The 71422-nt window shown below is 43.7% G+C and overlaps 4 protein-coding genes, 1 long non-coding RNA gene and 1 pseudogene across 7 annotated transcripts; 1 reads left to right on the top strand and 5 right to left on the bottom strand.

Moving 5' to 3' along the window:
• Nucleotides 1-3241: 3241 nt before the first annotated feature.
• On the bottom strand, nucleotides 3242-4128 carry LOC127786014 (uncharacterized). Its single transcript, XM_052313336.1, has 2 exons — nucleotides 3768-4128; nucleotides 3242-3685 (listed from the first exon to the last, which is right to left on the bottom strand). Exons 1-2 carry the CDS (start codon nucleotides 3930-3932, stop codon nucleotides 3554-3556), a joined length of 297 nt encoding a protein of 98 aa, XP_052169296.1. The 5' UTR covers nucleotides 3933-4128; the 3' UTR covers nucleotides 3242-3553.
• Nucleotides 4129-10775: 6647 nt separating this feature from the next.
• Nucleotides 10776-11638, bottom strand: LOC127752863 (uncharacterized). Its single transcript, XM_052278301.1, has 2 exons — nucleotides 11151-11638; nucleotides 10776-11066 (listed from the first exon to the last, which is right to left on the bottom strand). The coding sequence occupies exons 1-2, from the start codon at nucleotides 11262-11264 to the stop codon at nucleotides 10956-10958; spliced, it is 225 nt and encodes a 74-aa protein (XP_052134261.1). The 5' UTR covers nucleotides 11265-11638; the 3' UTR covers nucleotides 10776-10955.
• Nucleotides 11639-14568: 2930 nt separating this feature from the next.
• LOC127752701 (uncharacterized) lies at nucleotides 14569-24960 on the bottom strand (annotated as a pseudogene).
• Nucleotides 24961-28114: 3154 nt separating this feature from the next.
• LOC127786230 (uncharacterized) lies at nucleotides 28115-29519 on the bottom strand. The gene is made up of 4 exons (XR_008019934.1): nucleotides 28971-29519; nucleotides 28814-28891; nucleotides 28623-28743; nucleotides 28115-28543 (listed from the first exon to the last, which is right to left on the bottom strand). It is a non-coding gene; the product is annotated as an uncharacterized LOC127786230 (long non-coding RNA).
• Nucleotides 29520-41813: 12294 nt separating this feature from the next.
• Nucleotides 41814-50055, top strand: LOC127786417 (filament-like plant protein 4). 3 transcript variants are annotated; one of them, XM_052313826.1, is made up of 6 exons: nucleotides 41814-42406; nucleotides 44046-44149; nucleotides 45150-45345; nucleotides 45630-47973; nucleotides 48116-48176; nucleotides 49028-50055. In XM_052313826.1, exons 2-6 carry the CDS (start codon nucleotides 44060-44062, stop codon nucleotides 49472-49474), a joined length of 3138 nt encoding a protein of 1045 aa, XP_052169786.1. In that variant the 5' UTR covers nucleotides 41814-42406; nucleotides 44046-44059; the 3' UTR covers nucleotides 49475-50055. The 3 variants fall into 3 exon arrangements, with proteins under 3 accessions (XP_052169786.1, XP_052169785.1, XP_052169784.1); XM_052313825.1 differs by having other exon boundaries at nucleotides 44019-44149; XM_052313824.1 differs by having other exon boundaries at nucleotides 44010-44149; nucleotides 49028-50054.
• Nucleotides 50056-58129: 8074 nt separating this feature from the next.
• On the bottom strand, nucleotides 58130-60368 carry LOC127753172 (LOB domain-containing protein 30-like). Its single transcript, XM_052278639.1, has 2 exons — nucleotides 59835-60368; nucleotides 58130-59014 (listed from the first exon to the last, which is right to left on the bottom strand). The coding sequence occupies exons 1-2, from the start codon at nucleotides 60189-60191 to the stop codon at nucleotides 58562-58564; spliced, it is 810 nt and encodes a 269-aa protein (XP_052134599.1). The 5' UTR covers nucleotides 60192-60368; the 3' UTR covers nucleotides 58130-58561.
• Nucleotides 60369-71422: the final 11054 nt, after the last annotated feature.

The following is a 71422-nucleotide window of genomic DNA, read 5'->3' as shown; positions in this document are numbered from 1 at the left end:
AAAACAGTAAAACAGTTAATTAATTAAGGCAAGATTAAATCTTCACTAAACAACGCTACACCACGTTGAACAAGCCCAACCAAACCACCTAAGTTAAACCAGTTCCTTAAAACCGGGGTAAGCAGCCCCCTCTTGTGACGTGGTCTTACCGGGGTAAGCACTACGAAAATTAATTTTTGCATTAGGGTCTTGTTTCTCTTTGGGACCAGTATTATTGTAGGGGGACAATGTCATGGTCCGCCTGGAGGCTGAAGGGGACTCATATGTGAAAACTCTTTTTTAGTAGCATGTTAGGCTGAAATCATCCCTTGGGCTTGGCAAGCGTGCGGAAGATGAATCAAACCCCACCCCAATGCATTAAGAAAACAAAATGTACTGTTTTTATATTATAAGTCGTTTTGACTTTTTTCTAAGTCAAACTTTTTTAAGATTTCATCAAGTTTATAGAAAAATATATTCAACACAAAAACAAAAAAAAGGTTCAACCTTAGATGTAGTGAAACTAATTAGTGCTCTAAGTGTTGCTATATTTTCTATAAACTTGGTCAAACTTTCAAGAAGTTTGTCTTGATAAGTCAAAACGACTTATGATATAAAACGGAGGAAGTATCTGCTATTTTTTTTAAGAAAACGAACTATTACGTATGCAACTGGTGAATCAGTGAAACAAAAATAATTAATAGCTAAAGGTGGTTGAGTGAAGAAAATAATATGAAATGAAGGGAGTAAAGTATATTCTATGAACATAACTGCTGGCAGTCATAAAATTTCTATACACTTGGAAGGCAGATCTTTCTCAGCTCAAAATGCAACTGACTGCCATGGGTCTCGTTTTTATGACAGGGGAGGCGCAGGTCGCGACTAGGGATGAAAACGGTCAGAAATGGTCAGAAACGGTACATTATTATTATATTTTTTTTGAAAAACGAATGGAAACGCTCGGGAAATTTCCATATTTACGAATTCATCTATTTAGTGTCAACTTCAATGCCACGTTGACAGAAATTAAAAAAACTAAAATTTAAAAATGGTAACATCGGTAAAAATATTATTATTATATTAGTTTTGTGGAAACGGTACCTCGAGGCCACAGGCAGCGGGTCGTGGTGTTGTCGTGCTCAGATTGGAAACGGAGTTTTTATAAGTGATTGTTTTCTTTTCACGTGGGCTGAAGAGTCGGGCGCTTGCAGAGACATGAAACGAACCAATAATTCACATGTCGGACGAAAAATCGTGAGGCACGTTTTTCTATTACTAGAAAAAATGCCCGTGCATTGCAACGGGAATAAAACACGAGAAAATTAAAAATTAAGAAAAAGTCGAGAAAGATTTACATTATGTAATTAATTAAAATACAAATTTCACCATCCTTCATATAAAGAAAATATATTTATATTCCTATTTTTATTTCATTCCCGCTACATATGAAATCGCAATTATACATGTATACGATGTTGAAGAAAATAAAGGATCATGAAAATCAAGGTAAATGTGAGTAATAAAATTTCCCAAATATTGGAACTAATTTTTATTAAACTCTCCATGATTATACATTATCTGATTTTATTTTTCTGAATTTTCTGAGCTCCATTACTAATTTTAACAATACAAACAATATTTCAGTATTTATTTAAATGAAAATCTAAATGAAAACCATACTTTCTCTCTGGGCCATTTTTATCCCATTTATTTCCTCAGACTGCATCCGAGCCGGCCGTTTTTCCTTTCTTTCGCCTTGGCCTGCAAGCGCATCCGACCCATCTAGCAACCAAAAGTCTAATTGGTGTCCCCCTGCTCTTCCTCTCACTGTCGTGTGGGTCCAAGTGCACAGTATCGTCTCCTACCCCCGTCCTAGCCTGCAACCGCCCGACACCATCAGAAGCCGCCGCCTCCGTAAAATCCGTTCGTATCTTTGGAGATAATTCAAAATTAACTGAGAGGTTTTGATCCTTATCTTCTTCTCTTTCCGTTTTTCCAAGAATCAAAGCAAACCACGTCGGAAGAGAAACCCTACTTTTGTAGTCCGAATTCGTTTCTCTCCAAAAACCATCCACGCACGCGCTGAGAGGGGAGGGAATCGGGGCCATACAGACGAAAAAAAGTATGACTAAAGGAAAAATACGAATCTTTTAATTAGGTATAGATATATATATAGATAGACGGTAAGAACACTATTAATATTTTAAGTGGTAAAGATAAAGATTTGCTTGTCTTTTCCCGCAGTTATGAATAGTAGATTTTGGAAATCCCTGAAATAGGCTCTCTTTGCTGTTCCTTTTTTTTAAAAAAAAAACAATCATACAGCACGAGAGGTCCGTGTTACAGAATCGATTCCGTCATACTGGTTTGTAATTTACAATAGAAAAAATACAATCAATTCTCAAGCCAAAAATAAATTAAATCATGTGCACATTCAGAGCAACTTCATCCTTGAATATTCCTTTTCAGGCCAGCCAATTTGTTTGTACAGTGTAAAGAACTATCCAGTTTTTGGTGCTTCCACATGTACCAGGCTGTTATAATTAATAACTATGAAAAAAAAAGTTTGGCCACTACAAAGTTTGTCCAATTTTCTTGCCTTCCACCACATGTGTCATGCTGGTACAATAAACAACGAAAGAAAGGGCTTGGAAAAAGGAGGTTGGGAGGAACAATGCTCCAGAGTCCCTTCCGTGATCCTGTCCCATTCATTTGCACATAAAACACAGCCCTAATCATCTCCAGTACTGTACTTTCTTTCCAGCAATGCTTCTTGCATCCATTCTGCCCATCAATGTCACCAGCTTGCTGATAAACGGTTCAATTCGGACATACTGCTCAGGTTGATCCCATCCATTCGAAATCTTGATCACATACAAATCCAATCAAGAAAAGCAGGAGTAGAGATGGAAAGCATGGAGAGCAAGCAGCCACATCACATGGCCCCTTGCCACAATAACATCACAATCACAGGTGCCAATAGCATCACAACTCTTGATGAGTGATGACAAAGCACCAATTTGTTGCCACACACACATGCAGCAATTCAATCCACCAACATGGAGGGAAAGAGATCACATCAAGAAAATAATAAAAAAAAAGAAACCATATCAAAGAAGAAAAAGAAGGGAAAAGAAACAAGCTGAGAATAAGGACAGACATGGGTGAGCAAGGAACAGCAGAGACACCCACATCCCTTGGGATGCTAAGATTGAGGAGGAGGATATCAACATCATATCATGAACAGTCCTAAGAAATTGGATGAAGAATCAATCATGGCTCGCAATTTACATAAATCATCACAATTATCGCCTCAGCTTAACAAGGATCACCATAATTGTCAACAGCAATAGCAGTAACAATAGAAAGGGGGGAAAATAAGAAGAAATTAGAAAGAAAAGCAAACAGAAAGAAGAGGAAAGATTTCAAAGCCTCAATTTCTCAATTGTCCTAACAAAACTTCTCGGCGCTGCATCTAAATCGCCGAAGGATCACGCGCGCATCTGGCGTCTCCTCCTCCTCCTCTTCCTCCGCCGAATCACGGGAGGAAGGAAGGAAGGAATCTCAGCCCGGTTCAGCGGTGCGCCGTGACGAGCGTCTCGATGAATCGGAGGCCGTCGAACCGCGGCGCGAACTTCTTCCCCTCCACACGCTGCTCCCCCGCCGCCGCCGCCGCGCGTTCCGCGTCCCTTGACAACGACGAACCCTGACGAGCCAAAAGGAGAAAAGGGGATCAGAGGAGATCGAGGAAGAAGAGAGGGGAAAGAAGAAGGGGATCGGGGGCAAACCTGGTTGTGGCGGACGAGGAAGGCGTCGCACCTTCCGACGGCGGCGGCGGCGGCCTCCTGCTGCTGCGGCGGCTGATCGGCGCAGTCGCAGGCGAGCAGCTCGGCCCCGGATGCGGCGGCCACGGCGGCGGCGGACGCGACGGCGGCAGCGATCCCCCACTTCATGGCGGCGACGACTCCTCTTCCTCCGGCGACGCGACGCGCCGACCGAAGTGCGGCGGGGAGGGGGGCCCACCGGCGTCCGGTAGGCGCGGAAGATTCGGGTGCGTGGTGTGAACGCGAGGAGAGGAGATGCGGGAGGTGGTGGAAATGGCGGAGTGCGCCGTCGGCTAGTCGCGTTTTAATTATAGCGGAGGGAGGAGGAGGAGGGGCGGATGTGGCGTGGTGGGGGAATTAATCGGATTGGAGTTTTTTCCGCGTCGCGTCCGGTGGGGCCCACCCGCTCGGCGCCCGGAGCTCGTCTGTGCGGGTGGTTGAGAGAGCGGCGATCCGCAGACGATCGAGCGGAGCGGAACCTCGGTGAATGTGATGGCTGCCTGCCACGCCACGGCCGGTCTGCATTTGCTGCTCCTCCACGTACTGTACTGTACTGTACATTTCGTTGGGTCAACTGCTCGTCCACTCCCCCCTCGCGTTGACGAGCTCGGCCTCGGGGGAAAAATCTTTCCACCTGTACTGTTACCCTTTGTACTGTGGCTATAAGGTTGTCCATGCGAACGTTTCTTTTAGGACCGGATCCATCTCTCATAAGAGGGGCGCGACTTCTCTGCGAGACACACACCTCACTGTGCTACTCGGCCCCTTTTCATCAAGCCACGGAGCTAGGCTCCATGTTGGACGATGTCGTGGCTAAATCTTTTATAGTCTCTGCTCCGCATATGTATTTTCCGCTTCAACCCTTGGCCGGAGGTGGCGAGGTAGTGGACGAGCTGGAGACGGTGCAACAGCGACAACCTAGGGACGACGCAGCAGCCCACTAGATCCAGCCTCCCGACCAACCGTGGAGGGAGAGAGAGAGAGGCGGCGACTGGCGGAGGAAGAGGGGAACCAGCAACCAGCACTGTCGGCCACCCCGCGCCGCCAGCCACCTCGTGCACCGCTCGCCCCTCTCGTTGTGAGGAGGGAGAGAGACAGCGGTGAGTGGCGAGAGAGAGGGGCAAGCGGTGGCGAAAGAGATGGAGAGAGAGGCGACAGGTGCAAAGAAAAAGAGGCGACGGGTGACGGAGAAAAAGAGGCCGGGCTAAAATAAAAAGTAGGGGTAGGATAGTAAAATGCACATGGGCTCCATGGGCTGGAGAACACACGTTGTGGGACATTGTGGGCTAGTGTGTTTTCACACACTTACCTCAGATTTTTTGTAGGGGCATTTGGAGTGTCTTCCATTGGGAGATATGTTTCTCATGTGTGATCTCAGCTTTTATGACCCATATGAGGCCACTGATAGGTGTGGCTTCTATTGGGATACCATAACAGCCCCATCGTTTGACATATTGGAGGAAAATGGCGAGACGGTATATTTGTAAATAAAAAATAATTTGTGAATAAAACTTTTATATACGTGTTTTTAGCGATCTTAAAGCAAAGACTGAAAATAAACTACGATTGAAAAATCCCAAAATTAACTTTAAATTTAAGAGTGAAAATTTAAATTTTGGCTGATTAGTATAAGCAAAAGCGAAAAGATGACGTTAAAAGTTTTTTCTGACTAGGATATAACCTCGGTTTGTGTTATATACTTTTCAAATAAATGATGTGGTGTTTTATAAAAGAAAACTGTATAAAACTTGTCTTAAAATATTAAATAAATCTATTTTTATATTTATATTAGTTAAAATCCAATTAATCATGCCTTAATAATTTTTTAGTTTATCTTTCCCTTAATCTTTCTCAAACACCGTCGTTTGTTTGCACAATACATTGAAACATTGAAAATTTGTGGGCTTTAAACATGTGTTTGGTCTAGGGATGGCAATGGATCCTCGCTACCCGGTTCTCCGTGGGGAATTCTCCCATTAGGGGGCGGGGATAGTATGAAATAAATCTCTATGGGGAATTAAATGGAGAAAAAGTAGGCTCCATCGGGTCTGACTGAGGCGGATATGATTCACTGTCCACCGTCCCCGCTACCCATAGTGACCCGATTAAATAGTATGTGAGCTTTATTTTTTATACATATGGTCCAACTGGCCCATAAGAAAGGGACCCATTCACACAAGTATATAAGGCAAGTGAACCCTAGCCACCCACCGATCCAATCATCCAATCCCTCAGCCCCTCCCATCCCCACTCCCCACAGCAGCGGCGGCGGTGGCTAAGCCGCGCACAGGCACACGACTGCACGCGCTCAGCGCCGCATGAAGCTACCATCGCCGAGGGAAGCCGATACGGCCACACAGCGACGCGGCGTCGGCCGTTGGCCTCTTCCCTCCGTCCATTCCGAATTGTCATCGGCTCGTCACTGTGTTTGTTTGTTTTACTGTGGTTGGACGGTGGCTGCAAGGAAGGGGAAACGACGAGTTGATGGCCGGCTGCCCGACTGCTCCATGGCTTCGCCCTCATTGCCGCTATCGTGTTGTTGTTCCTTGATCTGGGAATCTTGTATTGCTGTGTTGTATTGCTTGATCCGGGAATTGTGTGGATTGTGTGTTCTTAGGCAATTTTATTTACACTGCTTGTTGTTGCTGAACTCCTGATCTTTTATGCTGAGAAATGAGAACCTTGAGAGCGGGGATGGATGCTCCACGGGGATATATTCCCCGCACGGAGGCGGTGATGGGAAAATATGTTGCCTCGTTGCATTTCACTGGGGCGGGGACGGGGGAATTTCTCCTTCACGGAGGCGGGTATGGGGAAGTATCCTCTGACGGGGAATTTCTCCTAGTTTTCCTTTGAATCCTACAAACCGAATGCATGGATAGTGCTTATTCTATAGGAATTGAGATTTTCTTTAGGAATCCTTTAAAATGAATAAGGCCTAATCATCTGCCTTGCCTTGCTTCCTTGGCTCGGTGCCACTTTCCGCCGGCCAACCACCGTACGTGCGCCCGTGCCGGTGCCGGCTTGCCGCCGCCGCCGTTGTCCGCTACATATGCACGTCGCGTGGCCACCCCTTGCTGCGGCCTTGCCGTCGCCACTCGATCGTCGGCCCCGATCACCGCACGTGGACGCTGGTCACCGAGAAGGATCAGGCATGCCAACCAGGCCACCATGAGCCCTAACAGTAACAAGTAGGCCGATACGCGAGGCGAGCAGATGATACGCGGAAAAGCTAATTAGCGCGCACGCACCGCTAACGCGTATTTTGATGAGTTAAGTAGCTAGTTAGTTAGTTAAGAATAATGACAAAATTAAGAGGATACTATTTTTTTTGAGAAATTTTTACTAACAAATTGAAAACTTTCAAGTTAGATTTGAAAATTTTGGACTTAAGATTTAAACTTTAAAGTCAAATTTTAAAAACTTTCAACTCAAACTTTAAAATTTTTTAACTCGATATTTAAATTTAAAACACAAATTTTGAAAACTTTCAACTCGGATTTAAAAATTTTCAGCTCGAAATTTGAAAACTTTCGACACCAGATCTGAAAACTTTCAACCCAAAGATCTAAAAAATACATGTGCTGAAGATTAAAAAAATAAAAAAAACACCAAAAAAGTGAAAATCACAAAAGGGAAAAAAAAAAGAAACAGAGCCACTGGAGGTACCAGCTAGGGCGCGCGAGACCTCCGTTGCTGGCGCGCGCGCGCGCCAGTTAGCAACCCCCATGATACGGCAACATATTTTATGGGATTTTTTTCTGCCGTACCTACCTACATGGGCCTTGGGTCGGTAATTTTTTAGGTGGTCCGGGGATCACCAGACCATCCATCAAATCCGTCGGTAATTACATTTCCTAGTAATACGAATCTAGACAGATAATGTCCTATTCATCTAAAATTCCTTATATTTCGGGAAGGGGAGCGTAATTAATATGTCTATAGCACAGCACCATACATGAGCCGCCTAACCTCAAAGACCAAGGAAGGATGTCGGCAATTGGCAATTTAGCATGTTTCATGGGCCACAGTTCAGTGAGACCCGCTAGCTGAACATCATCTTCAGAGAAAAAAGAAGACGGGGAGAGCGAGGGGAAGTAACGTCGTCGTCGCTGTGGAATGTACGCATGGCTGGGAGCATCGCGTGGGGAGAAAGCAGTCCCCAGCCGGGGAAGGCGCCCAACCGATAGTAGATATGCTCCATATTTGCATCATACGCATACTTCCCCGTTATGTTAATGTTAGTGCCGTTCCATTCGATTGATCCATTCACCCGGCGCCTCACGCAAGCGCTTGCGTCGCCACGGATTGTGACAACCGGCCTCATCCAAATGGCCAGTTCCATGGGAGTTATTTTTATATACAGTATCAGTTTTAGCTTCTTTCGCTTTTGTTATATATTTTTTTTCAAGCTTGATGAGTGGACCACACATGCATCATGGCTAGATAAATGAACGACCTAATAATCATAAAGAAATGAAATTAAGGCCCTATTTAGTTTACAAACAAAATCTTTTCACCAAACAAAACTAATTACACAGATTATGTGTAAATTGCGAGACGAATCTTTTAAGGCTAAGCGTTCCATGATTTGATAATGTGGTGCTACAGTAAACATTTGCTAATGACGGATTAATTAGGCTTAATAAATTCGTCTTGTAATTTACACGCAATATGTGTAATTAATTTTTTCTATGTTTAATACTTTAAATGTGTGTCTGTATATCTGATGTGACACGCCAAAACTTTTCGTCTCGCGAAATAAACAGAGCCTAAAAGTTGTTGAATATAAATATGTAAGGATCATGCATCGATCAACCGGGGCCGTCGCTGTTGTTCCGTCATGCCGTCCCTCCCTCGTCGGCTTTCTGGTTTGGTTGGACGTGCTTTTCGGAGATAGGGGCAGTGCGTGTGCGTCGAGAATATACCTCCCTCCAAAATGCATTCCTGTACACATTTTTTATGTGCAAAAGATGGAGTACTAGATTAATTAAAGGAGAGGAAAAACAAGATGAGGCTGCATGAGAGATGCTATATGTCCATTCAAAAGTGCGTGTTGGGATGAATTATCCAAAAAGATATGGTGCACCTCGATCGATCGCCTTGCACCTTTGTGATGCGTTGTGATGGATAATTGGATACTGTGTACATTGTCATCGCTAGCTTATGTATGGTCGAACTGATTAGACATGCATATGCATCCGCCGGTTCTATATCCAATTTAGGATATCCAGAGATTAGGGATAAGATTCAGCCAGATGTTATTCATGTATAACTAGAAAAATATCCGGGGAAAACCATTAAACATAAAAACTGAACCTAACGGTTTCTCTAAATTCATGGAAAAAATATTAGTATAGGCATGTATACTAGATAACCAACTAATCAATACTAAGTTAATGTCAACTTTATTTGGTAGGAAAATAAATTAGATTAAGTAACATGACACTATTAAATAATCATCACTGTACTGCTGTTAATTTCTAATTGTCGATGAAAGACTTGTCGAAAACAACTATTACGGGCGAGGAAAATAGGTGTGCTCGCTTTGACTTGAGCAAACAACTATTATCCTTTTCTTTTCAAATTCCTTTACAGTAGACAATCATATAAAAATTTTAGAGGAAAATCAGTAAGAGCTTGTACCTTTTGAAAAATTTTCTTTAAAGTCTATCCCTTTTATTTGATTCCTTCATTTTTTATGTGATATACTCAAATATTATTTCTGTAATTTTTTATGTTTTCTATTTCTCTATTTTATAGTTGCATTTCTGTTAAAATTATATGTTGTTCTTTTAGTTTCTATGGTTTTTTCAATCCTGAGTTCGAAGAACCACCCAAAAACAAACTTGGTACAGCTCCAACTTTTAAATTTAACTCCAGGAGTTGGGTCTAGAGTGGAGTTGTGGAGCTGTCTAAACCCAGCTCCACAACTCTAGTAAATTTTGTGAGAGAGCTCCACCCAGCTTCATTCCCAGTTTTGATAGAGCTAAAACTATTTGGCTGAGCTCCAGCTCCAGAAGGGGTGGAGCTGGAGCTGTGCCAAACTGGCCGTGAATTCCAAAATTCGTCTGGAGAAGAACCGCGGGGAAAGTAGGCAAGGCAATTTGCAGAGTTCCAGTGGTGGGAACAGCGCAAACGTGGACAGAGAAAGAGGCACAGGAATACAGTGGATCACGGGGCAGAGAATCTGTCTGCGTTCACACTCACTTGTGAAGATTTGGCTCTCTTTGCGTGGTCGGCACGAGATGCCCCCACATCCATTTTCACCTTGGGTTACTTTATTTTTCACACTGTTACCATTAGTATTACTCGCTCTCTTGCCAAATAGTACTAAAGTGTTTAATTTTTTCTTCTTCTGTTTATTCCAAATACTAGTAAATTAAAGTTAGTGAAAATAAAAATAATTAATGTATTAGAAGCTGATAAAATAAGAAATAGTTAATTTAATAAAGTGAGCATCTTTTTAGTTTTATAATGAACGGACGGGAGTAGTATTCACTTTACTAGCAGGCGAGGCGACCATGTCATGTGTACTTGAAGCCTAACATTTAGCGGAAAGTCAACTTTAAGTACTTCCTCCGTTAAATAAAAAAAAAAGATAAACCTAAGTTTCCGTATCCCTCCGTCTAAAAAAAGGCAAACCCTGAGTTTCCGTGTCCATTTTTGACTGTCCGTCTTATATAAAATTTTTTTATAATTCGTATTTTTATTTTGTTAGATGATAAAATATAATTAATATTTTATGCTTAACTTGTCTTTTTAATATTTTTTATAATTTTTTTAAATAAGATAAATGGTCAAACGTTAGACACGGAAACCAGGTTTGTCTTTTTTTTTTTTTTTTTTTTTTTTTTTTTTTTTTTTACCGAGGGAGTAGGCAGCAGTACTTCTACTAGCTGCATCGAATACTCGAAATGCGACGCGAGCCAAATCAATATACCTGCCCAAGAAAAAAAACGTTTGCCAAAATTTGCACAAAATTCAAACTCAGATTAAGCAGGAAGAACAGCACAGTCAATTAATGATGGTAGTAGTAACTAATTCGTTCATCTTTCACCCATCCTGAGGCTAACTGAAATCCATTCTGCTCTTCGCGAATGCTAATCTAGCTACCTAACTCAGCCATGAATCCTGCTCTGCCATGGCGGTTCAACGGTGAGCGGTGACGAGGGTCTCGATGAAGCGCAGCCCGTCGAACCGCGGCGCGAACCGGTCCTCCGCCGCGCTCCTCCGCCCATTCCCCCTCGACGCCGGCGACCCCTGCAGAAGTAACAAACAAACACGCGCGAGCGTGAGCAATCCACACCCAGCCACAAGGAACAAAGGTCTCGGGATGGAGCGTGCCGTGGGATTGGAGCATGGGGTGACGCAGCGCTCGGTGCCGGCGGCGGTGGCGGCGGACGCGACGGCGGTGGCCGCGGCCGAGGCGGTGGCGGCGGCGGCGGCGGCCCACTTCATCTCCGGCAGACGGCGAGGGGGGGAGGAGAGACCGCCGCCTCCTCTGGAGAAGAGCGAGTGAGCTGAGACTGTGATGGCGGCTGCTGCTGCTGCAGTGCTCACACACAGTCACACTTGCGGCTATTTATGGCGGGGGAATTCGGCGGCGGAATCTTGCGGGGCGGATTCGGGCGGATTGGATCGCGTGGCGTCACGGGCGGTCGGTCGGTGGCGCCGGCGCCGGCCACGTGGGGGCGGCGGTACAGTCGAGGCAGTGGACTAGTGGTGGAGTGGGCGGCGGCGGTGGGTGGCGTCGGGAAGCCGCGGGCGCGAGCACCGCCGTGGGCTGGACTTCACTTGACTTTGGGCTCTCTCTCTCTCTCTCTCTCTCTCTGCGCGCCCTGTTCGCTTAGATGGTCGTGTGGGCTCGGACTACGAGGGCCCGTCAGATAAAACTCCCTCAACTGTCGTGCGAGTATGATTCATGAGATTTTGCTATATATTTGTCGACAAATTTTTCCCCAAAAATCTGACAGATGTAATTACAGTACAATCGTAGTGTAATTACACTGTAACTTGCATGTAATTATACTGTAACTATAGTGTAACTTGTATGTAACTTTTAAAAATCTCTCTGTAACAATAGAGGTTGTGGGAACAAATTCTTTTATATATGTGTGTACTATGATTTGTTTTCTTCCTCACCAAAACAAATCTTGTAATAGATCCAACGATTCAAAATTATGTGAAACTTACATATAAGTTATATTGTAATTACATGCAAGTTACAATGTAATTATTACAGTGTAATTACACTACGACTGTACTATAATTACATCTGTCAAATTTTTGGGGAAAAATTTGTCAACAAATGTATAGGCAGTCCCGATTCATGTTCATAAAATCAGGTATATCGACTCCTTCAATTATTAAAACATGTGCAAACAATATCCCTAGATGGTTTTAAAGGTGGTTTCGGTTGACATAGCGGTCTTAACCGAGTCTTTGTCCTACGTGGCGCTTACGTGGTATTAAAAACAAAAATCTTATCTTTACTATAAAGTTATAACCTACTAATTCTAAAGCTCAACATGCCACCTCATCATCCACTAGCAATAATTACATACAAAACTTATCATAGTGTAACATGCAAGCATGCAACATCATCTATAATTTATTGAATACTACAAATCAATATCCAATCATCTTCCTTCACATTATTTTTCACAATATTTTTAACATATATATATCCATCATTTTTATAATACTTAACAAATATTCATCCATATAATCAAAGTGCGGAATATTATATTCATACAGAGTCTACTAAATTTATTTCTCTCTTAACATAGTTTCACAAATTAGTTTTATTTGTTTTTAATAACTAATAGAATTTTTATTTTTAGCTCGATTATTACAAAATATAAAAGTTACTTAGTAATTTCCGCAGCAAAGCGCAGGGAATCACCTAAGTTAAAAAAAATGTGGGACCCGTATGTCATTCACACAAAAAAGTATTGTGGGACCCACATGTCATCCTCCTTCTCGCTCTCCCTTACCTCTCTCTCTGTAGCGGCGGCGGTGATGGAGGGGACGAGGCGGAGGGGAGCGACGGCTGCGGCGGTCGGGAGGAGGAGGAGAAGGCAGAAGAGGTGGTTTGCGGGGACGATGTGGCGGAGGCGGAGGAGGAGGAGGTGGAGGACGGTGTGCTTCTGGGAGGAGCTCGTGCTTCGGCCGCTCCCGACCGCCGCCGCTGCTGCTCCCCTCCGCCTCGTCCTCACGTCCACTGCCGCCACTCCCGACCGCCGCCGCCACCGTTGCCACCGCTCCCCTCCACCTCGTCCCCACCACCACCGCTGCTGCTCCCGAGAGAGAGAGGAGAGAGAGAGGGAGGGAGATAAGGGAGAGAGAGGGGGAGGAAGAAGGGAAGGAGAGGGAGGATGACATGTGGGTCCCACAATACTCTTTTTTGTGAATAACATATGTGTCGCACATATTTTTTATTTTTGTTTTTATTCTAATGCCACGTAAGCACCACGTAGGACAAATACTCGGTCAAGACCGCCACGTAGGCGCCACGTCAGCTAAAACCACCTCCAAAACCACTTAGGGACATTGTTTGCACCGGTTTTGTGGTTGGAGGACATGAATCATATTCGGGCGATAGTTGAGGGAGTCAAAGTATACTTTTTCCTTATATGATAAAATCATAAAAGGTGGTCTTTAGGACTTGGCAAACTCTTCTTGGAAAAAGTAGACCGAAGGTCCCTCAACTTGTCATCGAGTTACAAAATCGTCCCCCAACCGCAAAACCAGATATCCAGCGTCCCTTAACTAATCAAAACCGATCACAATAGGTCCTTCAGTGGTTTTGACCCCGGTTTTATCCTACGTGGCGGCTGAGTCAGCGTGGGACTCACATGTATGGATGCCACATCATCCTTCTCTCTCCCTTCCTCCTCTCTCTCACTCTTGTCATGTTCTCTAGGCAAAGCTGGCCGGTGGCAAGGGAGAAGGCGCCGGGGAGAGGCGGGAGAGGAGGAGGCGGCGGGCGACATGGCGGCGGTGGGTCCTAGATGATAGTGCCAACTCTTTTCTCTTCTTTCTGTCTCGGCAATGGCTGCCGACGGAGAGGGGCTGTTGCCGGCCTCCTTCCCCTTCTCTTCTCTCCCTAAATGAAATCGACGGCTGGCAGAAGATGAAGAAGACGACGCCGGCCTCATCGCCGACCTTCCCTCCTCCTTCCTTGAGCTCCTCGCCGGCGCCCATGGCCACCCCGCCTTCCTCTTCCTCCACGGCGCAGCTCGCGTCCGTGCTCGGCTGAGCGTCGGCTGGCTCTGCGTGGCGGCAACAATGGAAAGGTGGGGCCGGCGCTGGGGTGGTCACGGAGGCGGCACCCGTGCGGGCCGGCCTGGCCGCGTGCGGGGAGGGGGGGGGGCCTTTTTGAAGCCCCACGTTAGTTCTACGAGGTGATCAAATAAAAAATAAGAAAAAAAGTATGAATTACCCCCTGAACAATCACGATCGACCTAATTATTACCTCCCTGAACTCGAAACCAGACATAGCTCACCCTAAACTTTCAACACCGGACGAATTACCCCCCTATGCAATTTAGAGTGGTTTTATCCTACGTGGCATACGCGTGGCAATCCAGTCAGCATTTTCTTTTTTTTAAAAAATAATGGGACCCACATAACATACCTCCTCTTCCCCAATTCCCCCCTCTTTCTCTCTCCTTGCATCGTCTGGCGCGGGTGCAAGTCGGCGGTGGGCGGGTCACGGTCGAGCCAATCGACACGCTGAATCAGTGGGTAGCAGGATCAGCTAGAGTTGGTCATCCTGCTTCTTGAGGTTGTTGACACGCTGTAACGCCCCGATTTTCGTTCGGGATTAAAAATCATTTAATAATGCATTTTCTAGAAATTAAATAAAAGTTAAACCAATTTAATCAAGTGGAATTATGGAGGAAATTAAAATTTCCTTTTAAAAATCATTGGCCGGGAATATTTTGTAATATTCTTTGTGCCTTAAAATACTCTCCGGATTTTTCCGTGAATTTTCGGAGCTCAAGAAATAATTTTAAAGTCACAAAGTTCATTTTATCAATTAAAATAAAAAAAGAAAAGCAATAAAATTTCCTCCTCTTTGATTTTGGGCCGCTCGGCCCAATCCCCCTCCCTCCTTCTTTCCCCTTCGGCCCAGCCCGGCTCGCCCCTCTCTCCCTAAGTCCACATAACCCCCTCCCCCGGCTTCCTCTCTCCTTCCCTCGCCGACAGGTGGACCCGAGGCCCCACCTGTCAGCTCCTCCCCCTTCCTCCAGCCACCTCGCCAGTAACCACCCGCGGCCGCCATTGCCGCCCACTCCGCCGCAAAATCCGCACCACCCCACCCCTCCCGCTCGCGCCCAAGTGGTGGAACTGCACCCCCACCACCTCCTCCACTGTTTCCCCCATTTTCCCCCAAGAAAACGACGCCGGTTTGCCCCGCCACGAGCTCCACGTCGACACCCCGCTTCCCGCCGGTTGCCGCCCCAAATCCACCTCGCTCCGGCTCTCTCCCACCCTCTCGAGGCTATAAAAACGATCCCTGTGCTCTCCTCTCCCATTTTCCCAACTTTCCCGGGCCCGTCGCGCCTTCTCCCGCTCACCCCGCGCGAGCCCGAGCTCCGCCGCTCGTCGCCGTGCTTCCAGCCGCACGCCACCGCCGCTCCAGTCGCCACCACCATCATTGGCATCGCCGTGCCGTGCCGCACCCCGGCCCCTACTCCTTTTTCCCCTCTCCGCCTCCGAAACACCACCGCACCGCGCGCCCGAGCCCCGCCACCCGCCGGCGCCCTCCAGCCGGTCGCCACCGTCACTCCCGCCGCCGCTGCTACGCGCAACCATCACCGACGGCTTCGTTGCGTCGTCCCGTACCCCGGCATCCCCTCCGCTCCTCCATTCCGCCGCTGGAACCGTCACTCCACCACACCACCCGAACCGCCATCATAGCAGCCGCCTCCGGCTGCCACTCGCCGCCGCTCCAAACCATTTCCGGCCTCACGTCCTCCTCCAGTGGCATCGCAGCGTCGATAGGAAGCCCGGCGTTCCCCTCATCCGAGCTCCCCGTCGCCGATGCCCGTTCCCGCCGCGCGAGGTCGCGGCCACCCTCGTCCGCTTCCTCCCGGGCACCGCTTGTCGCCGGAGCAGCGCCGTCATCCTCCGCCCGAGCTCCGCCGGCCGCCTTCCGTTGCCGGCGCCCCTCGGTGAGGACCCCCTCCGTCTTGTCTCCCTTTCCCACCTTTTTCGTCGCCTCCCGCGCGTGCCGTCGCACCGGTGGTCGTCGCCGGCGACCATCGGGCCGTGCGTCGTCGCTCCCGGCTGACCGACCGGTGAGCCGGCTCCCGCTCACCCGTGGCCGCCCGATCCCCCTTCGGGGCGATCTGGGCCATCCACGTGGCCTTCCCGTGCCGCCCGCGTCGGTGCCTCTGTGGCGCCACGTCGGCGCCATCTCTGCTAGCCGTCCGTCGTGGCCGCCACGTGTCTGCCACGTGGTGCGCCCGCGGACTAGTGCATGCGTGGACTCGGTCCACGGTGCGCCCGCCACCCGTGAGTCACCGACAGGTGGGGCTCGCTTGCCGGCGCCACCTCTCCCCCGTCGGATGATGTCATAATTGATTTAAATTGCGCAATAAATCGGTAGTAATTCTAGAAATTCATTAAAATGGCTCAAAACCTTCTAAAATTCATATCTAATTCATACGAACTCCAAATTGGGCCATTCAACTTGCAAAATTCATCTAAAATTGAGCTCTACATGTTTGTTTACTTTTTATGTACTGTTCCCTTGGTTTTTATTAGAGTTTTTCCTTGTTTTGCGTGCCAGCGTGTAGTTCCTGTCGTTTCGGAAGTCCACGGTCGCGAGGAAAAGAGTTCGGAAGATCAAAGTGAAGAAGCAAGGCAAGTCACACATTCCCCTTGAGCATGTTGATCCCAATTTTTAAATGTTTTACCGTTTGCAAATAAATATGCATGTTTTGCTAATTACATGGGATTCGGGTATTACCTATCTGCTCGCTTGTGCCATATTTACTTGATATCTGTCCTTTGTCAACCGGGGGTAATAAATCGACTAGCTCATGTTACTTATGTGACCTAGCTAGAACTATATGCTTAGCCATGCTTAATTACCACTAGCTTAGTTGATGGGATAATTGCAGTATTAGACCTTCTAGTATCTTGTTGAGCTGCGTGCTCGAGACATCTGGCCATGCTTCATGGTCGTAATTATCCAACTAAAATGCGACTGAATGGTGGGCTGTGGGTGCATGGTTTTGCTAGTCGCACCCATGGCAATTAAGGACCGGTTCGCGGGATGCCCTGGAAGAACTTATCGTACTTACCACAAGCCAGCGTGGGCAACGGCTGGGCTTGTAGTGTAGCTTTCCTCTAGCTGACGCATCCAGGCAAGGGTGGGCGTGATGGAGCGGGGCGGGCCCTGCGACGGCCTCTGTCGCTTTCGGATTCACCTAGGCACGAGAGGGGACTGCCCGCTGCCTTGCGAGGAGTGGGGGTGAAACCTGAGGTGTGGTGTGCTTGGTTAGAGGGGGTTATGCGAAGGGTCCTGTCACGGCCTCTTTCCGGTATGTCGTGGTGGCATGTCGGCGCACGGAAACGTGTCGTGGGGCTATGTCTTGTGGGTACAGTTGTACACCTTTGATCAGAGTAAAACTATTCGAATAGCCGTGCCCGCGGTTATGGGCGGTCGACCAGATTCATCGTGATTAGTCCCATCTTAATAAATCGACCCAATACACTGTAGTTCAGGTGGGTTGGTTGGGCCTGTTCAACGTGGTGTAGCGTTGATCAGTGGAGATTTAATGTTACTTTAATTACTCAACAGTTTTACTGTTTTGCTCAATAAAATGTTTTACAACCGCCTTTATGCAAATAGCCACAAACCATCCTTGTATCCCCTTGCACGTCTGCATCGTTGGTGTGGCTTGCTGAGTACGGTGGTTGTACTCAGCCTTGCTATTATTTCCCCCTTTTCAGAAGTGTAGTGCTTCTGAGCTGAAGACGAAGTTAGAAGACCAAGGCTCAGACCCCAGTTGAGTTTTGCCTGTGGAGTGGAGCTGAAGCCCCGCTAGGATCGCCTTTTTCCGTTGCTGCTGCTTTTGTTTCGGTGTGAGGACTAAGTGCCTCTTCTGTAAGTATTTTATGCTTTATTTACGTTTGGAACTGTATATTACTTGTCATTTTGTGTACCCTGGCTGGTCCTGGACAGGGATTTAATACACGAAATAGTCTGGAAATTTGGGCTAAATTTCTGGGCGTGACACACGCTGCTAGAGCTGGTCAAGCCTGACGACGAGGAAGGTGACAGGGAAGAAGGATCCAATAGAGGACCAGCGCCGTGGCGATGAGGAGCGCGCTGCGCTGCGGCTTCATGACGGATTTCTGGTGGCGGAGGTACTCGGACGGGGTGCAGTGGTGCTCGTCATTGTAGGTGGGCCGCACCTCGTACTTCCAGTAGATGTCCGTCAGCAGGAAGAGGCAGAAGAGCACCATCAACATCATCGTCTTCAGCGCGCTCCGCACCACGGAGATCATCGTGCACCGGGAGCCTGTCCAGCACTGGCAGCGTCAGAAGCAGCTGTTGGAATTTAATAGATGGGCTAAGGCCCATTCGAAGATTAATTCTTTGGAAAATCACAAAAGCCCACCTCATGGGATGGCACGCATGTGGAGTTTAGTACCACCTTGCTTATTCTAGGAGAGGGGGACCTTCTTAAAAGGGAGGATGCCCTCCTAGCCACTTGAAACATGTGTGGTGGAGAGAAGAGGGGGAACACACATGCGTGCTCGCTCGCCTCGCCTGGCAAGGCAGGCGGCACGCGTGCATGACGTATGCGTCGAATGGTCCACAAAATTGGCTCCTCACCCTTGTGCAGATGCAACCTCTTTTTACAGTTTTGTTTTACTGCAGGACAATTCGGATTTGTTTTGTTGTTGGAAACATTCCGAAAAATCTGGTGCGTGAAAACGACGTGGAGTCCGGATAAGTTACGCGCGACTTATCCGGTTCGGTTACGCGGAGTGGAGATCGTGCGGGCGCCCTGATCAAGCGACCTATCTCTATATAAACCGGGCCGCCGCCTTCACGCAACACACGCGAAATCAATCTAGGGTTTGCCTCCTCCTCTGTGTTGCGCCATCGCTCGTAGAGTACTTCATCCCGCTCGCCAGCATGCACCGGCAATCGGGAGAGCAGGTCTCCGGAACCTCTGCCTTCGACGTCCTGCACCGGGAGAAGGCGGCAATAAGGTTTTTGGGAAGCGCGTCGCGCGACTGCTCCCTGTTAGTCCGCGACGGCTCGCCTTCCTCTCCGCTCGCGTGCTGAGCGCCTTCGTCAACGCTCGCAACCGCGAGTAGTTCCTGCCGAGCAACCGGTCTTTCCGCCACCTCGTTACGTGTTCGACATGTTGCGCATATTTGATCTGTTCATGTTTACTGCTTAGTTTACATGTGTAGATCTAATGATGCGTTAATGCTAGTATATATCTGTAATGTCATGATTTATTTATGGAATATATTAAATCATTATATGCCTATATTCTCAACAATCCAAAAACCTTATTATAGGTGCTCTGATTTTACTATGGCTGGTTTTGCCGATGCACTGAGGCCTGATAAATTTACTGGTGTGCACTTTAAGAGATGGTAGATCAGGGTCACTCTGTGGTTGACAGCTATGAAATGCTTCTGGGTGAGTATTGGCAAGCCTATGGGCGTTCTTAATGCTGATCAGCAGAAAGAATTCGATGAGGCCACTACTCTCTTTGTGGGATGCATTCTTAGCGTGCTTGGCGATCGTCCGGTCGAGGTGCATATGCATATGACCGACGCTAAGGAGTTGTGGGATGCACTGAATACTAAATTCGGTGCTACTGATGCTAGCAATGATCTGTATATCATGGAGCAGTTTCATGACTACAAGATGGCTGACAACCGTTTTGTAGTCGAACAGGCTCATGAGATACAAACCATGGCTAAGGAACTCGAACTCCTTAAGTGTGTCTTACCCGACAAATTTGTGGCCGGGTGCATTATTGCGAAACTACCTCCATCTTGGAGAGGTTTCGGTACTGCACTCAAACACAAGAGACAGGAATACTCCGTTGAGGGGTTGATAGCGTCTCTTGATGTTGAGGAGAAAGCTCGGGAAAAAGATGCCACGTCTAAGGGCGATGGTGGGCTGTCCACTGCCAATGTTGTGCGTAAGGCCCAGAATAAGAGCAAGGGGAAATACAAAGCTCAGCAGACCACCAACTTCAAGAAGAAGAACAACAACAACAGTCCTAATCAGGATGAGAGGACTTGCTTTGTGTGTGATCAACCTGGCCATCTGGCCAGGAAGTGTCCACAACGCAAGGGGATTAAGGCACCTGCAGGGCATACCTCTAAGTCTGCTAATGTGACCATTGGCAACACTGGAGATGGAAGCGGGTATGATAATTTACCTACTGTTTTTTTAATTAATTAGTCTACTAATTGGTGGGTTGATACAGGGGCCAATGTACATGTTTGTGCTGACATCTCATTGTTTTCTTCTTATCAGGTCGCACGGGGTTCCACCGTCCTAATGGGGAATGAGTCACATGCTTCTGTTCGTGGTGTTGGCATGGTAGATCTGAAGTTTACTTCGGGAAAGATTGTGCAGCTGAAGAACGTGCAGCATGTCCCTTCTATCGACAGGAATCTTGTTAGTGGCTCCCATCTGACTAGAGACGGATTTAAGTTGGTTTTTGAGTCTAATAAAGTAGTCGTGTCTAAACATGGATATTTTATTGGTAAAGGTTATGAGTGCGGAGGCCTGTTCCGCTTTTCCTTTTCTGATTTCTGCAATAAGTCTGTGAACCATATTTGTGGCAGTGTGGATGATGAGGCTAATGTATGGCACTCACGTTTATGTCATATTAATTTTGGCTTGATGTCTCGGCTTTCCAGCATGTGTTTAGTTCCTAAGTTTTCCATTGTCAAAGGTTCTAAGTGCCATAGTTGTGTGCAATCAAAGCAACCTCGCAAGCCTCACAAGGCTGCTGAGGAGAGAAACTTGGCACCTCTAGAACACCTACACTCAGATCTCTGTGAAATGAATGGGGTGTTGACGAAGGGTGGAAAATGATATTTCATGACGTTGATTGATGATGCTACTAGATTTTGCTATGTGTACTTGTTGAAAACGAAAGATGAGGCTCTAGACTATTTTAAAATTTATAAGGCAGAAGTTGAAAATCAACTTGACAGAAAGATAAAAAGACTTAGATTTGATCGTGGTGGAGAGTTTTTCTCAGACGAGTTTGACTTATTCTGTGAGGTATATGGCATTATACATGAGAGGACGCCTCCCTATTCTCCCGAGTCTAATGGGATTGCTGAAAGGAAGAACTGCACACTGACCGACTTGGTGAATGCCATGTTGGACACCGCGGGACTACCTAAGGCATGGTGGGGGGAGGCATTGTTGACCTCGAATCATGTGTTAAACAGAGTTCCTAATAGAAATAAAGACAATATACCATATGAGATATGGATTGGGAGAAAACCATCACTTTCTTACTTGCGCACATGTGGGTGCTTGGCGAAAGTCAATGTACCAATAACAAAGAAGCGCAAACTTGGACCTAAGACTGTGGACTGTGTCTTTCTAGGATATGCTCACTACAACATTGCCTATAGATTTTTAACAGTTAAATCTGAGATACCTGACATGTATGTTGGTACAATTATGGAGTCTCGTGATGCTACCTTCTTTGAGAGCTTTTTCCCAATGAAGGATACACATAGTAGTTCTAGCCAACCCTCTGAAATAATTCCCAGTTCAATCACACCAGCAGAACAAACTGAACATACACATGAACATGTCACTGAGGAGGATGATAGTGAAGCTCCTTGAAAGAGCAAAAGACAAAGGACGGCTAAGTCTTTTGGTGATGATTTCACTGTGTACCTCGTGGATGACACTCCTAAGTCAATTTCAGAAGCATACGCATCTCTTGATGCAGACTACTGGAAGGAGGCTGTCCGTAGTGAAATGGATTCCATTATCGCTAACGGGACTTGGGAGGTGACAGAGCGACCCTATGGGTGTAAACCTGTGGGGTGCAAGTGGGTGTTCAAGAAGAAGCTCAGGCCTGACGGTACTATTGAAAAGTACAAGGCTCGACTTGTTGCTAAGGGCTATACTCAGAAAGAAGGCGAAGATTTCTTTGACACTTACTCAACTGTTGCTAGATTGACCACAATTCGTGTGCTACTTTCCCTAGCAGCCTCACATGGTCTTCTCGTTCATCAAATGGACGTTAAGATAGCTATTCTTAATGGAGAGCTGGATGAGGAGATCTATATGGATCAACCTGATGGGTTTGTAGTTGAAGGTCAAGAAGGCAAAGTGTGCAAATTGTTGAAGTCTTTGTATGGTCTGAAACAAGCTCCTAAGCAATGGCATGAGAAATTTGACAAAACATTGACATCTGCAGGCTTTGCAGTCAATGAGGCAGATAAATGTGTGTACTATCGCCATGGTGGGGGTGAGGGAGTTATTCTGTGCTTGTACGTTGATGACATACTGATATTTGGGACAAACCTTGAGGTGATAAATGAGGTTAAATCATTCTTGTCTCAAAATTTTGATATGAAGGATTTGGGAGTAGCTGATATTATCTTAAACATTAAGCTAATTAGAGGTGAGAATGGGATTACACTCTTGCAGTCCCATTATGTGGAGAAGATCTTGAATCGCTTTGGCTACATTGATAGTAAGCCTTCTCCAACACCTTATGATCCTAGCTTGTTGCTTCGCAAGAACAAGAGAATTGCTAGGAATCAACTGGAATACTCCCAAATCATTGGCTCGCTGATGTACCTGGCTAGTGCAACTAGACCTGATATCTCCTTTGCTGTGAGCAAGTTGAGCCGGTTTACCTCTTCCGGGAGATGATCACTGGCGTGCACTTGAGCGAGTAATGCGCTATCTGAAAGGTACTATGGAATTGTGGCTTCACTATTCTGGGTATCATGCGGTACTGGAGGGATATAGTGATTCTAACTGGATCTCTGATGTGGATGAGATCAAAGCCACTAGTGGATATGTCTTCACACTAGGTGGTGGTGCTGTTTCGTGGAGGTCTTGCAAACAGACTATTTTGACGAGGTCAACCATGGAAGCAGAACTGACGGCACTGGATACTGCTACTGTTGAGGTAGAATGGCTGCGTGATCTATCAATGGATCTGCCTATTGTTGAAAAACCGATGCCGGCTATCCTTATGAACTGTGACAATCAAACGGTAATTGTCAAAGTGAATAGTTCTAAGGATAATATGAAATCGTCTAGACATGTGAAAAGTCGATTGAAGTCTGTCAGAAAATTGAGAAACTCCGGAGTTATAACGTTGGATTACATCTAAACAGCTAGAAACCTGGCAGATCCCTTCACGAAGGGACTATCACGAAATGTGATAGACAATGCATCGAAGGAGATGGGTTTGAGACCCATGTGAGTTATACTATGGAGGTAACCCAGTCTATGTGATCGGAGATCCCGTGAATTAGAACCTGGGAAGAACAAACCATTAGTAAACTAGAGGAGAGTACCAATCTATACCCTTTCTAAGTGAAGATGCATGCACTCTCGTGAGCTGCAAGGTAGGTTGGCTATGCCTTAATGAGTTCTGTTGGCTTTAATTAGCGAAGATGTTGTCCTGCAGAGCATTCTTGAAAGAACTCACCTTTGTAAGCTTGATTGTTGGTCGCAGTCTATGAAGATTTTGAGTGAATCTTCTAGGAAGCTTACTAATGACCTAGGAGTATGACTTATAAGCTCCACCCGAGGGGTAGTCTACAGACGGTCTAGTACCAGATAAGACTCTGAGTGAAACTTGCTTGCACAAGACTTGCAATTCAAGGCGTAGTCCATTGTTCAAGTTGTGAGTAAGTGTAGCTTGGAGTTCTAGGTGGATGTTCAACCTTAATCGGTCTCCATCGAACCGCTGGTATATAAACAATACATTGGAAAAGGCAAATCTCAGTGGGATTTTGTGATTTGGTGGGGGATTATTGGAATTAATAGATGGGCTAAGGCCCATTTGAAGATTAATTCTTTGGAAAATCACAAAAGCCTACCTCATGGGATGGCAGGCATGTGGAGTTTAGTACCACCTTGCTTATTCTAGGAGAGGGGGACCTCCTTAAAAGGGAGGATGCCCTCCTAGCCACTTGAAGCATGTGTGGTTGAGAGAAGAGGGGGAACACACGCGCGCGCTCGCTCGCCTCGCAGGGCAGGGCAGGGTAGGCAGTGCGCGTGCACGACGTACGCGTCGAATGGTCCGCAAAATTGGCTCCTCACCCTTGTGCAGATGCAGCTTCTTTTTGCAGTTTTGTTTTGCTGCAGGAAAATTCGGATTTGTTTTGTTGTTGGAAACATTCCGAAAAATCCGGTGCGTGAAAACGGCGTGGAGTCCGGATAAGTTACGCGCGACTTATCCGGTTCGGTTACGCGGAGTGGAGATCGTGCGGGCGCCCTGATCAAGCGACTTATCTCTATATAAACCGAGCCGCCGCCTTCACGTAACACAAGGGAAATCAATCTAGGTTTTGCCTCCTCCTCTGTGTTGCGTCGTCGGTCGTAGACTACTCCATCCCGCTTGCCAGTGTGCACCGGCGATCGGGAGAGCAGGTCTCCGGAACCTCTGCCTTCGACGTCCTGCACCGGGAGAAGGCGGCAATAAGGTTTTTTGAGAAGCGCTTCGCGCGACTGCTCCCTGTTAGTCCGTGACGGCTCGCATTCCTCTTCGCTCGCGTGTTGAGCGCCTTCGTCGACGCTCGCAACCGTGAGTAGTTCCTGCCGAGCAACCGGTCTTTCCTCCACCTCGGTACGTGTTCGACATGTTGCGCATATTTGATCTGTTCATGTTTTACTGCTTAGTTTACATGTGTAGATCTAATGATGCGTTAATGCTAGTATACATCTGTAATGTCATGATTTATTTATGGAATATATTAAATCATTATATGCCTATGTTCTCAACAGCAGCACCATGATCGCCTCCACGCCCGTCGCGTACCCAAGCACCACCCACTCCAACGTCGTCGCTGCCGAATTGGAACTCTCGGATTCGAGCTTGTGGAGGAAAAGGAGGCGAGGGATATGGGGTGAGCACCGCGTCATCGGCATGGGCGCAAGTCGAGCGGCGTGCGGCCCCATCCCCTACACCTCCCCACGCGCCGCCCTCCGCTCCTCCTCTCTCCCTCCCGCCCCCATCCCCTCCTCCTCCATCTCCACCTCCTCCGACTCCCTCTACCACCGCGCACTCCCGGCCACCCACTCTGTCCTGGCCTTCTCCACCTCTGCCTCGGCAGCGGCGGTGGCAGCCGAGGGGCCCACCGCCTCCGTGTCTTGTGCGTCGACCGCCCGCTTTCGCGCGCTGCCATGCGCCGCTGTGCGCGCCGGCACGAGGAGAGAGAAAAAGAGGGGTAGAGGAGGTATTACATGTGGGTCTCACCATTTTTTAAAAAGAAAATATTGATTAGATCGTCACGCGTACTCCACGTAGGACAAAACCGCTTTGGACTAGATTGAGGGGGGTAATTCATCCGGTATTGGAAGTTCAGGGTGAGTGACGTCTGGTTTTTAGGTTCAGGGGTAATTGGGTTGACCGGAATAGTTCATGGGTCAATTCATACTTTTTTTCAAAAAAAATAACTTTATTCCCAATCTACATTAAAACAATATACTAACAGAAGATTATATCCTCGAATCTGTACTAACGTGACAGCAAATTTCCTCGAAACTGTGAGGAATATTGATACAATATAAACTATCACTAATACAATATGTCTTATCTAGTTGATGAAAAATGCCACTAAAAATAATAAGAGGATGATACTAACAGGATGAAGATGGAGGAAAGAAGACAAAGAAATACCATGACTTACATATCCTAGCACGTTTGCTTTATAGACAGAGAAATTACTATATTAGCAAAATATCATAGTTAGTTGAGTCAAATTTTTTTTACTAATCACACTAAAGTTTGGTTCAAAAGCCTAAATATGCGTAATATTTATAGGCACCAGATTTGAATCCTGCTAGGTGGAGTCATGCAGCCACAACTCCACCACCACGCCACTACAGTCATTTGAGGCAAAAGTTTAAAATTATGTTGCCATTTTAAAATGTTAAATTATATATGCTATTATGTGAGAAAAATATAATGATGCTAGCCGCATAATCTGCGCGGGTCATCTTCTTCTTTTTTTTATTATTTCAGTCGGTTTCCTCTCCACATGATGAAACAAGTAGCGTCATCTGTTGACTGCCCTGCCACGGGCACCTCCCCCGCGCGCACGTCACGCTTTTGTGCGAGTTTATTCAAATTCTGAGGTTTGCCGATTTGTTCGTCAACAAAACAAGCCCATCAACACACAATCGTTAAAATGGTAGCCCAACTACCTGATAGCGTCACACCTGTGCCTCTTTGTCTCCTAATCACATCATCCTTTTATTCAGAGGAAGCAACATCAATGGGGATCAATCTATATACACACAACAAGCATACCTTGTTTGTAGAAGATCTGCAAACATTACAGAAATTAACCTACTGTACTAAGCTTGTCAGCCTCTTTACTTCTTTAGTTCTTCCCTCATTCTGATAGGCTGCTCCAATCGATCCCGCAAAGCCAGTCCGCAGTGTCCTCTTCCGACTATCGTCTTTAGCCTTCTGTGTCTTTTGTTCAGAGCATTAGCAATGGTCAGCTCAGATGTGGTACTTTCTTGTAGAAAAGAATTAGTTACTCGGTTGACAAAACTAACATAACCTTGATTAACTGTTACTAACTGACAAATTTCTCCATCAGGTTAGCATATGAGGGTAATGGGGATTGTTTTGTTCAGTTTTTACTATCCACAGACATTCCAATTGAATCACCATGCATGGGTGCTGTTAAGGCTATCAATGGACATTTTGCCCTCTATATAAGCGGTTAGAATGCGCAGCCCGACCCACCAACCGTGGGCCACCCAGATCATATTGGGCCTGTTCTCCCACAGGTCCAACCAGCTACAACTTTAGTGGTGCTGGGCCTACACAATCCAAAAAACTAGTCGATATAGGTGAGAACTGTCCCCACCTTTTAAGTCATGCTCCCCATCATCAATTACCAATTACAACGTAGTTTCCTTTATGGATTAATACTTACACTGACAAAACTGGCATTGTTGATTTCGGTTAGTTTAAAAGGTACTTAGTGACATATGCTGCTACATGCTTCTACTAATACTTTACTAGTTCAGGAATCTAAAGTGCCTAACCTAGAAAACTGCAAGCTGAAACTTTAATCAAAACTACAAGAACTAGTGAAATGTTGAAATAGGTAGCCGACAAATCTAGACTTTCAATAAAAAGGAAAACAAAGTATTGTTGCTAAAAACTAGGTGCTGTTCATACGAAAAAGGACAAAACTAATACGGCTAGATGAGAGCTGTGGTACAGCTGATCCTAACTTGAATTAAATTTAAAAATATACTTTTTTTTAATAATTTGTGTTTATATACCTGGGTGGTAAAGTTTAGCAAACATATACCTCCTCCACGTGCTGGAAATGCGGGAGTGAGATGGTAACACAGGGCACGGCGCGGGAACGCGGTACCGTAGCCTGGGAGTGCAGGACCGGCACGGTCGCGCAGACCGGGGGTGCGGAACCAAGCCGGTCCCGCGTCACGGCTGTGCGAGTTGGTGTTGCACGCGGGACCGGCCACCGGCCCGACCGGTCACATAGAACGCAGCCCCAAACGGCAGCACCGAGCCGGTCCCGTGGGGCATCGATGCCACATTCCTAGCGCGCGGGATCGCACTACTACTCCGCACCTCCATTCTGCGGGATCGCATCGAAAGTTGTTTTGTCCACCGAAAGTTCTTTTGTCCTCTTGCTCCATCTGGCATGCTCAGCCAGAAATAAAGGAGAGAGTGATTCTCTTCTCTAGTCCTAGCATTTTTCACGTGCTGTTCGCCAAAAGTTTGTTGTCGTCTGGTTACAGATCCTACTCGTTGAGTGCCTATAAAATGAACGTTACGAAATGAAAGAAACAGACTCAAGTATAGCATATAATTCATATTCGTAGAGTTTATCATTGGTGTAAGCTTCAATAAGTTAGTGCACTTTGCGAATTCATAGGCCCTATCTTGTGGTATGAACTGAGTACGCGATGATTTATGGCGCATATTGGGGGCTTACCAAAAGATAATGCCGTGAATTTGCAAAGCGCTCAAACCCACTGAAGTGTTGTGTAAAGGTAAATATCTGTAAGTGTTTGTGAAGGGAAAGCGGGTAAATATTTCGAATTTATTTCTTTAAAAATGTAGCTGACACATTAGAAAGTTTGAACACACAACATTACATATTAGTTCGAAAGAGCAAAATATAAAATCGTTCCACTCATTAGCCTCATCATCAAAATTTCGTGATGTGCTAGTGTCCTTTTTCTTTCCTTTTCTTCTAGCACTAGCTGGAGGTCTGCGTCTTGACAAAGATAATCTTTCAGGTGAATGTCACTCGCGGACAGACCTACGTGCCACCTTAACACCGCTGAAATCAACATGCCCGTAGTCTTGGGTCAGCTGAGTTATTGGAGGTGGTTCATCAATATGCGACGGTCCTATCTCGTGTAGTGCTGTTGACGACCCCCACCGTAGCTACATGGTTCTCTGTAGGACTGTGTGCTGTCGGCATATCCTATATTTGGTCGGCAGTGTACATTCCTACAAAACATGGAATCCAAAGTTGTAGCCCACTAACATACTGGAGCTAAAATATTTTAAAGTATATTGTAATTTGTACATGTTGTTTGTGGTTGCATGATAGGTGATTGACTGAACAACCAATCTCCTTGGCCTAACATGTCCAAAAAGCTTGGTCCTTGTGGTTGTACATTTTCAGTTATGGACATTTGGTAGATCTCCTGCAGGTGCAGCGCTAATTTAATATCGCAATATAAGGATCGTCAAAAATGAAACACATTATGTACGAACCAGTGTTGTATGTGGAAGCTCCATACCACTGATCATTCATACCCGTTGGAAACATGAGCATGTTAACTTAAGGTACACCTGCAAAATTAAGCAAATATGTTTGTGACTAACTAAATTACAAAATGATGAACATTAACATGTGTGTTTATTGAACTACCGGAAAACGCTACGTGCCCTGGAAAGAACTGTAAGCTTCCATCTTCTGTACACATCAGAGGGACCATTTGGCTGGATCCTGCGAACCGCACAAACCCTCCCTACCATTCACTGGAGGTACTTACACGCGGAATAGAAGGGATCACTGCTATACTACCTGCAATAATCTCTATAGGTGAACATTGAATTTAAAAATAGCACCAGTTGATCCATGTCGAAAAAAAAATAGGACCATCTAATGGACAACAAATAATTAAGCTTGGTTTTTCTAGAGCTTTTCAACTCCTGCCTCACATATATGAGAGAGCAAAGAAAAAAAATGCATAGGGAATAGAACTTGCAATAGAACTATAGAAATAAAAGGCTTTCCAAGCAATCCATTGTCCCACACAGCGCATGGCTGTAGAAAGGTTTGCAAAGTTCAGAAAATAAATGGTAAAACGACCACCTAATTTCAGTATATTCTGAAAATTAGTCCATAAAAATAGTGTGTATTGTACTTTTAAGTCCCTAGATTAAATTAGCATTAGGCGGAACAATTAATTCTATAAGTTAGGCCACTTGTACTTAAAAAAACTGTGCATGAAATGAGCTAAATTTTAGGACGATTTTCATAATAATGCGTAGAGCTTTTGGTTTAATTTAGAGAAAGGTTACCATAAGTATAATGATTAAAAATAATTCGTGCATCTAATATAATTCATATATTTTCATATACATAGCTTGTAACATGTTGATTAAAGTAGTGCGAATGCTAGACTATATACAGTTGTACTAGATGAGAAGTTAACAAGTCATCCATGCAAAAATATTTTGTGAAACAGTTTCTACCCGGTACCAATGTGAACCCTTGATGCCACTGTGATCCTCTTGTTATTGTTGGTATAGGCCTAACCACTTGCGTGCTAACAAGTTAACAAGTAGTATGCTCGAAAACTATTTGTATCATAATAGGCTTTACCTGCATTGTCCGATCGTTTTATCGTAGACGGTGCCACAGGCCTTGCCGACGTCCAGGACGTGTGGAAGCTGAGGGTCTTGCCGATGTGGAAGGCCTAGAAGAGGTAGACGGTTGTTCCGGTAGGGGGTCCGCAAACCTGTGTCCTGTGGGACGGTGGACTTTTGATGCATGCCTGTACGATGCCCCCGCATAATACGTTTGCATTTCTGTCGCATTCGGTCCAGAGCAGACATCATCTCCTCGAGGGACCCAGCTATATTGTCACGCAGCTTCTCCCACAGTGAGGTTGTGTCAGAATATAGTTCCTCCGCAATATCGCCCTACGAAAATAAATGTTACAATGATTATAGGTTGCGGTAAGATTATTGTTTCATTAAAAATTTAGTGGATAATATGTTACCGTCAGGTGGGTAACTGGCGCTGAGTGCATAGGGTACAGCGTGTCCACGTCGGCTATTTCAGGAATATCTGGATCCTCTATTGTCACAAGACGTACATGTGTTTGTGCGATGTACCACTTGGACATACCACTTGGACAGCTGGAAGACATCAGCCGTGCACGGTGCCGTGCATCGATGCCGTGCACCGTGCATGGCTGATGTCTTCCAGAATCCTACCCGTTACTCAGTAGAGACATCAATGCATGGCACCATGCATGGCTAATGTCTTCCAGTCGTCCAAGTGGTATGTCGGTCTTCATAATGCGGACTTGCCCAATGTGGGGAGTCGACGAACGTTGGGTACCAAGGTAACTAATTTTTTTACACACTTACATGAATTTTTGTTAATTTTTTTGCTGCAAATATTGTAAATTTTGTCTGACGCAACAACTCGTTATGCAAGGATGTCTTGTTGCAGGCATTCTTCTTTTTGTTAGAATGTTGCAGGCTAGAGGGCATTACGATTACATGGTAGCAAGACAACAAAGTGCACGCCGACGGAGAGCAAATAAAAGGGAAGACACTGACGAGGAAGATGAAGATGTGTCATCTAGAGACACACGCCGACAGATTATACACAAGGGACTTCTAACTGCATTGGTCGACAGATGGAGGCCGGAGACTCACACTTTCCACCTCCCGTGTGGAGAGATGGCAATTACACTGCGAGATGTATCCATGCTTATAGGGCCACCACTTGCAGGACAGACAATTGTCCTCCCCGACCCACCTATGGAATGGAGGGATGATATTATTGGAAGATATGCTTGCATTGTTCCAGAGGATGATAGAGACATGAAAGGACTTTTCTATAAAGATGAAGCACGCGGCCCTACATTACACTGGCTCATCCAGTTCGAGGAAAAACTAATTCATACAAAAAACTTCCATTGATGATATTATGTTTTGTTACTGAAATTTTCTGTGTACCTTTGTAGGTTTCTTTCACGAGAGAGGACGTAGAAAATTACCATGTGGAATTACATTTGGAGGCTTACCTTCTATGGCTTTTTGGATGGGTTATGTTCACAAGTGGACACGGATACATAGTGGATGCGAGAATGATTTCCATAGCAAGATTTATTGTGCAGGGCAACATAGAAAGTTTTCCCTAGTGGAGTTGGGGATCAGCAGTTTTGGCTACAACTTACCGAGGTCTATGTGAAGCATGCACAAAAACAAGCTTTAAGCAACCTATGTTTACTGGTTGTCCGTTGTTGTTCATGCTATGGTCTTAAGAATGCTTCCATTGGGATGACCATACGTGCCTGGAACTGTGGCATATTCTAGCTTATTTGGTAACACTACAGATGATAGGCCTACTTATGGCATGCGTTGGTGCTAGGGACCGGTACGTAGAAATTTTTTTTGTACATTTGCATTTAGTTCGTACAGCTATAATCTTACTATTTATTTAATAACATGCAACCACAGTGGACGAACGTTCAGGCTCGAAGCGTGTACGAGTACTTCACTGAGGCGTTCGATCTACTTAAGGAGGATACGTTCAATGGTGTCCATACACGGAAGAGGAGACACAACGTCGTGCCCCTGCCGACCTCAGTACACTCTACTTGCGTGACTCGTCTTACTGGCTGACGAAAAAGATGTTTGTCTACGATATAGCCGTTGAGGCGTATAGTCTACAGCGTGTAATGAGGCAATTCGGCCTTTACCAAGAAGTGCCTCTCCTGCTTGGTGAAACATTCCCCCCCTCCAAAAAAAATACACTTATAAGTTAAATTCAATTGGATTCCCATTAATTACCGCGTGTCCGAATTATACTACTTAACTCAACACCTAATGATGAGTATTTTTGTTGGAAAAGAGGAAGGGAGATGCTAGCGTGTGGCGAAATATCGTTGGTAAGATGACCCCTTGGGTCAAACAATGTTCGAGGGCAACATTCGATATATTAACGAATCCAGACCGTACGACCGTCGTACGTACGCGTTGTACATGCGGTGGTACATCGCACAAACACGCGTACGCCTTGTGACAATAGAGGATCCATATATTCCTGAAATAGCCGACGTGGACACGCTGTACCCTATGCAGTCAACGCCAGTTACCCACCTGACGGTAACATATTATCCACTAAATTTTTAATGAAACAATAATCTTACCGCAACCTGTAATCATTGTAACATTTATTTTCGTAGGGCGATATTGCGGAGGAACTATATTATGACACAACCTCACTGTGGGAGAAGCTGCGTGACAATATAGCTGGGTCCCTCGAGGAGATGATGTCTGCTCTGGACCAAATGCGACAGAAATGCAAACGTATTATGCGGGGGGCATCGTGCAGGCGTGCATCAGAAATCCACCGTCCCACAGGACACAGGTTTGTGGACCCCCTACTAGAACAACCGTCTACCTCTTCTAGGCCTTCGACATAGGCAAGACCCTCAGCTTCCACACGTCTTAGGTCGTCGGCAAGGCCTGTGGCACCGTCTACGATAAACTGACCGGACAATGCAGGTAAAGCCTATTATGATACAAATAGTTTTCGAGCATACTACTTGTTAACTTGTTAGCATGCAGTTGGTTAGGCCTATACCAACAACAAAAGGAGGATCACAGTGGCATCAAGGGTTTACATCGGTACCGGTAGAAACTGTTTCACAAAATATTTTTGTATGGATGACTTGTTAACTTCTCTAGTACTATTGTATATATTATAGCATTCACACAACTCTAATCAACCTGTTACAAGCTATGTATATGAAAACATATTAATAATATTAGGTGCACGAATTATTTTTAATCATTATAGTTGTGGTAACCTTTCTCTAAATTAAACCAAAAGCTCTACACATTATTATGAAAATCGTCCTAAAATTTAGCTCTTTTTCATGCACAGTTTTTTTACGTACAAGTGGCATAACTTATAGAATTAACTGTTCCACCCCATGCTAATTTAATCTAGGGACTTAAAAGTACAATACACACTATTTTTATGGACTAATTTTCAGAATATACCAAAATTAGGTGGTCATTTTACCATTTATTTTCTGAACTTTGCAAACCTTTCTACAGTCATGCACTGTGTGGGACCATGGATTGCTTGGAATGCCTTTTATTTCTGTAGTTCTATTGCAAGTTCTATTCACTATGCATTTTTTTTCTTTGCTCTCTCATACATGTGAGGCAGGAGTTGAAAAGCTCCAGAAAAACCAAGCTTGATTATTTTTCTCCATCATATGGTCCTTTTTTTTTGCTGGCATGGATCAACTGGTGCTATTTTTGAATTCAATGTTCACCTATAGAGATTATTGCAGGTAGTACAGATCCCTTCTATTCCGCATGCAAGTACCACCAGTGATGTGTGCAGAAGATGGAAGCTCGTAGTTCCTTCCGGGGCACATATCGTTTTCCGGTAGTTCAATAAACACACATGTTAATGTTCATCATTGTGTAATTTAGTGAGTCACAAACATATTTGTTTAATGGATTTTTCATTAATCCGGCAGCCCCCACATGAACAGATGTGATAAATTTCAACGCATAAATCTCCATGGGGAATACTCGCCTTGGGGATCGATGTGGCCTCGCTGTTCATTGATGGTCCAAGATTCAACTCTTCAGCGGCGAGATCCAACAGAAACACCTCTGCTGCCTGGCCCTGGCTGCGCCACAAGCCCACAACCAGGAGCTCCAACCGGCGGAGAAGACGCCGACAACATCGAGGTCGCTGCTTCTTGCTTCGCCGCATCCTCTCTCGATCTCTCTCTCACCGACAGCTTCTCTTGCTTTCCTCCCATTCATGCAGGAGAAATTGGAAGATGAGGACTTTTGTTTTTGAAACTGTAGCTTGGGCTCGTGTGTGGCTGAAGGGAGGACACGCCTTGGGCTGGCTTGTGCACAAATCTTGAAGAAAAATTCCATGGCCACAAATCCAGCTGACAAAAGCACAAAAAAAAAAAAAACAGCAGGCAGCTGTCTAACAAATCCCTAATTTTGTAATCTGCTCCCAGTAATAAATCCTTTACTAAACTAGCGGTGAAGACGCAGCTCTAGATCCAATCCGTCCATCTGGGCTTTCCCCTTCTTCCTACCATGATCACAGCCGTCCATCCCCCTCGCCCTCGTGCTTTCGCGACCCTGCTCTCCTCGGTGACCGTGTAGGCTTGCCGCCGGCACCATCAGTGACTCGACCAGAGGCTTCTCGTTCCCGCGCTTGCCACCGGAGCCCAGCCGGAGCGTCACATCAACCGTGGCACTCGCCGGCTCACCCGTCGTCGGCGACGACGATGGCGACCGCGACAACAAGCTGCTCTTTGGAAAGAGGGATCCCGGCGGCCACCTGTGACCAATCTGCGACGGCGGCAGCGGCAAGAAGCTGAGTCGCACAGGTGTAAGACGCCAGAAGAGCACCGCAAGTTGCACGGTTAGAGCAACCACCGGAAGCGGCGGCGGTGGCAGCAGCTGCCTCGCGGACGTGATCCTCGTGGCGGCGGCAGTACTACGGGTGTGGGAGCTGCAGTGGCCGGCCATGGCTTGCTGCGACGGGAACCTCTTGCCGCACACCCTGCACGCGAACGACGACGACCTTCCCTTGGGCGGATCGCGAGCACCACCACCAGCTGGCTTCGTCGCCGTCTTCTCCTTCTTCCCCGCCACCGGCGACGTCGAGCTCGCGCTGGAGGAGCGCGGCCTCATCGGAGACATGGCTGCCGGCCGCGATGGATCGATGAAAATGGGTAGTCGTAGTGTAGTAGAGTACAGGAGGGGATTTCAAGGCGATCATCGTGATCTACGTGTCATACGATGTGGTGGTGCTAGCTGCTTGTCATGCATGCCACGCGAGAATTGGCGGTCGGATCCGCTGGTCCTTGCGTACGTGCGTGTACGCGTGTGCAGTCAGGGAGGCCATCTGCAACGTACGTTGGCACGCATCGGTGCATGCATCTGAACATATATATACGTGTACGGAGAGCCAGAGGCTGCAAGCGTATCTACGGTTATCAACAGGCGTCACCAGTCTAGGCACAGCTAGCGCCTAGCGGCAAGCATGCATCTCATGTTTAGTGGTGGCATGAGACAGCTAAGCTAGTGTGGCATGCATGCTTGTGGGCTAGGCCGAGCTCGACGCTGCCCGCAAACACCAGTGATTCTGTTGGGCTTTCACTTGGCAGTCAGCATACTTGTTTGGGGGAATAAGTTCACTTTGAGTCCCTCAAATATAGGTTCAATTTGATACGCATCCCTCAACAGTAGTACCGGATATATTGATCCTTCAACTATTAAAATCGGTGTAATTTAACTTCATCCTCGATTTCGAGAGTGGTTTTCATGAACGAGGCATGTTGACTTGTCTACCGGTGTTGGTGTGGTAGCCCCATCACAAAATATCAGTGGGTTCCACATATAAGTGACTAGTGAAAAATTTAAAAACTGGTGGGGCCCACTTGTTAGGTCCCTTCTCCCCTCCTAATCTTTTCCTGGAGAAGTGGGACGGGCGGCAGCTAGCAGCGATAGGGCGACGGTGGCAAACATTGTCATATGCCTCCTCCGCATGCACCGTGGCTATCGTGACACATCTGATACGTGCTTGATTCGACACAGTGTGGTGGGCCCATCGTCGCACATGGGGACGCTGCAGAGGTGGCGGAACAGCGGTGACGTGTCGTGATGTCTCCTGGTTGGTGTATCTATCGGCCACGACGAGGACAGCCTGTTCGGCAACTATGGCATGACGACAGGAAAATATAAGTGGAAGGAGGAGGAGATGATGAAGATGTTGCGGCCAATCGCCCACCTTGTTGGATTTGCTCCCTCGCCCACGACAAAATCTATGACGGCCTCAAGCCAGTTGACGACCTAAGTCGGCAAGAGCATGATTTGTCCTACCTCCTCGCCGTCACCACTGGCCTACTGAAGGGACCCCCGCAACGCCACGGTGAAATACGAGCTTGGGGAAGTTGGGCGGCTTTAGGGTTTTCTTCTCGACAGTATGATTATGGCTGTTAAGGTCTGCTCACCAGGGTGTTGCCAAGTGGTGGTCGCCATGGAACCTGCCCCCTTCTTCCTTATCCTACTCCACGCCTCGCGCGCTCGCGCCCGCTCTCCTTCTACGTGTCATCACCATCATCGTCCGTTTGTGTCCACCGACCACGTCATCTGCCATCGTGACGAACCGCTCCCTCTCCCACGGCTGCAGCGATGCTAGGACGAGGCCACCGGTGCTAGACATGAGCTGCACTGAGTGTGGAGGATTTGGGAAAAATATAGAGGGGAGGATTTGGGAAAAAAGATATTAAGTGGAGAAAGAGCCTGACAAGTAGGCCCTATAATTTTTATTTTATTTTGTCCCCGGTCACTTACACATGGGCCTCACTTCTATTTTGTGATTGGGATGCCATGTCAACACAAGCGGACCAAGTCTAGTTTGCATCCCTCAACCAGAGACGGAGGCTCCTTGACTTATGTCGTGATGCTCCTTTCTCCTCTCCTCCCCCAAACTGTTATGTTGTAGGAGTTTGTCGGCGCCTCAGCTTCTGTTTCCAGCTTTACTCTATTTGGGCAACACCTACATGGCCCGAGCATAACCTATTATCGGCTCCGCGTCATCACACTGAAGCTCTTGCACAATTGAGCCTCGCCCCAAATCTTGCTAGAGACGCTGACCAAACGCACACCACTCCCTGCTCCTCTCTACTCACCGTTGTAAGTCTCGGTGCCACAGCATTGGCTTCGAGGAGCCACACACCAACAGGTCCTCCTCACCTCCAAGATAGTGGAACTTGCATTCTCTCGTTCGATCCACGGTCTCCTCCTAATACTGTGCTGAAAGAAGTTAAGAAAAAAAATTTATATATGGCTAGAAATGAAAACAATAAAAAACGATAAGATATTATTTTCTTACGGAAACTATATTGGTACGCTGAGGAATTTCCCTACAGTTCTCATCACGAATCTAAACACCGTTTTAGATAAGGATGAAAACGGCTCGAAAACAAATAGAAATCACATCTACCACAGTATGGATTGTCTCTCGCAGGAAGTTAAAAACAGTCCCACCAACTCTATGTTGGCAAAAGAATGCGACCAGCACGAGATGAGTTAACGAGCTTAGGTGGTGTAATCAAACCGGTAGTACTACTACTAACTCTTCTCTAATCTTATCCGTATCTGTATATTTGCAAGTGGTGGAGAGACAAAATTAAACGGTACAGTTCCCTGTATAACCCCCTCCGATGCTAACAATAAATTAGGTAGGTGTCGAACTGTCGACCGATATATGGATCCGATCACGTGTCACGCGATGCACGATTGTACCAACACACAGACACAGTTACGGGTAGTACACAAGTTAGTTAGCTAGATGTGAGAGCTGAGATCTGCATATTGCCTTGGTGAGCCAGCGACCGTACTCTGGAAAGCTGAGGCCAACACATGCATCTGCAAAAGCTTTGTGCAGCATATGCAGCTGTGTGTGGGCGCGTCGCGTATATGCGATGCGAGGCGTGCAAGACGCTTCGGGCCAATCAAGGGCAAATCTTTAGTTATGCTCTGAGCTGGGGTTCGTTTCTACCGTTGATGAAATAGTATGAGGTTAGGTGGTAGAAAACAAAATAAAAATCATTAAGATATGATTAATTAAGTTTTAATTGTTATAAACTTAAAAGTGGTTTATCAGATATTTTAAAGCAACTTGTATATTAGAAAGTTTTCGCACGAAATATACTGTTTAGCAGTTTAAAAAGCGTGCTAACGGAAACTAAGATAAAATCCATATCTTAATGAAAAAGAGACAACTTTATCAAATTTAGACAATACCAAATTTTTTTATAAGTTTTGACGTTACCTAAATTTTGATAGTGTTGTATGTGTTTAGTCTGTGCCTTTTCAAAATCTACCTCCGTTTCAGGTTATAAAATATTTTAACCAAACTGCTTCAAGTTTGACTAAGTTTATAAACAAATATAGTAATATTTACATTAACAAATTAGTTTTATTAAATTAATAATTAAATATATTTTTAGTAAATTTATCTTGGATCAAAAATATTACTATTTTTTTCTATAAACTTTTTCATACTTAAAACAATTTGATTTTGACCAAAGTTAAAACATCTTTTAACCTGAAACGGAGGGAGTAGGGGCTTTGTTAGAGAAAAGTTTGGGAACTACTATCAATTTTAATTTTTTGATATGGACATCTGTTTAATTTATTAGCTTATTAAAACTTAGTTACATAAAATTTTCGTTTGGTTGAATGAAATAATAATAAAGTGAACAAGTCCTGCGTATCTGAATGCCGGTGACCCCTCTTCGTGGCAGCAGTCATGATTACGCCCCTGGCTGGCTACCATATGGGCCATGGCCGGTGCAAGCAGGGTGGACAGCACAGCAGCAACAAGCTTGAGAGAAAAAGCTTCAGGATGCACGTTGCAATGTATGGTAGATGGTGACTGCTTGGTGATTGGCAATTTCCTTGGTATTTTTAGATCCTAACCGAGATATTACTTTGACCAATAATATTTATAAAAGTAAGATATTTTAAATAAAAATAATTATATATTATGATATTTTGTTTATTGATAAATTTAGTAACATCAATTTTACATGATTGATCTTTTTTATTTCTTTACAATTAATAGTCAAAGTTAAAAATATTTGACTAGTCACTATGCTACAAATGTTTATATTTTAGGACGGAGTTAGCTCCGTGGGGAATTCCGATTAGTTATTTTGAGAAATACTCTCTCTGTCTCAAAATAAGCGCGACCATAAGTTTCCGTATCCATTTTTTATAATTAGTATTTTTATTGTTATTATATTATAAAACATGAATAGTATTTTATGTGTGACTTATATTTTTTTAGTTTTTTGAAAAATGAATTTAAATAAGACGGACGATTACAGTTGGATACAGAAACTTATGGCTGCACTTATTTTGGGATTGAGGGAGTAATACTACTACCGTACAGCTGTATTTTCCAATTACATGGGAAAACATAAATGCATGTACGCTTTCATTCGACCAGGGGATGTCCTGGCCGCTTCGTTTTTTAGAAACCATCCTAATATTTATGAAAATTAGCAAAAATATATATGTACTCTCCTCGTCCCGTAATACACTAATCTATGATTAAATGTGATATTATTTAGGACAGCGGATCTAGACATGAGAGCATGTCCACCACCACTACTAGAGACTTTTAAAGAAGTATAAAACATCTTTCTTTTAAAATTTTTTTGATGACATATACTACATATACCACTTCACAAAATCCTAAATCGACAATTAACTCACACATATGGAGTGAAAAAAATAAATTCATCATATCCAAATTTATCTTTTCTTTTCTCAAACTTGTTTTTTTTAAAAAATAATAGATGCCACTTATATTCTATATTGTCAATTGTTTTAAATTTTTTGTAAATATTTATATTGAGTTTGGAGAAAAAAATACCCATGGAATATCTGCTCGAGGGATTAGTAGAATCCATTCCCCATCATTCACACTATGTCAGTTTAGTTTGCAAGTTTAAGTTGTGTGTATAAGTTTAGATGACAAGAAGTGAATTAAATTGGCATAAGCGCAATGTGCACATATGCTGTACAGCTGCCTTAATTCGTTGGCTAGCTTAATTAGCTTGCTCCTCAGTAATATAATTAAAGTGAGTAACATCTAGCTGCACATTTTTGGTTTCTGCCGGTTGTTCGATTCTTCCTCGTCCATAATGATAACGACAATCCTAGTGCTTAATTAAACGATCCCCAAACTTTGTCAATTAATTAATGATGAAACCAAACAAATTTTAAGAAATCTAGTACTCCGTACTTACTAAAACTACTAGTAAGGCAACATTTCACAGTAATTACCTGCTGACGCGTGAGGGAAGAAGTGTCATAGTCGTTTGGCACCCTACATGGATGATTAAATTCCTCCCATGGCTAACGGCTGTATCACACTTACACACAACTGGAATATAACTATATTTACTTTTTTGGCAGTATCACACTTACACACAATTGGAATATAACTATATTTATATTTTTGGCATTTTCTAGCTGTCCTGACATCCCTTAATCTAACATAATGCTTTTCTGGTCACAGTGTATTGCATGGGTTTCTTGCATGAGTAGCCGATTTGTGATCGCAGCATGTGGTGGAATTTTTCGTGCTAACAGTTGTGGACCTACTGTGGACTTTGAGTGCATACTCACCACCTTTTTTTCCTTGTTATGATATAGTGGCCAAATCCGAGTAGAAAAGAATCTGGGTACTACTCCATAGCATGGTTGTTCAAACCTTCCAAGGAAATAGTTTACACTAGGAATAACTTTGTTAGTCATGATGGAACAGGATTTTCTTCGCTATATGTGTCTTGGTACCCATTATATACATGTGACTCAAATAGTTATAAAAAAATAAAAAAAAGTAATACTAATTGTGATGATATAATTTTATATACAAACATGCAAGACTATATTTGATCTATAACTAGAGAAACAAAATAATAAAATTAGATAGTGAATAGTACCCGTACAATGCAGATAAAAATTGTTATTTTTTTCTTCATGTGTAGATCGCATTTAGAATTGCATGTTTTGTAAAGTGTCTTATATTATCATCGTCTATATTATTAAATTTTACAAAATTTTTATATAACTGGTTAAACTATATGTATATACATAGTTGCCAATACTTCTGTAGTCATGATGCCGAGTTTGAAACTTGTCTTAACGACTCAGGTTTAGTCTGAAATAAATTATTAATTAAGTGAATTGTTACGTTGAATTATCTACTTTATTATGGGGAATAATTTAATATTTAATAAATAAAATTAAGAAATAATATAAAACAACTGATCCTATATTGGAAGAAATTTTTTTTCGAGAAAATGTATTTTTCAAAGCGTAGAGTAGTAGATAATTTATTTAAATAATTTAAGTAAGTAATCCAACAAGAACTAAGCCTTAAACTTTCTAAATTTCAAGTGTTATTGCACCCGAGTGTGTCTAATTGCAGTCATCAAAATCTAAAGTTATGTACTTATGATGGACGCAAACATGCAGTCATGTATTCACGACTTCTTCCATGTGGAGGCTTCCTTCCCCTTTTATTATTGAACAAACTTACTGTTTTTAGCAGTAGAATCAGACGTAGACCTATAGTGTGGTTGCCTTGTTCTTTTTCCTGATTATAGTCTTCTAAGATTATAAAATTGTATTTTTTTTCATGTATCAATCGAAACGTATATTGTTTACACTTAACTGCTACACACAGACAATGTCAATGGGACAGTGAGATCACAACCAGCATTACCACCTAATACCACAGCAAAATTCCAAAGGTAAAACCCACAAGCAATTAACCCAGCAATAATCACCAACCATCAGCAGCAGCAGCAGCAGTGCCAAAGCCAGTGAGAGTCAGTGACCATGTGGCCACACACACCATCATCATGAGCAATTGAGCTTCAACAACAATTCACTCCACTTTTCCTTGCATTCTCTCTCTCTTTCCCTCTCCACCTTTCCCCTTGCTTTTCTCTCTCACCTTCCTTGAGCTGCTGAGCCCCACTCCTCCTCCATTGATCCATCCACTGCTGTTGAGCTATTTTATCACTCATAGAGAAGGCACAAGAAGCTTGAGGAGGAGGAGACAGATGGGGAGGGTGGGGGAAGGTGCATTGCATTGCCAATTTGCACACCAAGATTGATCGATTGATTGGCATTAGGGAGATGAGATGAGATTAGATTAGAGAGAAGAGGGAGAAGAAAGGGTGGGAGACAGGTGGACAAAAAGGGTAAAGCGAGAGGAGGAGTAAAGGTGGTGGAGGAGAGTGAAGGAATCCAATCCAATCCAGTCTTGATCGATCCGTCGCGCGTGCGTGCGTGTGCGTGCGTCGTCTCGTCCTCCTCCCCAGATTGGGAGCAGAGCAGAGTAGAGCAGGAGTGCTCGCGAAGCAAAGCGGGAGGAGGCGTCACCGACACCGATCGGATCCCGCATTCCGCCGCCGCCGCGCACGCCCGGAGTGGGTGGTTCGAAGCTTCTTCAAGCTCGCTTGCTAAGCGGTAAGCATCGCTCTCCGTGTTCTTCGCTGATGGTTTGATGGTTTCTTGGGGGGTTTTCTTTGCTCTTCTTGCTGCGCGGTTTCTTGGGGAGGTTTAGCTGCGGCCTGCGGGTTGCAGCAATCTTGATTCTTGAAGTTGAATTCGAGGTTCTTTTCTTGATTCACCTATGCGATTTCTTGTGTCAGTTTCTTGGCCGATTCTTTTTTTTCTCTCCTGCGAAATTGATTCAGTCTCATCAGAATTTCGTGCTGTTGGCTCCGCAAAAACCTTGATGAAATCCCTCCATTTTACTGAAAATCTTCCGATTGTTAGATACAAGTGCAACGCCAAATCCCGTTAATCTCCCCAAATCGACAAATGAATTAACCAGAAATGGCCATTAATCCCTGCCATTGACGGCCGTACATGCGGGTTTTACTCCAATCCTACGCTTTCCTGCTGCTGCTGCTGCCGGTGGCAATTGATGCATTGCCTACCCAGCAGAGCAATCACCAGTAATGGAGGGTGCAAGTACAGGAGAAAGTGGCCGGAGCAAGGAGGAACACATGGGGGCATGTTCTACATTTACTCATCCATGCCATGGCCCCCGGCAACTGTGGCTGTGGTCTCTTCCATTGGCTGCGTCTGCACCCATGGTGTCCTTCCCTGTGGGATACAGCCTGTTCTTGCCATGATCTGATGAAAGTGTGTGTGTGTGGTTGTACAATTGATACTTTGATGCGGTTGCGGCTAATTGACGCGACAATGCCCGCACGCTCGTGTCGTTGTCAATCTTGTGGCGATGATCGGATCAATGTGGCTGCTAATCGATCGAGAAATTGATTTAAGGTAGGCTGGATGATGGTGACATGCCTGTCTTGTTTTGTTGTTAAAGGCCACATTCTCTGTGTGCCTTTCAGGGTTTAGGAGGAACAGTGTGGTGTTGGTGTACTAGTGACAAATGAATGATCCGTGCCGCGTGACCAAACCGCGGATCAGTACACATTGACAGACAGATGCATTGCCAGTTTGATTGCTCATGGTGTTTGCTTTAAGGATCAGTTTTTCGGGGGGGGGGGGGGGGGGGGGGGGTACTTTGCTTTAAGAAGGTGGCTAATTGTTGTCATGTATAGGTGTACTATATGATTGTGGGTGCAATTTGACTAAAGTATTAACCACTTGTTTAATTACATCTGCTTTGGATGCGTGTGCTTCCTCCTGCAAGGTCATCTGTCCTATGTCTGAAGGTGTATGCTTGTGGACGAGGCAGAAGTTGTTGAGTCGATTATCTGCATGTCCTTGTCTTGATGGTAGTGAATTGGATGCCATGCGTGCCCAGCAATAAACCAGGTCTTGACTGAAGGACTTGTATATGCAAATTGATTTCCTGCTGCGGTGTCTTCCGTAGAATCCGAGTCGCCTAAAATTATAGTAGCTTGTTTGGTGCTTGCCAACTTGTTTGGACTTATATGTCAGTTGCATTGGTTGTTTATTCCTTCGTTTCTGTTTTCTGTACAGTTGGTTGCTGGTTACTGGATAGGTTAGTTTTACTTACTTTTGTAGCCTTCTGAATCCTGCATTGTTATCTTGCCGCCATCATGTGATAGATCTTCATTTTCTTTAGTTTGGCTAGCTGAAGGTATTGAACATAATTGATCAGAGAGATAGCGGGGGATGGATCGAAGAAGCTGGCCTTGGAAAAAGAAGTCTTCTGATAAATCATCAGCTGGAGATGTGTTGAAGAGTTCCGGTCAAGCAGAGCAGGTTTGTGTCCACTCTTTGGCTTTCCTTCCTTGCAATCTTGATCAGTTGATAGATTCATTCAGTCTATGCATCACTCATGAGAAAAAAATAGCTTCTTTCTTGTCTTCCTTTTTTTTAAGTCAATGATCTTCGTAAATCTACAACATATTTTGTTTTTATTCTTTTATTTAATCTGGTCATCAGTGGCTACTATGAAAGGGTTCATTTATTCGCCAACTGTACTCACTTTTTTTAACAAGAATCCTTTTGTAAACACATATATACAACTGATGGCTCTTCTTTAATCTGCCCTTTTTCTTCCAAAGAATTATACTGTGCTCCCTTCTACTCTGTACTTTGTGAAATTGATAAGCATCCTACTACACATGGTGTGTGTGGCTTTGTTGGGAAAATTGTGCTTCTTTGTTATATATCTACTTGATACTTTTCATGCTTTTATTTTTCCGAAATGAATATATTGCGCATCAACCCAAATAATTATGCTTGTTTTTATTTGCTATCCAGTATATTGACTTGTTTTCTATTTCAGTATCTCTGCATATTAATATGCTATGGTTACACAGCTTTGTCCTGCATTAGTACCAAATCATCACCTGCCTGTCCATAGGAAAATAGAGGGAACTAGTCACAAACTTTACTAAGAGATGCTCTTTTTCAATTTGATTTTTAACTTTATGTGATACTGATACCCAACTGATGTACTCAAATTTAAGTCTGTGTCATGTACCACTTTTGTTATGATAATGTGTCATGTACCTTAGATTGTGAACTAACATAAATTTGCTTTTTGGTCAAGCCTGCTGTTACCCTTTAAGTAGCAGGCAGTGCATTTACTCATTAGACTTAAGGTACACTGATTTTATCGTTAGTGCTAAATGCCATCAATTACATCCATTCATTTAATATGTCAAAAACTAATGCTGTTTGTTTGATCAACATGGTGGTTAAACACTCATCTTGATTGATTATCCTTTTCTTAAACTATTTTCCTGTTTTTCAGGATGAACAAGTACCAAAATTTGTGCAGATTTCACCAGAAAGATACACAAATCTTACTGAATCAGAAGAGCAAGTGAAGATTCTATGTGATAAGGTGAATGTGTTGAATGAAAAACTATCTGCAGCACAATCAGATATTACTACCAAAGACAGCCTAGTAAAGCAGCATGTCAAAGTGGCAGAAGAGGCTGTATCAGGTTTGAAGCTGATTGCTGCTATTCTTTACTTTTTTTTTTTGTTGGATAGACTATTGAGTAAATTGTACTGTATCATGATTTCTCCCCAGGATCTTGAACTTGGTCATTTCTATTATATACCTTAGTAACTACTGGAGGTGTGCAACATAACATTTTATTTGATGCAATAAAATCTGTAGTAATCATAACTAGTAATCTAGTAGTAAGACTCCCATAATAAAAGTAGTAAGACTGAATTTTCTCCAGGAGCATTTTGTAAATTAATGCGTGTACCATCATTGTAGGTTGGGAGAAAGCTGAAGCAGAGGCCTTGGCATTGAAACATCAACTAGAAACTGTTACATTATCTAAGCTAGCCGCTGAGGAAAGAGCTGCCCATCTGGATGGTGCTCTCAAGGAATGTATGAAGCAAGTGAGGACAGTGAAGGAGGAAAGCGAGCAAAAGCTGCAAGATGTTGTCTTTGCAAAAACCAAGCAGTGGGAGATGATGAAGGCCGAACTAGAAGCAAAATTAGCTTCTTTTGAACATGAGCTTATTAGAGCAGGTGCTGAGAATGACGCACTCTCAAGATCTCTTGAAGAGCGGGAACACTTACTGATGAAGGTTGGTGGGGAAAAAGAGCAAGCAGAATCTCAGATCGAAGTGTTGAAAGGCACTATTCAATCTGGTGAAAAAGAGATAAGTTCATTGAAGTATGAACTACATGTTCTTTCCAAAGAATTTGAAATTCGCAATGAAGAAAAGAACATGAGTGTGCGTTCAGCTGATGTAGCAACCAAGCAACATGTAGAGGATGTCAAGAAAATATCAAAACTGGAAGCGGAGTGCCAAAGGTTGCGTGGTCTTGTTCGGAAAAAGTTACCTGGGCCAGCTGCATTAGCTCAAATGAAGCTGGAAGTGGATAGCTGGGGCAGAGACCATGCTGATAACAGATTGCGACGCTCCCCTTCAAGGAGTTCTAATTTCCATCATCCTTTGTCACCATCCCCTGATAATTCTCTTGAAAACTTGCAGCACATGCAGAAAGAGAATGAATTTCTGACTGCACGCTTGTTATCGATGGAGGATGAAACAAAGATGTTAAAAGAGGCGCTGTCAAAGCGTAATAATGAGTTGCAGGTGTCAAGAAACACCTGTGCTAAGACAGCAGGCAAGCTCCGCAGCATGGATGTTCATATGGTGAGTGCTAGGCAGTATAAGAATCCAACAAATTCAAACCTTGATGTTCACCATGATGGTGCACTGAGCCTGAATGGAAGTAACCCACCAAGTCTGACTTCCATGTCTGAAGACGGAGTTGATGATGCAACAAGTTGTGCCGAATCTTGGGCCAATGCTTTGATATCTGAGCTCTCACACATCAAGAAAGATAATGGAGGTAAGGACAGTTTGACAGAAAATTCCAATCAGATGGTACTCATGGATGACTTTCTAGAGATGGAGAGGTTGGCGTGTTTATCTCCTGAAGGAAAAGAATGTGGAAGCTTTATTGACAAGAAGAAGGCCACTAAAGTTCACACAACTCTCACTACCATCACTAAACGGGAAAGTGATAGAGATTCATGGCCATCCTCGCAGTTCCCAGATACACCATCCAGCAGTGAGCATCTGCCTGAGAACTCCCCACTTTCAAAATTGCACTCAAGAATTTCTTCTCTCTTAGGTTCTCATTCACCACAGAACAATGTTGGCAAGGTACTAGATGGTATCAGAAATATCCTAAGAGATATCAAGGAAGAAGCAGAATCAGTGAGTGCAAAAAAGAATCAGCCTGATAACATGAATGGACTTGCTGATAATGGATCTTTGACAAAGCAATCCAAGAACCTGAGGGATGTGGATCATGGTCTAAGACATGCTATTTTGGAAATTCTTGATTTTTTCCAGCCATTTAAAAGACAACTATCTGAGGTCCAAGGTAAAAGTTCCCACCAAAACACAATCCTTGAGAAAATAGAAAAGTTCTCCACTATAGCTGACAAAGTTGTGCTAAACGAAAATGCTCTTGCCGAGATGGTGATTGCATTAGCGGAAATTTTGGCAGGAAATTCTGCTATTAAACTCACATTGCTGAGAGACAGCATCACTGAAACCGAGAGCAATAATCTGGACTATGTTGATAAAGTGACCTTATTGGAAAACAAAGTGCATCGTGAGCCAATTAAAGATAGCCTTGCTGATATTTGTTCACTTGTGCCTCATTCGTCTTCTGATCCTGACTTTGAGGGTTCTAGGGATGCATTTGTTGTCAAAACCACAGTGCAGATGTGCTCAATGGAGGAATATGAACAACTGAAATCGGAGAAGAGGAAATTGGAGATGGAATTAGCAAAGTGCAATGAAACTATCGAATGTAGAAAGCTTGAGTTTAGTCTGATGGAGAAAAACATGGAAGAGCTTACGTCAAAGTTATCTGCATGCGAGAAATCGAATAGCTTGACTGAGACACAGTTGAAGTGTATGGCTGAATCATACAAATCACTTGAGTTACACAAGTTGAAATTAGAAAGTGAAATAGAAGTTATGCATAGACAAATAAATACTTTGAGAACTGAACTTGCTGATGAAAGACAAAACCATCAGGACGATTTGGCGAAGTACAGAGATCTTAAGGACAAGATTGAAAGGTGAAATACCTGTCTTTCCATTTTGGTATTTCCTTAGTTTTTCTTTGTTGAAAGGACTTAGATAGACTATTTTATCATCTTGTTTCCTTTAGTTTGTTGCATGTTTAACAGATTCTTCGTTGACTTTGTTTATGTCATGAAGGTATGAGAATGAGAAGAATACTTCATCTGTAGATGAGGATGCAGGTGTTAAAATGAAGCAGGTAAAAATTACTAAGCCTAAACTTCATGTTCGTAACTGATTATAAGCCTATGTAGTTTGTTTACTCCAGCTTCTTTCATTAAATATAGAATAAGCTGGTCGAGCATTGATACCACGAGAAATTCACCTATGTAGCGAGCTGGCTGCTTGCAGTTAGGGGGACCTTGTACTGCTGAAACTTCCTTCTCAATACAAAGATACGCAAGTCTTTTGCGTATTCCCCAAAAATTAAATATGGAATAAATTTCATAAATGTACAGGCATAACTATTAACGCTCATTTCTCTGAACTTTAATATTCCTTGTTAAAGTTGCAACTGGTTCTAATAGACCTGGCCACTGACAGCCTCAAATCATGCGTCCCAGTGCATCCAACAGCCTATAGAAAAGTGTCCATGTGTGTCTATGGTGTTGAGTGATGAGAGGCAACATTAGACCCTTTTTAGCTGATCTATGTGCCCAATACTTATGACATGCGTGTGTCTGTGTCAGCAGCCTGCTATGCACAAGCCAACATTTCAACAAATTGGTGAAAACTTAGAAGGTGCCAAATAGTGCCAAGACCAATTGCTTGTTGCATGGGCTCTAAATCTATAGTTATGCACAAAACATTGCACCCAAATCTATAGTTTCGTAGAATTGGTTCTTAGAAATCTGTGATAATCTCTTATACTATATCAGCTCATATAGTGCCAAACACATGAATTACACATTTATTCCCTTGTGCTCTCCGAATAAATACTTCCTGGACAATAAACGCTTCAGTGTCCTTCAAATTCTTTCTTTTAAACATTATTTTTTTTCTGGTCATGTTGCGTATTCCATAATATATTCTTGGTTAAAATAATGGCAGGACAAAGAGATCGCAGCAGCAGCAGAGAAGCTTGCAGAATGCCAGGAGACAATATTGCTTCTTGGCCGTCAGCTGCAGACTCTTCGCCCCCCTCCAGCAGAACCACTGGGTTCTGTGTTAAACCAACAACCTGTGGGGGTGTTTTCTGAAGATCAAGCTAGAACAACCCAAGGCTTGCATTTTAAGAAGCTGTCAGGTCAATTTGATACAGATCACACATTCTCAAGTGCACCGGGAACAGGAAACGTATCTCCGCTAAACGGATATAGAACACACAAAAGCCCCTCCAATCTTGATGGAAACACTTACTTCGCTTCTCCAAACAACTCCAAGCGTCCAAAGCACAGATCAAGGTCTTCTTCCTCTTCCTCATTTACTAACCAGTTCACAGAGAAACAGAGCCGAGGTTTCAGTCGGTTATTTTCGAAGAGCAAGAGCGAATACTAACCGACTTTTGAGCTTGTTTTGCTTGTCGTGGCAAGCACTGCAGGTGTATATTTTTGCCAACAAAACCTACCACCTATTTGTGTATTATGTAGATGATGCCTGCACTTACCAGATTCTAGTAGTTTTTGCTTGAGATTTTAGCTGTATCCATATTCAGTGTGGTTGTCAGCCGTCAGTACTAAGAACCATCCTTTGCCCTGGATTTTTTTGGGTTGCTATTACTGCTTATATCTCATGGAACCTCACTGTAAATTTGCCTAGCTACCTCGATGAAGATTGAGAAGGTAATGTTGTTAGTGTGAAGAGATTTCTCTTGCCAAGGTTCAGTTAACCGCTAGCTTGTGTTGTGGTTGGTTAGTTCTCTGTACAGATAACCTGAAAAAAGTTTGGAGGTTGCTGTCAAGTTTTTGATTGTAAAGTATTTGGATACTCTGTGTGCTAACAGTTTGGAATGTAATGTGTTGCCCCAGTTCAAACAATATCAGTATGCTAAGTATTTATGCTGCAACCGAGTTCAGTTTTGTATATTTTCCCCCTTTTTTTTCGAGAACACAAGTTACTTATATATACAACAGACAATCAAGCTTTTTTTTTTTTCTCATTTCAGTGCAATATTTATATTTAAATACGTAAGTTTATTGCTCGTGTTTCCCAATGTAGACTTAGAGAATAAAAAATTCAACAACTTTATCGTAAGTTATTATAGTGATGAATTTCTTTTGACCCAAATACAGTGATGAAATTTGAGATATTAATTATTCAGATGCACTTTATTGCTTACTGCTGTACTATCAACAAAATTCTCTTTTTTTTAATCAAGAGACAAACGTTTCTTTTTTTAACTTTGATGTATTATAAATTTAGTTAATAAGGAAAATGATTCGAAATTTCAGTAGAAAAAAAAAAGAGAAAAGAATTCGAGATGGCCCAGAAACAAAGTGAGCTAGGTGGCACTGTTGATTTGGGCCAACTTATCCAGGCCATCCCATGCATGCGGAAAAGCAGAGGGCTAAGCGGAAATAAGTCCAATTTACTCTCTCAATATAGCTCCAATCTAACTTTATAACCCTAAACTGTAATATCAGATATCTTGATCCCCAACTATTAGTAAAACTTTATAATTTAACTCTCTCAACAGTTTTGCTAATATGGCGCTTGATCCGGCCTATCTTGCTAAGTCATCCTGTGTGGTCCACATGTCATTCTCTGCCTCGTTTCTTTCTTCCTCTTCCTGTCTTCTTCTTGATGGTGGTGGTGTCTGCCTCGAACCCCGCCGCGCGTCTCCGGCTCTGCCACGCCTTGGTGTCTTGGTGATCAACACCTCAAACGCCGAGCACCTGGCGACGGCCGCCATGTGTGTACTGGCTCTTGAAGTGGTTGATGTAGTCGGCGGAGATGTCGATGGCATCGGTGGGTCGGGGAGGCTGCTGACGACAGCGGTGGCAAGGGTTCGCGATCGCGTCGCGGCCCCACACGAGCTCAACGGCGAATCCATCCGCGCTGCGGGCGAGGTTGCCGATGACAGCCATGGATTGCGCCACTTCGGGTCATCCGCCACCGCGCGGCTGAACCGGAACCCGATGACGAAGCTGCAGCACGCGAATGTGGTGACCTGGACGAGCAACATGAGCTCGCACTCCTCCATCGTCGGCGTCGGCGGTAGTAGCTCATTACAGGGGCGGATCCAGGAGGGATCAATAGGAGGATCAGAATAACTATACAAAATTATAGTCCCTCTTCTAATGAATACTCCCTCCTTCTCTAAATGTTTGACACCGTTGACTTTTTTAAACATGTTTGACCGCTCGTTTTATTCAAAAACTTTTGTGATATGTGTAAAACTATATGTATACATAAAAGTATATTTAACAACAAATCAAATGATAGAAAAAGAATTAACAATTACTTAAATTTTTTGAATAAGACGAACGGTCAAACATTTTTAAAAAAGTCAACGGCATCAAACATTTCGAGATGGAGATAGTATATGACAGAAAATTTTAGTGGGGCCTTCATGAGGGATCTCAGGCCATTCCCAACCCAATGACTAGGATGTCTATAGTATTAAATACGGTGCCACATAGGATGAAAAATAATGTGGCAAGTGAATAAATGAGGAAAGACAAGGAAACCATGTCTTGCATGAGATATGGTTTCTACACAACATCCAAGACATCATGTGAGATAAGTACCATTAAATTTAAGTATAGAATAGTGGTGTTTGCATTGGAAGAGTGGTGTCTACTACTAGTTTCTTAATGATGTGGAGTTTATGGAAACTATGTCTAATGTTTTGGGTTGGAAATGGCCTCATCGTTACAACAGGGGTAGTGGGGGCTCGAAACCCCATAGACCCCATGGTGGATCCACCACTGGTACCAGGTACCAGGAGGGAGCACACGTTCACCACGTGAAATCTCACCTATACAGAAGAAAGGAAAGGGATAAGTCACTTAAAGTATCCCGTAGCAACGGGATCCCGTTGTGTAGCTGCCCTCATTATTAAAGCTAGTGAAATTTGACTCCCTCAGCGGTTTTGATAGTAGTTTTTGCTGACGTGACACATTGAATTGGTCCACTATGTTGATGGAAAAAATACAGGTGAGGTCCACATGTAAGCCCCCTTCTTCCTTCTCTATCTTTTCCCCAACAAGCAGTAAGTGAAGGCGGCGGCGATGTTGATGGAGGCGCCGCAGGGAACGGCGGATGCAGCGGGCAAGGCGAGGCAACTCGGGGACTTCTCCACCAGGATTGGCTCCTCCAGGGTGGCCAGATCTTCTCCCTAGGCTCGTACGTTACCCCCAAGTTCAGGACCTTGTCAGCTGCGTCGCCGCAAGGACTCCACAGCCTGTGAGAGGGGGCCCGAGAAGAGGCTAGTGGTGGGGGCTGCCTCATCTCCTTCACGAGACCAGCACTACGTTCTCTCCCCACCATTACGTCGGCGCCACGAAGGAGCTCTATGCGGAGTTGGCCACGTCGACAACACCATCAAGGATCAGCAATGGTGGATCCACCATGGGGTCTGTGGGGTCTCTAGCCCCCACTACCCGTGTTGTAACCATGAGATCCCTCATGAAGACCTCACTAAATTTTTCTGTCATATATTCATTAGAAAAGGGCCTATAATTTTGTATAGTTTGTTCAGACCCTCCTATTAATCCCTCTTAGATCCGCCCCTGCCTGATACCACGTACCATAGGCGTGTGTGATACCTCGTCACCGGCGTCACTCCTCTGCAACCGGAGTAGCACATCACAGGCTGGTACCTGGTACCAGTATGGTACCAGCTGCATGGTGTGTAGTACCTGGTACATATGGAATCGGAGAGATTCAAGAGGATAGGACAGGGGAATCGATACTATCCGTATAAGCCGGAGAAAAAAATCAGCAAAGGAAATCATCTACCAAAAGAGAGAAAAGGAATTCAACCGGTGGTGAAGCATTGCCGACCGGGGAGGGGGAGGGGGGAGGAATCAAGCAGAGTGGAAGGTAGTGCGAGGGGTACCTACAGGTATCGAAGGAATGGATGCGAGCAGTGGCGCAACACCGCCGCCATGGGGAGGCGGCACGCCGCTGCACCGCCGCGCCGCGCGTTCTTGAGTCGGCAGGAGTAGCTTTGCGCGGCGCCGCCTTCCCCGACGCCGGCGAAGGAGAGCGGGCCGAGCGTCCTCCACGCCCAACGTGCCACCCCGTGCAGCTAGCCGCCGTCGTTGTGGTAGTCAGAGAGAGAGAGAGGGAGGACAGGAATGGGAAGAGATAAAGAAGAGGATAAGATGCTAGATATTTAGTGGTAGTAGTTATCCCGTGTGTACAGGATACTGTTGAGTAGTTTTTCTGTTTTATACTTGGAGGTTGAGGTATCCGGTATTGTGGCTAAATGGTACTAACGTATCAGATTAGATCTATATTTGAGGGAGTGAAGTGGACTTATTTCGGGCTAAGTGTGACTGTGTGAACCAAGTTGAGCCAAGTGCGGATCGAAAGAAAATTTATTTTTCAGATTCATTATTTTTATCTCAGCCGAGTTAAATAAATGCTGAAACAAAATTATTCTTTAAGAAAAGTTGAATAAGAAGGGATGGAATATAAAAATTCATTGAAAAAAAAACATCAGAGGTGCATCCAATTGTATTTTTTTCACTAAATAGCAAGGAGGCACAATTAATTCACGCTAATCTCTTATGTTACAACCGTTATAATGATATACTAACACGTTGTTGACTTTTGAATATAGGTTTGACAATTTATCTTATTAAAACTTTTTTACATAATTTCCATTTATTTTGTTGTAAGTTGTTTAATCACGAAAAATACTTTAAGCATGATGTACTCCCTCCGTTTCTAAATATTTTTTTTTGACACCGTTAACTTTTTAAGCACATGTTTGACCGTTCATCTTATTAAAATTTTTTTGAAATACGTAAAACTATATATATATATATACGTATATTTAACAATAAATCAAATAATAGGAAAAGAATTAATAATTACTTAAATTTTTTGAATAAGACTAACGGTCAAACATATTTAAAAAAGTCAACGGCGTCAAATATTTAGAAAAACAGAGGGAGTATATGTTATGCATTTGCACAAATTTTTAAATAAGATAAATGGTCAAACGTGCATCCAAAAGTCAACGGCGCCATCTATAAAAAAAATAGAGGGAGTATTGTTTAAGATAATAAAATAATAGGTTTAAGATTACAACAATTATTATTTTTATGTTTCAAAACTAAGCATTGTATAAGGCCGTGTTTAGTTTCTCCCTATTCCCAACTTTCTATCACATCATATCACATCAAAAAATTTTCTACACACATAAACTTTCAACTTTTTTTTCGAACTGCCAACTTTATTCAAACTTCCAACTTTTTTCAGGAACTAAACACACCCTAAGTTATATTTATTGTTTAAATTCCAAAATTTTGTTTGGAGTTTGTCAATAAATAGTTATGATGGAAGGAGAATACACCCTTGATATATTTGACATTTCTGAAAATTTGGAAAATACTCCATATTCGGCAACCTAAATAAATCAGGTTTCGGAAAAGTATGGTTGCATCTAAAAGCTTTCTGAAACTTCAATCTATCTACAAGGAAGATCTTTAATAGTATATATATTTTAGAACTCTTACCGGCATCGTGGGAGGTGCTTTGGGTATCCTGAAAATTTTTGTTTTGGTCATAGCGGGTAAAGTTGGAGAATAGGTCTTATAGAGCAGTTATTTTATAGTATACTTTTCTTCTCTCAATTATTATTACAGTCAAAAAAATTATTACAGTCTAATTTTTATTCTCAACTTATATTAAGTATACATTTCTCATCAGTCCAAACAAGACAATTTTAGTACACACGAACACATACCACAATACACATAATATCACACTCACACAGGTGTGAATGCATCCTTGATCTCACTAATTTGAGTGTAGTTTGACCATCATGCATCATGGATGGATAGATTGTCTAACACTTTGAGATGCCACGTTATCCCTTGAGCAGTGTCTCCCTGGCACCCTCTCACCAGGGTTTAAACTTTCGATTTCGGTAGGACCAAAATTTATGAAATTTCATGATTTTCGGTACTTTTTTGGACCCTTTTTTTTGGAAATTGTGATAGATTTTGACCGAATTTGAATAAACTTGTACCAACTGTAACAAAAATTTGAGAAATCCCGAAAATTTTGGTTGATATATTGATTTGCCGGTGGGATCCGAAATTTCAAACCGAAATTGCAATAGCCGCCTCCAAAAGCCCTTGGCCCCCACACGGCTAGCTGCTACACCATCTCTGTTTGATCCATTATATTGCCTCCAACGTTATTTGCACTAGGGCCGATTTCGCCATTGGGCTAACATGTCAGTCTACTGAATACACTACGAAAAAAGGTCTGCAAAAACAACAATTTTTTCCATGCGGGATGTAGCCTATCCAAATTCGCAATACCTGGATATGCCCCCATTCAACCGAATCTCTTTATATTTTGGGACAGAAGAAGTACTATGCATGGATGCTTTTGACCTACTTAATATAATTTCACACCAAATAGTAGTTTAATTCCGCTACCCCAATGTTTAAACTCCATATCACAAAATTATTTCTCTGATCTCCACTGACCACTGTACTATTGCTTATTGGGGCAGATTACTTTCGTAAGACATCTATGTTCTTCCATGATTTACCTTAATTGATTTAGAACCGACTTTTAATTTCTTCATAGCATTGAGAACTGTGAGGTGGTTACTAGCAGGTTTTAAGGAAACCGCTTCATTAGGACCAGGACCAAGGTCACTTTTTTGTGCAGTGTTAACCCTGACTACCATTATTCTTTTATATTTAAATTAAAGATTACTTAAACTCAACATCGAAAGGCTTCATTTTGAATTGTGTTGAACTTGCGTCTTTAAAAAATATTCCCTTTTTTTTTCATCCACAAATTGAACGTCTCTTTTTCTGTTTGGTAAATTGACATGCCAGCAACTAAAAGCTACTTTTGTGCAGCTACAAGCATATATAACACTATAGTGTGTAAATCAAGTCAATGCCAACACTACATATAGAATTTCTAAAACAACATAAGATGGCTCTTCATTAATAAGACATTTACTTCAGTTCAGGGTAGCACTGAACAGTTGGTACCATATATTTGCAGCATGCAGAAATATATTCTTTTCCAGCTAGCTACTCACATTATTCTACTAAAATACTGTCAAATATATATAGATATGCAATTTTTTTCACACCAAACTTGAGAAAGGTAACTAATATCTATGAAGTGCTGGAAATCAAGTATTTAATTTGGCATCTAGCTAATATCTTGTGCTTATATATATTAAGAAAAGACGTTCTCATGTGTGATGGTGTCGCTTATGTATCAATTCTAATAGTAGGAGAATCCAATACATTTGATATCACGCACGATAAATTTGCAAAGAATAGTAACAGCTATATGGAACTTTTGCGATCCTTGCACGCAAAATGTACACATTAATGACACGATTCATTGCATATATGACAACTGTTGATTAATGCTCTTATTTCTAAGAAAGCTAATTAAATGCATTACTAATGATCCAACTAATTATTACATTCTTTAGTTTGTACAAATAATACTTGTTTCCTATTAATGTTTATATTCTTACTTGTGCAAAAGTTGCAGAAATAATATTGTTACAAGGAATATTATTGATGCTAGGTACCAGCTAGTTATAATAGTTACTAACTTACCATAGTTACATGTCAAATTTACCCTGCTTTGATAATTTACGGTAGTGACGATCTTCCTTAAGAAAAAAAAACCTGTCTAATTAATTAACGAATCAAAGAGTAATGTAGAGACACATAATTAACTTACTTAACTAGTAGCAGTATCCCTATTATTATGCATATATAGTACCATGTATTTGCACGCATGGCCGGTCGCCACAGAAACATCATCTTAGGGCATGTTCAATGGTAGAGACGAATATGGTCTCTTAAACAATGCAAAATTATTAAGAGACCATGTCTTTATAATAGTTGAGACGACAAACACTCTAATCATTAACTCAAAAAATATTCCTTTTGTCAATATTCAATATTCTTTCTACTTTTTTTTACCCTCATGCAACTTTATTTCCATATTACAGTGATTAAGAGTCATTGTTAAGCCGTTGTCATGCGTAACAACGATGTTTTGTCTCTTCTCTTTCTCTTTCTTCCATGTCAACAAATATTCCTAATTAGCAATGCTGAGAGACCACTGTTGACAACCATTGTACATGCCCTTAAATTAGCTTAGAGTACATGCCAAAATTAACTTATATGCATATGCATGTTCATTACGGTAATAATTAGTTACCTACATGGACTAGTAGTAATCATGAAACTTTTCAATGCAGTTTGGACACATTAAAGAGCTAGCTAAACTGAAACATGTACTTTCCTATGGCATCATATTATTCATATCCCAACCGCTTGTCATTTTCCAACAATTGATAACAAAGGAGTCCCTGAATACAAGGGCATATGATATAACTTCAAGAAACATAAGGAGAGAAAACATTGCTGTGTGCATGCTGCATGGTCTTAGTCAAAGATGCCCCACCAAAGCTATGCTTCCTGTCTGTCTCTCACTCATCTATATATCAAACTCTAAAATATAATCCCCTGCCAATCATTTAGCCCCAGATATACCACGACTCTTCATAGAGAAATAAACTAGTTTAATTAGGCTTGTTTTAAATGTACTGTGTCCCATTAGAAATAGCTAGCTAGCTAGCCAGACTGAATCTAAGACTAAGGTTGCACCATATGAATACTTGCATTATTGTAGTTGTAGAAGCACGAAGCAAGTAAAAGGAAACCAACACCTGGCTCTAGCCTCCAAGTACTCACATATGTTCACACTGTATTCAGTTGCCACCATACATATATGTTCAGTTACCATTAACCCCAAAAATGCTCATTTTGCTACTTGCTAGCTGTTGTATATATTATGGCAAAAAAAAAAAAGCTCATTTGTCATAGAGAGATCAGAAAGTCCCAAATTAAGACTGACTACACTTCACTTCAGATGTTCAGTTAGAACCTTGAAACAGAAATCAAACAAACTTCAAACACAGCCGTAATTAATCTGCGATGAGACAAAGATTTTTTTTTTGTATATTGAACTAAATTAGACCAGGTTTTGTTTTTTGCAATTAGAACTGTTGCAATGGAACAGTAATCAGGGCTACAGCTAAGCTAACAAGAACTCATCCCCAAGCTTCCTCTTTTGGAGCAAACTCCCAAGCATTATAAAATGGTGCAAGTGGGCACCCCTTGCACCCTAGCCCAAGAACAAAGATGATACGCGAAAACCGGGCAATGCCTGTTACCTACCATCTCCATCCCCAACATCACCATCATCGTCTTCCTCGCCATCGTCGTCGTCGTTCGATTTTTCGCCTCAACGACATGGAGGATTTGGTGAAAAAAATTTCACCATTGGGATTAAATTCTCTTCTTGCCTCAACCAATGCATTCATGAATGATTAACACCTGATCAATTAGTCCATGAGCTAGCTAGCTAAGCTGAATTGATGATCACACACAGTGAGGAGGATCACTGTGTGTGAGGTGGCGGCTCCAGCTTGGAGCTCGACGACGACCGTCCATGGCGGTCAAGAAGCTCCCTCGCCAGCGCTTGCAAGTCGCCGCAGTCGCTGCCGTCGTCGTCGCCGCCTCTGCTGCTCGACGAGCCGTCGCCCATCCGGTCATAGGGGTGATGGTGCAGCTGCTGGTGGTGGTGTTGCTGCTGCTGGTATAGTCCCCACTGCGGCTGCGCCGCCGGCAGTGGGTCAAAGAGGGTGGACAGGTCGGCGGTGACCGGAATGTTGGCCGCCGACGACGATGGCAGGTCGGAGAAGTTGAAGTTGGCGGCGGCGGTCATCGGCATCAGTGGCTGTGGCTGTGGCGGCGCCAGGGTCGGCCCGGCGACGTAGGGCGGCGGCGACGGCAGCTCCATCGTCGAGAGGTGACCTTGCAGGTAGTTCAGCTCGGACTGGAGACCTGCCACCTGAGAGTACATATACACATGGGGAATTGAACCAGATCATCATCAGTAGAATGGACAGAAAATTAGTACTTGGCATAATCAGATCAAGAGAAAATGTAGGTAGCTATACTATATACAAAAAAATCTTAATGAAATGCTGATCATATTAGTAAAGAAAAGGAGGAGGAGAAATGGTTGGGAGCTATACTAGCTGCAGCTTCAAGAACTACTAGAGATTGATGCATCCTAATTCCTAGCTAGGGCTTGCTAAATTACCATTTTTCTTTTGTGGGTGTGAAATCCAAGCATGTATGCATACCCTCCTTGATTTCAGAGCAAGAGAGAGAGAGAGAGAGAGGGGGACAACAACCTGATGCATGATATAAAATGATGTGATAAATGGAGATATCATCATGCATCTATCTATCAATCTATCTATCAGAAGATTCAGAGAAAGAATGAAAGAAGAGAAAGCAAGAACAAGAGAGAGAGTAGATGATGGGATTTAATGATGAGATGGATGATGAGATGTGCACATCATCACTGGTAGGCCTGAGTAGTAGTGAGTAGTAACAGAAAGAGAGAAGTCCATTTCTCCAGATTAACTCCCTTGCTTAGCTTGCTAGCCTTCTCTCCTCCCCAAAAAAGGACCCCTTTGCCTTCTTCAAGAAAAAGACATCCATCCTTCCTCCAAAAACCAACCAAATCAAACCCAAGAAACCAAAACCAAAATAGAAGCTCGATCGATCGCACAACCACCATGACGAACATCTAAATGACTCGCCGCCACCGACGGCGACGATGAGGAGGAGGAGATCGAGTGAGTATGACTAGTATATACCTGGTGTTGGAGGTGGAAGATGTGGGCGACGCAGCCGTAGACGGGGTCGCGGAGGCGGGCCTGGGCCTCGTAGCAGATGGTGACGACGGCGTCGAGGCGGCGGTGCGCCGGGATCTGCTGCAGCAGCTTGGACACGTTGCTGGCGCCGAACACCTTGTGCACCGCCGCGAAGTGCGCCGCCCCGGCCTCCGAGTCGAAGTAGGGCGCGAAGATGCACCCCTGCACGCACTTCCGCCGCAAGAACTTGCACGCCCCGCACGGCCCACCTCCTCCTCCACCTCCGGCGCCGCCACCTCCTCCTCCTCCGCCGCCGCCGCTGCCGCTGCCGCTCGCGCTCACAACCACCGACGAGCTCATTCTTGGAATGAGCCCCCACCACCTAGTCTCTAGCTCTCTTCTCCTACCTGCTAGATGTTGTTACCTTGGCTTGTGTAGGGTTAAAACTAACTCAAGATCGACCGACTAGTAGCAAGAGAGAGATAGACAGCGAAAATTGTTTGTTTCTCTCTTTAATTTCTCTCTCTAGAACTGAATCGATTTTCTTTCTCACAAATGGTAGAGAGAGAGAGAGTGTGTGTGGAGTAAGAATGGAGGAATGAGGTGGGGGCGGCTGTACATATAGGAGGGAAGAAGGGCAAAAGCGTAAATACAGCAGCAAAGTGATAAGTAGGCTGTTTGCAATCCCATTGGTGGAGGCTGGTGTATATATCCATATATTTCTATACTAGTCCCTACTTAATTACTGCCAATTTTGGGCCTCACTAGCTTTATTTACTTTATTTTTATTTCTTTCTATGTTTTCTTAAATGCATTTTTATTTCTTTATGTTGTTGCTGGAATTATATATATTAATGGAATTTTTTTATTTAGGTCATATATAAATGTATATCAGCTACTAGGTGGTTTTCTATCTCTATGTGTTTTCTTTTTGGTGCCGTTGTATTGATGAGACTTTAAAGCCAAGGCAAATGCTTGCAATTGGCCTTGGCAACAAGTACACTTCTCTTTCTCAAAGGGTTAGAATATTGCGTGAAGCAAACTGGCCTGGCTGGGGGAGAACAGCAAAGACCGAAAATTAATGCCAATTGCATCCATCCATTCGCTCTCATCTCTCTTTTTTTGTTTTTTTGGGTTAGTTTCTCTCTCTGTCACCACCATATATATATTGATCACATTTCACACCACCTGCACAGACCAACAAGGATGATCTCGTCGCATGCACTCTCTCCCATGTGATCCTAACATGACATTCTTCCACTCAATACGCCACACACAAAATTGTTAGTTTTTTTTAATCATACCAGAACTTTTATTTAGATAAATTATAGTGTATGTATATATATATAGTTAAGCACAAAAATAAATTATAATGCAGACAGGGTAACCCCAAATATTGACTAGGATGATGTAAAAATCTTATTTTAGCACAAATTGAGGGTGGATAATCGGGATAATATACGAAATAGAACCGCTAATGCTATCAATGGTAGCTTATCTTTTCCATTCAGTATAAAAGTATACTTCACCGATTTATTACCCCATACAATTTGAGCGAGTAACCGACAAAAGTTTCTAAACATAGATTATCAATTGTAATATATCATTATTTATATTTTTTAATTCATTCCCCAAATAATACAAATGCTACGATTATCGGAGGCATCTTCTAAGTTTAGCGTATTGGCACACTGACATGATGGTGATTGTCCAGATAAACTTCTAAACATAGATAGAACTAATGTTACGAATCGTAACGTAACTATTTAATCTATTTCAATTCATTCCTCACAGAAAAATATATTCATCGTTTAATAATCCCACATAATTAGAGCGATTGTGGATGTAAACTTCTAAATATAGATAGCACTAGTGTTACGAATCGTAACGTAACTAATTATTTAATCTATTCCATACCTCTTAACAACTATATATATCATCATTTAATCGTTCCACATAATTAGAGCCGTGGATATAAACTTCTAAACATAGATGGATAATGACATATATGATACACCAGATCATAATGCTAGTGCTATATGAATTGTAAGATAACAATTTAATCTTTTGCAAAACATGTAGTTAAAAAGAATAAAACGGTAGGTTTATCGGTCACATATTCTAAACTTAGAGCTCTAACACAAATACATTCTATTAATCATGCCATATCTAGATAAACTTCTAAACATAGATATAGTTCTAGTGTCATGAGTCGTAATGTAACTGTGTACGTAATCTATTTCATTCCTGATGAAAAAAATATTATATATCATCGATGGTCCTATAAAATTAGAGCGATTGTGGGTGTAAACTTCTAAATTAACATAGATAGATCAAGATATAATGACATATCATGAGAGCGACTGCATAGATATAGACTCTTTAACATGGATTTCATCTAATATGGAGTGGTTTAATTAGTAGATTTGATATAAGATGGTAATGTTGTTTTACTTTTATCTTAGCAAGGACTAGTAGTGTCAAGGTAGAAAGCCAACTTCTCCAATTTACTGTTTGAATGCAGTGGTGTAAGTAAATGGTTTTATTGTTCTTTTAGTAGACAGCATAAAATAATATATGTAAAACTATAGCTTGTAGGTGACATCCTCTAATCGACAATATCAGTTTTTTGTTCTATATTTTCGCACATTATAACCAATATGTGGTGATATGATTTTTCAGACATAGATATAATCTATAATGCCACATATATACATTCAATCAAAATTTCCGCAATATAACCGAAGTGGTTGATATGAACATCTAAAGTTAGATGGAGAGCAAAATGGGCTGGATTATGTATCAGTAATATATTACCGTCATAAATAGCGTATATAATTTATTATTTTTTGCTGGCTTTGGATTATATCACTAAAAAAGTGCAGTTATTTTTTTCGACGTATCTATCTAGCTAACGCAAGGGTAGAAATTCAAGAGCTCCAAAAAGTTATTCTTTGAGTATGAAGGCTTAATTAAATATATAGCTAGCTGCCAGCTGCATCCGTACGTTGTCAACGTATGCATGTTATGAACTGCTGCCTAGCTTTGGACTCTCTTCATTCAGTGATCGATCGATCAGGTGAGAAGTAAAGTAAATGTGTGGCTCTGATCTGCATTCTGCAACGCGCTAGCTACCTTAAGCTTACTGCATTGCTCATCTCACATCCGTTACAAAGTGTACGTACCACACATGTTAAGCCAAACAGAGAGAAGAAAATTAAAGCAAATGAAAGAGAAAAATAAAAAGGACACGACAATGACCATCTGTATCCGGAAACCGTTGCAGAGCATGCGTGAATTTCGAGGCATCGATGGATCGATCCATGCATGCCAGACATGCATGGGAATCACCGCCAGCCATCAGCTCTCGACACTTCACCGCCTGCAGTTACAACTTACAAAACTTTATATTTCCTTGAGGTTACATTTGACCAAGATCATATACGCGTAACACGTATATATAATTATGCAGTAGTTTAATTTCTATATGAAAGATTTTCTCATATACATATAATACATGTATAATATGTATGAGATGTCAAGATAATGGGTTACAAAGGATGTGATTGTGAAATAAAAATAGATGCAGGGTCAGGATAATATGGGGTGCGGTGGAGGTTAAAACTTATCCTTTAAAGAGTGAGATAATACTTCTCAAACCCAATTTTCAAACATGTCATACATAAATATATGTATGGACAATGATTTTATCAGTTTTTCCATAATCACATGTGTTATTACAGAAAAGAGTACCTCTTCCTTGGGTAAGATATAGTAACATGTAAATATGTGTGAATGATGTGTGCACAGTTTGAACCAAAGCATATGCTAGCTTCTAGGTAGATGCAGCACTAGAGCTGGCATGCATGGACTGTGTGATCACTGTACAGTATGGCCTGATTGATCAGGAGAGTGTGTACCAAGCAAACCCTTCTCTCCCCCTCTCTCTCTCTCTCTCTCTCTCTCTCTCTCTCTCTCTCTCTCTCTCTCTCTCCCATACACACAGAGAATAATGTGCATCTGAGATCTATAGATGGATGCGTGGAAGCCAAAAGACGGCACCCTGGCTAGGTAAGAAACTTGCATGCTTGACCACACCTCTCAAATTCACCACTTAAAGTTTTTTGTGACCCAAACACACAATCTTATCACAATTTAATTAATTAATTATGGGCCAGGTGTCCATTGATCCATCGTTAATTTCTAGTTATACTAATCATCAAATTAATTGTCACATCAAACTGGAATTCATGATCAATAATTGACAACGTACAACTGTATCACTGATAAAAAAAAACATGGAGTCCTAGCTACAAAATTCTTCAATGTCAGTACTAACCATCCATATGGAGAATGCTGCTAAATAGTACTGCACTCTTTCAAATTGAGAATATGCGTACATATTTAGCTTATACCCTAAATATATACATATATAAAAAATACCCCTGGAGTTGAAGAAATACCATGCATCAAATAGATCCAAAAGTGGTTATTTCCTTTTTGTCCTTTCTTAAGTTCTCCATTTCCACAGAACTACTATAGACAAATTAAACCACTTTTTTTGGTTGAAAGTATCCATTGCTTTATTAGTTGTGCTTATATATATTACACATTAATTCCTTAGCAAGCATCTGCTGAATTATTTATTCTTTTATGCAAGGAATTAAGATAATTAAAATGAATTGGTCAGCAACAGAATTTGGTACTACTACTTTACAGGTCAAGTGAACTCCAGGCATATATATGGATGTACATACAGTTGAGATCACATTTTTTTGTCTTGCATTGCTCCTGAACCTTTTGTCCTTTGCAATATATCTTGGACGGCAGCAAAGCAGTTACTTCAACTTTATTCTGATATTTAGGAGAAACTGTTGGATGGATCCATGCAGGATCCAGAAAACATGGTAGTGATTTACAAAAGCTGTACTAACGTAGCTTTCTCCTTGGAGCAGCTCCAATGTGATCCATCGATATGAGAGGCTCCAGTTTTTGTCAAAAGTATTATAAAAATATATATGTGGCTACGTACCAGCAGTATTGTACTTGCCACTGACGCCAAATTAAACCATTCAAACTAATATAATTAAATTAATTAACTGTGTAACGTACGTTTAATTAATTTATTCATACATTTTTAATTAACTTTAGTCACGATAGTAGCAAGCTTGATGCGTTGATCAGGTGACCTGTTTCTTGCAGCGTTTGTTCTATCTGGAAGCTAGCTGGTTAATTTTGACTAGTTTCTTGCAGCCGTACACAGCCAATGTTTCCATTCATGTTTGTATATGTAGTCTACGATCGACTTGATGTATTTATTCGCATACAAGGAATGTAGGCAGAGCACTAGCTACAGGACAAAGGCACCATATTTTTCCATCGATTTTAACAATTTAGCAACTTCTTAACTTAATATGATGCAAGAGAGGAAGAGACTGCATCGATTTCTGTGTATTATATATGAAAAAAAATGTTTTAGTAATAACTTCTTACCGCTGAGTTTTCTGAACTTTTTCCTCACGGTCACAATTAAGCAATTTTAGGGGCTCCTTTCAAACGTGGAATTGAAAAACGGAGAAATAGAAAAAGCAGAGGATTTCGACACGTATACTAAAGGATTATAAAATACAGAAAAAATATAAAAATAGTCGTTTGATTAGACCTGAGAAAAAACATATAAATCAGATATAAGAAAGATAGTCTTGAAGGATAATTAATTTCTAAGATGTTGGAGCTCTTGGTAACTTATTTTGTTTTTAAAACCTCTATAGGATTGACTATTCTATAGAAATTTTAAAGGACGATTAAATCCTTCGTTTTAAAACCATTCCTAATTATTTCTCCAATAGAATTAAAATCCATTAAAATTTCTATGTGTTTTTCCAGTAAAAAAAAAATCAAATGGACCCTAATAACATGAAGGCCCGTAGAAACACAGAGTTAGATCATCTAGGTGCATGCATGCAAGAATTTTATGATAGTATTGTCGGAATAAACAGTTTTTGTGATTTTTTTTAGCATACCTTGGCCTAGTAACATAAAAGCCCGTGTGGCCCATTGTTTAGTGTTGGTGGGATTAATCTCCACAAAGTGAGTTTAATTAATTAAGCAGGTTGGGCCAGTATACGATCGACATGTTCCAAACATAACACATGTTAAGCCTTTTACATGAAGAAATGATCTAAGTATAAGTACGTCCCAATAGCTAATTAGACCTAGTTTTATTTCAAATTTTGAGATATAAGACGAATTTCTTTGATAGATTTGACTTAGGTACGTTTAGCGAGTTTTGAGGAATTTGACTTAGATTTGACATATTTTTATATCATTTAAGTTGGATTTGATATACATTTTTTAACAGATTTGACAGACATTTTACAAATTTGACTTAGATTTGTAAAAACTACTAAACATACTCATAATTTGACAGCATCCATCCTTATCTGTATATAGTTTCTTTCATTTTCTTTCTTTTAGAGGTATTTTGGTCTTTTTATCCTGTATATTCCATACACTCCTAACACTTGGTTAGAAAAGGGTCGGACAACGAGTTCCACTACTACATGATAGATTTTCCTGGACGTCGGCCCCTTTTGTTTCCATGCAGTCCGTAAGTGGAACCGCATGGAAAAATAGGGGGACAAGCGCTGGGCTGTCACCCACACGGGAAAACGCATTATCCCATGCGGGCGACTAAGCCAACCGCACACAAATTGTCACTCGCACGGGCCCACCTCTTTTAACCGCGCCCGCGCACACCATCTCCCACTCCACTCCTCTCCTCCTCTCATCCCACTCTCCTCTCCTCTCGTCCACTCTCTCTCGGCCGGCCAGCGGCGCGGCAGCATGTGGCCGGCGCGCGGCCCCTCCCTCCCACTCCCTTGACTGCGGGAGCAAGCGGCGGCGGCGGGCGACCACGGTGGCCCCTCTTCCCCTCTCTCCCCTCCCCTTGCAGATCCGGCGGAGGGGAGGCATGGGGGCGGCGGATCCAGCGGCGCGCGCCCCCTCCCCTCCTTCCCCTTGCAGATCCGGCGGAGGAGGGCCGGCGGATCCGGCAGCGCGCGCCCCCTCCCCTCTTTCACCTTGCATATCCGGCGGAGGGGGCAGCGGATCCGGCGGCGCGCGGCCCCTCCCCTCCCTCCCCTTGCAGATCCAGAGGAGGGGAGGCATGGGGGCCCAGTGGAGCGGCGGCATGCGTCAGCGGCTGGCATGGAGGTGGGCCGACGGCGTCGGCGACCGGTGGATATATCTCCCTCTTCCTTCTCTCTTTGTTATTTGTGATTCTTTGTAATTTGTGAGATGCGTTCTTGGAGTTCATTTGTTGCTGCGAGATGTGTTCTTGTGATGTGAGAGTTCATTTGTTGATGTGACATGTGTTCTTATAATGTGAGATCATTGTTTGTCGATGTGCGACTATGGATCCGGCGCCGGCGACGAGAGCGAGCAGCGGATCCATAGCCAGTGACGGGAGTAGGCAGCAGATCCGTAGCCGGTGACGGCGGTGGGCCTAGGTTAGGTGGCGGCGGCGGATTAGGGTTGGGTTTTTTTTTTCTTTTTTTTGTTTCGATTTTTTGTTTTTCCGTGCGGGCGGCGTAAACTCCCGCACGCGAAAATCACGATTTTCCCAGACGACTGGGTGCGTGCGGGCCGCCCTCCCGCACGCAAAAATCGTTTAGCCCGCACGAGATAATTGGAATTTGTCGGTAATACGGGCCCGGGGGTACGCACAGTAAAGGGAAAGAATCTTCCTATCTGACCACGTGGCAGCGCGGCTTACTTTTCTCCCCCTTCCCTCGGGGGGTGGGGGGGTCGAGCGGTTATGAAGTGGCCGGGGGGCCTCGGGGTGCCCCGGTGCACCCCTCGGGCCCTTGGAGCGGCGATGCCACGAGGCCCTCACCCGGCTGCCATGTGGCGGCTAAGTGAGCAGAGCAGGAGGCGCTGCCCAGCACTTTAAATGAGCAGTGCCGCAACCGTCTCTCGCCGCATTTAATGCGGCGTGGGCAGGCATGCGGCGCCGCCCTATTGACGCACGTCGATCGGCCTTGACCGGTCTGTGACCGATCGCAGGCGGATGGGACGGGTGGCAGTGCACCCATGTTCTGCCCTATGTCAGGCGGAGTGGGGGCAGGTATTGTCACGCCTAGAAATTCCCGAATAGAATTCCAAGCAGAATGTGCATTAAAATCCCCGTCCAGGACCGGCCGGGGTACACAAACGACAATGTTGACATTCGGATCCACGTCTTACAAACATCATAAAAGTCTTACATAAATGCAGCGGAAAAAAACGAGAGACAACAGGAGCTAAGCCTTGGCTAGAACTGCAGCGGGAACACCACTCCACAGGCATCCTCGACGGCACGGACGAAGCCTACTCCTCGGAGAAACCTCCATCTGACACATACTCGTACTCTGGGGTTGGGAAAAAAATAGAGCAAGACTGAGTACTACCCACTGTACTCAACAAGTCATACCGGAATAGGGGTATGATGCAGGGAATTATCAAAGGAGAGCTAGAGTGGTTCATTTGCATAAAGCGAGCATTTATAAACAGAAGTTGAAAGAATTAAAAAGTTGCAATAATTAATTAATATTGATCATCCGCTGTCCAACGCTATCCCACGTTGCAACAGGCCCAACCATCCACCTATACTATCCAATTTCATTAGACTAAACTAGGGTAAGACTAATCACGGTGAATCTGGTTGACCGCCCATAACCGCGGGCACGGCTATTCGAATAGTTTTACTCTGATCAGACATGTACAACTGTACCCACAAGACATAGCCCCACGACACGTTTCCGTGCGCCGACATGCCACCATGACATACCGGAAAGAGGCCGTGACAGGACCCTTCGCATAACCCCCTCTAGCCAAGCACACCACACCTCAGGTTTCACCCCCGTCCCCAGCGGGCGACGGGCAGTCCCCTCTCGTGCCTAGGTGAATCTGGAAGCCGCATAGGCCGTCGCAGGGCCCATCCAAACTCCATCACGCCCACCCTTGCCTGGATGCGTCAGCTAGGGAAAAGCTACACTACAAGCCCAGCCGTTGCCCACGCTGGCTTGTGGTAAGTACGATAAGTTCTTCTAGGGCATCCCGCGAACCGGTCCTTAATTGCCATGGGCGCGACTAGCAAAACCATGCACCCACAACCCACCATGTGATTCATTTTATTTAACCAACACCAGAGCGGTGATACTAATCCAACATTATCATATAAACCTATAGTCTAGGTTTTAAATGAGATTCCCCATTGTGTGCTAGTTGAACTAAGCATGACTAAGCAATTCCTAGTCCAAAGTCTAATCATGTTATAACCCAAGCTAAATAAGGAGCATGGTATCCAAAAAGCATGGCTGTAACAATAGGTAACAATCCCATAGTATAATTGCAAAACAAATGCGGTATTTGAAAGAAAACATTAGGACATTTGCAATATAGGATCAATATGATCAAGTAACAAGCATGACTTGCCTTGCTCTGCTACTGGAGGAACCTCAGCGACTATTTCGAAGTACACCGGAGCGTCGGAAGAACCGGAATCTAGCGACATACAAGGCAAACATTGCAAACAGGCTATAAGACTACTGAAACAGAGAACAAAACCATTTTTAATGGATTCTACACATTTTTCTTGATTTACTGAGACTTGAATGGGCTTAAACAGAGCTCGGATGAATTAGTTATGAATTTTAGAAGATTCACTGTGTTTATTACTATAACAAAAATCCTTAAATAATTTATTGCGCAATATTTTCCAGGGCTGACGTCAGCATGGGGGGAGGCGCGGCGCCGACAGGCGGGCTCCACTGGGCAGCGACTCAAGGGGGGCGGTTCACTGTCACACCCTAAAAATTTCAAATATATAAATTGTTGTTTAATTGGAATTATTAGAATTGATTTTAAAAGCCCAGAAGAGAAGATCTAATTTTAAATAATAAATTCCAATATAAAATGGGGCTAGATAAAATTTTATTAAATACTTTGCTTAATTCTATAATTCCTAGATTTTTCTGGGATTTATTTGAGCTAAGAAAGTATTTTTAATAAATGGAATTGCATTTCATGAATAATTTAAATGGAAAAAGGTTTTTAAAAGTCTCTTTTGGCTTTGGGCCGAAAGTCGGCCCAAAACCTTCTCTCTCTCCTCCTCGGCCCAAGTCGGCCCAGTCCGCAGCCGCAGCCGTCGCTCGCGCGCGCGTCCGCCCGCTGACAGGTGGGGCCCGCCTGTCAGACTCGTCGTCTTCCTCGCGCCGCCGCCGCCCGAAACCCTAGCACCGCGCCGCCGCCGTCTCTTTCCAAATCCGGCCGATCCTTTCCGTTTCTGGTGAAATCAATAGAGGGGAAATGATCTTCTCGATCTCCTCTACCTTTTCCCTTTTGGAACTTCGGCTAAAATCGTTTGGAAAGCGGAGGATTCGATCTCGAATCGGATCGGTCTCTCTCCTCCGAACCCTAGACTTTCCTTCTCGTCGCCGGCCGCCGTGGGCCTTCGCCGCCGTGTTCTTGCCCCTATAAAAGGATCCCCGGTGTCTCCGCTACCCGTCGCCACCCTCGCCTTCGCCTCTCGTCGTCCGTAGAGCCCTAGCGCCGTGAGTCCTCGCGCCGCCGTCGTCGCCGCCGCTCCAGCCGTGCGCCGCCGTCGCTCCAGTCGTCGCCGTCGCTCGGGAAGGCCGCCGTCGTGGTCGCCGTCGCGTCGCCGTCCTCGTCCGCCCCTTCGTCGTCGCTGTCGACCGCCGGAACTCCGTCGCCGTCGTCAAGCCGAAGGTTGCCGCCGCTTCTTCCTCGTCGCCGACGTCGTCCGGTCATCGTCCGCCGTCGCTTTGGTCGTCGGTGAGTTCGCCGTGCCGTCCGCTACCCGTAGGTGCTCTCCGTTCGCGCCGCCACGCCGTCGTTCGCCGGCGAGCTCGCGCGGTTCGGTCGCCGCCGGAGATGACGTCATCGCCGACGTCATCGATGCCGTCCGCCGTGGTCCGGCCGTGGACCGGTCGATCTCGGCCGTTCGTTTTGGATGGATCGATCTCGGCCGTCCGTTCCCGTGAACCGTCGCTGTGCACCCGGTCCACCGCTAACCCTAGCCGCTGACGCAATAAATCCTCTTTTCCTTTTCAAAAATAATTCATTATTGCGTCATAATTCAATTAAAATCCATATAAGTGTTTTAATCCGATTTAATCTTTAAAAATTCATAACTAATTCATCTTAGCTCGGATTTAGTTGGTTCAAGTCTCTAAATTTTTCTAAAATTGAGATCTACATGTTAAAAATATCTACATGTACTGTTCATGCTTGTTTATGTGCTGTTTTGGTGTTTTGCTCTTTTCTGTTTAGATTCCGACGTTTCCGGAGAGTCCGTTTTCGCAGGAGAAGAATTTGAAGAGTTCCAAGGCCAGCAAGGCAAGTCACACAGATCCCAAATAACCCTTTGAACATGTTGATCCCGTTTAAAGCTATTGTTTCTATTCAACTATTGCATTTATTTTCGAATGTCATTGGGTGGAATTAACCTATTGTTTGTTATAGCCCTTTTGTTCTTGATTACTTTATTCCTTGATACCTTGGGTTCTTATAAATTGACTAGTTGAGCT

This window comes from Oryza glaberrima, chromosome 10 (genome assembly GCF_000147395.1).
Source record: "Oryza glaberrima chromosome 10, OglaRS2, whole genome shotgun sequence".
NCBI classification, from domain to species: domain Eukaryota; kingdom Viridiplantae; phylum Streptophyta; class Magnoliopsida; order Poales; family Poaceae; genus Oryza; species Oryza glaberrima.
The sequence above is the reverse complement of the archived record's forward strand: the minus strand, read 5'-3'. Positions and strand labels throughout refer to the sequence as shown.

What these genes read in the sequence shown, in the direction of transcription:
- LOC127786014 (XM_052313336.1), bottom strand. Translation starts at nt 3,932, where the DNA reads ATGAAGTGGGGGATCGCTGCCGCCGTCGCGTCCGCCGCCGCCGTGGCC. An exon ending in TCCTCGTCCGCCACAACCAG is followed by an intron (nt 3,686 to 3,767) that starts GTTTGCCCCCGA and finishes TTGGCTCGTCAG; the next exon opens with GGTTCGTCGTTGTCAAGGGA.
- LOC127786417 (XM_052313826.1), top strand. Translation starts at nt 44,060, where the DNA reads ATGGATCGAAGAAGCTGGCCTTGGAAAAAGAAGTCTTCTGATAAATCA. An exon ending in GTTCCGGTCAAGCAGAGCAG is followed by an intron (nt 44,150 to 45,149) that starts GTTTGTGTCCAC and finishes CCTGTTTTTCAG; the next exon opens with GATGAACAAGTACCAAAATT. An exon ending in CTTAAGGACAAGATTGAAAG is followed by an intron (nt 47,974 to 48,115) that starts GTGAAATACCTG and finishes TATGTCATGAAG; the next exon opens with GTATGAGAATGAGAAGAATA.
- LOC127752863 (XM_052278301.1), bottom strand. Translation starts at nt 11,264, where the DNA reads ATGAAGTGGGCCGCCGCCGCCGCCGCCACCGCCTCGGCCGCGGCCACC. An exon ending in CCCCATGCTCCAATCCCACG is followed by an intron (nt 11,067 to 11,150) that starts GCACGCTCCATC and finishes TTACTTCTGCAG; the next exon opens with GGGTCGCCGGCGTCGAGGGG.
- LOC127753172 (XM_052278639.1), bottom strand. Translation starts at nt 60,191, where the DNA reads ATGAGCTCGTCGGTGGTTGTGAGCGCGAGCGGCAGCGGCAGCGGCGGC. An exon ending in TCTTCCACCTCCAACACCAG is followed by an intron (nt 59,015 to 59,834) that starts GTATATACTAGT and finishes ATGTACTCTCAG; the next exon opens with GTGGCAGGTCTCCAGTCCGA.